We start from the raw sequence: 71,813 nt of genomic DNA, 5'->3' as shown, positions 1-71,813 counted from the left end.
AGTTCCCGAATGACAGATTATTGGCCAAGCCCTTCTCACAGGCTCCACGGGGACAGAGAGAAGCGACTGATTTCTGATCCTCTCCCCTGAAAGCGGCGGCTAACCTCACAATGGGACGGGCGGAGGGAAATTCTGAATGGGCTGGAGAGGAGAGGTGAGAGGAATCGAGTGGAAGAGCGGGAGATTGGCGCGGGTCCCTTTCCCCGCTCCTGTCAGCATCAACAGCCCAGAGGGAGAAGGGCCCTAAAGCACCAAGCCCAAGAAGGTACATTTAAAACTTTCAATGATTCCGGCAATGATCCTTTCAATTTGTGCAGGATAAAATTGATTTGTGTCAAAACGGTTATTTCCTGCACTAAAATTGGCGGGCCTTTTGAAATGGGCGATTAATCCCAGCTCAGCCAATCGGGGTCTGAGAGTCCAGCGTTTCATTGACTGGTCAGAATTGGGATGAAGTGTCTGGGCGCCGGTCTCCAGCCAATCAGTGCTCGGGGCGGTGCCTCACTGAGTATAACAAGGCGGACACACAGCAGATTCCGCATTAACAGTCTATGTGTTCCAGATTGTGCTGAGATCGGTTCAGAAAATGGCCAGGACCAAGCAGACAGCGCGCAAATCGACCGGAGGCAAAGCTCCTCGCAAACAGCTGGCGACCAAAGCGGCCCGGAAGAGCGCTCCAGCTACGGGCGGAGTAAAGAAGCCCCATCGCTACAGACCCGGCACTGTGGCTCTGAGGGAGATCCGCCGCTACCAGAAATCCACCGAGCTGCTGATCCGCAAACTGCCCTTCCAGCGCCTGGTGCGGGAGATCGCTCAGGACTTCAAGACCGACCTGCGCTTCCAGAGCTCGGCCGTCATGGCCCTGCAGGAGGCTAGCGAGGCTTACCTGGTGGGGCTCTTTGAGGACACCAACCTGTGCGCCATCCATGCCAAGCGAGTCACCATCATGCCCAAAGATATCCAGCTGGCTCGCCGCATCCGCGGGGAGCGCGCCTAAACTCACTCTGCCCGGCTACAGACTTTAGCACCAGATACAACAACGGCTCTTTTAAGAGCCACCAAATCAGCAAAAGAAAGAGCTGCGATCGGCGCAAGGCAAATTGGTCTGTGCACACACCGTGCAAGTCTTGTGTTAATGTAACTGGGGATTTATAGTGGGGGCAGTGAATATCTGAAGGTGCGTTTATGATCTAGGTTGAAATGTGAGTGAGCTGCCCAATAGACTGAATGAACACGCCCAGTGTGAGTCGGAAACTATGTAATTTCTGATAGTAAATTGATCCAACTTCACATACTGGGATAGATCCGAGAGAACGAGGTGCCTGAAGTCTGACACTCACCTTTAAAGCCAGCTCTTAATGCGGGGACAGGCGGGAACTTTAGTTACTATTGGAAATATTTTAAATTAACCAGAGCTCCAATTCTGGTTCGATTCTGCCAAATAAAAGGGGAAATGTTTGTATGGTTCCGGATGTATATATTTCTCCCTATGGAATTATTGTCCCAACAACGAACGGTAAGCCCATCCACCGCTCACTCAATTTCTACTCGGTTCTAAACATCCGTTCATATTCGGCTCTCCCAATAACATGTTCATTGAGTGCCGGTCTCACGTTCAGGTTCCGTGTGTTTTGTTTTACTCTGAAGCCAGACCTTCTCTATATTGAATCACCGATCTGAATATTCGCTCACAGCAAGCCCGCTAGTGTTTGTAGATCTAGATTTCTACATGCTCGACAGTGTCCTGTTTATAGCCGAATATGTTTGAACAGTAACCAGCTCTTTCACAGATAAAGTGGGTGGCTCTGAAAAGAGCCTTTGGGTTATTAGATCGAATCTTGTCCGCTTTACTTGCTCTTGGAGGTGGCAGTGCTGGTTTTCTTGGGCAGCAGCACGGCCTGGATATTAGGCAGCACCCCGCCCTGAGCGATGGTCACCTTTCCCAGCAGCTTGTTGAGCTCCTCATCATTGCGGATGGCCAGCTGCAGGTGTCTGGGGATGATGCGGGTCTTCTTGTTGTCGCGGGCCGCGTTGCCGGCCAGCTCCAGGATTTCAGCGGTCAGATACTCGAGCACAGCAGCCATGTAGACCGGGGCTCCGGCACCCACACGCTCAGCGTAGTTGCCCTTTCGCAGGAGCCTGTGAACACGACCCACAGGGAACTGTAGTCCGGCCCGGGATGAGCGAGACTTAGCCTTGGCCCGAGCTTTACCGCCGGTTTTTCCTCTTCCAGACATTTCCACAATTCACTCCTTGAAAGAAAGAATGAAAATCTCCTCCCATATCTGCCCTTCTTATGCCTTCTGGAGGAATGCAGAGAGCGTACTTGTGATTGGTCGCTCTGTGGTGAATTTCATTGGTGCTTTCCGGTGACCAATCACAGTCTGCTTTTCCCGCCAATCAAAACAGGGCGGCAATAACTGCCTCAACATTCAGTTCGCCAACGATTTTTTAATTTCAAAAAGCCCGCCAATATTTTCCTGAATAAATTTACTCATAGCCAAGGAGTTCCAAATAATTCCTTGTGTCTTATTCCATCTCATCCGTGCAAATTCTAGGCTGTTACAATCAGGATTAATTCCGGGTTCAATATCGAAACTTCACGGGCGGGATTAAATCCCCATTGATTCTGTAACGGGACACATTCCTGCTCAATCTTTGTAAAAGTGAGGATTCAGATTATCGATCGATCCTTTGCACAGGCGCTGCTGCAGGAGTGAAACTAGATCTGGGTGTCCTGCTGTGAGAAGAGAAGATGGACAGAGTGATCAAACTGACCCCGTTCTGGTCTCTAAGAACCCCCATTCAGGGTTGTTACAATGCAGGAATTCTCGGGTTAATAAAATGATTGACCACAACTGGCATTGAAAAAATGAAAATGTTTTTATAGAGATTGAGGTGAATGAAATCAGAGTCTCCTCTCGAAAACAAGCTTTTAATTCGTCGGAAGGCGCTGCAAGTGAACGGGTCTGAGAGTAAAGGGAAAGAGCGATCAGGGACCGTGTTTGTAGTTTACTGGACGGGAAATACAACAGCGACACTAAGGTCGATCCGGTCAGCGAAACTGCTTATCTGAAAAGACAAAACTAAATCTACAGCTGGAACTTTAAACGTTCCCAAACACACTTGTTACGGAAATAATTACAGTAAATTGAGCCTAAAGGGAGATGTGTTTGTGTAGCTCTTTCAGAGAGATTGTGGGTGGCTCTTAAAAGAACCGTTGCGTTTTGGGTTTGTTCTTTCAGCACAGCGTGCAGTTTTACTTGGAGCTGGTGTATTTGGTCACCGCCTTTGTGCCTTCCGACACGGCGTGCTTGGCCAGCTCCCCGGGCAGCAGCAGGCGCACGGCGGTCTGGATCTCCCGGGAGCTGATGGTGCGCCGCTTGTTGTAATGGGCCAGGCGGGAAGCCTCACCCGCGATGCGCTCGAAAATATCGTTCACAAACGAGTTCATGATCCCCATGGCCTTTGAGGAGATGCCGGTGTCGGGGTGAACCTGCTTCATCACTTTGTAGATGTAGATGGAGTAACTCTCCTTCCTCGACTTCCTGCGCTTCTTGCCGCCCTTCGCTGCCGGTTTAGTGACCGTTTTCTTGGCGCCCTTCTTGGCAACTGTTTTCTTTTCATCAACCATTCTCAAACTCGAATTCAGGAACAAAATGACACAAACCCGCTCCGCGCTCGGAATAAATAGGCAGCCCCCACAGTCCTATGCTAATGAGGGATGGGTGAAGGCAATGGTTGTGATTGGCTGGTGAAGAGTGATGTGAAATGCCATTGTTCTGCATCTCTCTGATTGGCTTCTTTATGTATCCAATCAGATTGAGCTTTTGTCACCAGCACGCCCCCTGCAGTCAGAAAGGTCATTGCAAGTGCATCTGTCCATTCACCATTTCCCAGACCATTATCCAGGGTCCCAAGCACTTCTTCCGGACGAGACAACAGTTTAGATGTACTTCCTCCAACCAGTGCACTATATTCACGTCTTGCGGTGTGGTCTCCGCCAATTTAGTTCAATATCTGACAGTCTCTAGTACTGTGAGTGTGTGTATTGGAATAGTTCTGTGTTATTCAGTCTCTGGTGATTTATGTAAGTGTGGGAATCATTCTCAATCTGAATCTCTGTTACAGTATGTGAGTGTGGGATCCATTCGTTTCCTGTCCGTCACTGATACCATGTGTCAGTGTGGGATTCCATCTGTATCCGTCAGACTCTGGTACCGTGTGTCAGTGTTGGGATTCATTCAGAATCTGTCATTCTCTGGTACTGTACGTGTGTGTGATATTAATTCTGTATCTGTCTGTCACTGGGATGTGCGAGTTTGAGATTCAGTCTGTATCTGTCATTCACTGGGATGGTGTGCATGTCTAAGATTAATTCTGGATCTGTCAGTCTCTGGTACTGAGTGTAGTGTGGGATTCATTCTGTTTCTGTCATTCACTGGGACGTTGTGCAAGTCTAAGTCTAAGATGTCAGTCTCTGGTACTGAGTGTGAGTGTGAGATTCATTCTGTATTTGTCAGTCTCTGGGACTGCAGGTTAGTGTCGTATTAGTGCTGAATCTGTCAGTCTCTCGTACTGTCTTTCACCGAAGAATTCCGCATGTATCTGCTACTTACTCGGTTTATGAATGTGGGATTTGTCCTGCATCTGTCAGACGCTGGCACTTGATGTTAGTTTGAAATTAATTCCATTTCTGCTAGTATCTGCTACTGTATCAGAGTGTGGGACTGAATCTATCTGTAAATCAATTGTACTGCATGTGATTGTGGACTCATTCTGTATCTGCCAGGCCCTATGATGCTCTGTGTTACTGTAAGATTCATTCTCTCTCTGTCAGCCTCTGTTCTGTATGTGCTTGTTAGAGTAATTATATATCTGTCATTCTCTGGTGCTGTATATGAGAGGGAGATTCATTCTATAACAATCAGCCTTTAATGTGGGGTTAATGGTGTCTCTATCATTTTCCTGTACTGTGTGCCAGTCTGTATTAATTCTGGGTCTGTCACCGTCTGATACTCTGTGTCAGTGTGAGATTCATTCTCACTCTCTGCCAATCTGATATACTGTATGTGAGATTGAGATTTATTATATATCTGTCAGTTTGGGATTTATTCTTTACCTGTCAGTCTCTGATACTGTATGTGAGAGTTAGATTAATTCTGTCTCTGTCACTATCTGGTGCTGTATGTGAGTGTGAGATATCTGTCAATCTCTGATACCATATGAGAGCATGAGATTAATTCTATACCTGTCAGTCCCTGATAATCTGTGTCAGTGTGGGATTGATTCTGTGTTAGTCAGTGTCTGATACTCCATGTGACAGTGAGATACATTCTGTATCTCTCAGTCTCTGTTATTATGTTTGAAAGTGAGATCCATTCTGTATCAGTCAGTCTTTAATTCTCTGTATCAGAGTGGGGATCATTGTGTCTCTCTCATTTTCTGGTACTGTATATGATTGTGGGATTCATTCTGTACCTGTCTGACTCTGATGCTGTTAGTGTGAGATTCATTCTGTATCTGTCAGTCTCTGATACTGTATTTGAGACTGAGCTGTATTCTATATCAGTTAGCTCTGGCACGGCAGAAGAATTTGGAAATCATTATATAACTGTCTGTCTCTGATACACTATGGGAGAAATTGATTTATTTTCTGCCTGTTAATCTTTGGTATCGTATGTGATTGTTATATACAATCATTATCTCTTAGACTTTGATACACTTTGTCAGAGTTTGATTAATTCTGGATTTGTCTGTTTCTGGTTCAGTATGTGACAATGAGGTGCATTCAGTATTAATTATGTGTCTGTCAGTCTTTGGTACTTTGTGTGAGAATGAGAATCATTCTGTATATATGTCTCTGATACTCTTGTCATTGTGCATTTGATTCTGTATTTGTCAGTGTCTAGTACTAAATGTGACAGTGAGGTACATTCTCTGTCAATCTCTGGACTTTGTGTGAGAGTGAGATTCATTCTGTACCAGTCAGTCTTTAATAATCGGTGTCAGTGTGGGATTCATTGTATCTCTATTATTTTCTGGTATTGCATGTGTGTGGGGGACTCATTCTGTGTCTGTCACACTCCGATACTCTGTGTCAGTGTGTGATTCAACCTGCACCTGTCAGTCTCTGGATGGTGAATGTGGGTTTCACTCTGTACCTGTCAGTTTCTGATGAGAGAGTGTGGGTTTTTCACTGTAACTGTCAGTTTCTGATATGTGAATTTTAGGTTTTACTCTACCAGTCAGTCTCTGATATGTGAGTGTGGGTTTTATTCTGCATCTTCCAATTACTGTTCTGTGAGAATGGGTTTTATTCTGTTTCTGTCTGTCTTTGGTTTGTAAACGTGGGTTCTATTCTGTACCCATTGATCTCTTGTATGCTAGTACTGCTTTTATTCAGAACCAGTCAGTTTCTGATAGATGAGAGTGGGTTTTCCTTTCTATCTGTCAATTTCTGCTATTGAAAAAGTGTTTACTCTGAATCTGTAAGTTTCTGGTTTGTGATTGTGGGTTTTTGTCTTTATCTGTCAAACTCTACTATGTGAGTGTCTTTTTCACTATCTTCTTTTTCTGCTATGCAATGTTGTGTTTTTTTATGTACCTATCAGCTTCTGGTAATTGAGTGTGGGTTTCTTCTGTATCAGTCAGTCACAGTTGTGTGAGTGTGAGATTATTCTGTCTCTGTCAGTTTCTGATATCTGAGTGTGTGTTTTTCTTTGTACCTCTCAGTGTCTGGTTTGTTAGGACGGGCTTTATTTTGTACATTTTTGTTTCTTATATGTGCGAGTGGGTTGGAATATGTACTTTTTAGTCTCTGTTGAATGAGTGAGTATTTGAATTAATACCTACTAGTTTCTGGAATGTGTGTGTCAGTTTTACTCTATCTCTTCGTCTATGGTATGTGAATGTGGGACTTACTATTTATCTCTCAGTCTTTGGTGTGAGTGTGGGTTTTACCGTGTATCTGTCTGTCTCTGTGAGTTGAGTGTGGGTTTTACTCTGTAAATGTTATATTATGGGATGTGTGTTAGGTTTTTCCCTGTAAATGTCGTTATCTGTGGTGTATGGTGGGGTGTTTACTCTGTATATGTCATACTCTGGGATGTGAGTGTGTGTTTTACTCTGCAATGTTATACTTTGGGATGTGTGTCAGGGTATTACTCTGTAAATGTCACAATCTTAGTTGTGTGGTGGGGGGTTTACTCTGTATCTGTCATACTCTGGGATGTGAGTGTGTGTTTTACTCTGCAATGTTATACTTTGGGATGTGTGTCAGGGTATTACTCTGTAAATGTCACAATCTGGGATGTGCGGTGGGGGGTTCACTCTATACGTCATACTCTGGGATGTGAATGTGTGTTTTTCTCTGTATCTGTCATACTCTGAGATGTATTTTTGTGTTTTACTCTGTATCTATCATACTCAGGAATGTGTGTGTGGGTTTTAATCTATATCTGTAATACTCTGAGATGTGTTTATGCATTTTACTCTCTATCTGTTTGTCTTTGGTGTGCGAGGGTGGGCTTTACTCTATATCTGTCAGATTCTGGTTTCCGAGTGCCAGGTTTTAATCTTTACCTGTCTGTTTCTGTCATGGAAATGTGGGTGGTCATTCTGTACCTGACAGTCTCTGGTGTGTGAGTGTGGCTTTATTCTATATCTGTGATGCTTGAGGGGCCATTTGACCTACTCCTGTTTCTAATGCTTATATCTCTGGGATGTGAGTGTGGGTTTTTGTCTGTAATATTCAGTTTGTGCCACGTGTGTGTGTGTTTTACTCTGTACCTCTCTGTCTCTGGGGTGTGAGTGTGGGTTTTTCTTTGTAACAGTCAGTGTCTAGTATGTGAATATGGGCTTTATTTTGAACCTGTTGTTTTCCGGTATGTGTGGCTATGTTGTATTATGTATCTGTCAGTTTCTGTTATATGATTGAGGATTTTACTCTATTCATGACTGTCTCTGATATATGAGTATGGGTTTTTCTCTGTCCCTATTCAGATGGATTGGAGTGTCCTTTTACACGAATCACAGAAAGTTAACATGCAGGTACAATTAGAATGGTAAAAGGAATGTTTGCATTTATTGCAAAGGGGTCGCAGTAAAAGTATACGTGTGTGTGCTGCAATTTTGTAGGCCTTTGGTTATACCATAACTGGAGCACTTTGCATATTTTGGTCTCCTTATCTAAGGCAGGGTTTACATGCTCTAGATGGGGTGTATCAAGTGTTCACGAGATTGATTCCTAGGCTGTTCTATGAGGAGAGATTGATTATAATGGGCATATATTCTGTGGAGTTTAGAAGAATGAGAGGTGATCTCATTGAAACATTTCAAATTATAGAGTGTTTGACAGGGGTAAATGCTGCGAGGCTGTTTCCCCTGGCAGGAGAGTCTAGAACCAGAAGTCATAGACTCGTGACAAGGCATTGGACAATTAGGAATGAGTTGATGAGAAATGTATCCACTCAGAAGATAGTGAATCTTTGGAATTCTCTACTGCATGGGGCTGTGGATGCTCAGTCGATGAGTGTATTCAAGACTGAGATCATAGATTTTTGGGCACTAAGGGAATCAAGGGATTTAGGGAGAGGGTGGGAAATTGGAGTTGTGGCAGAAGTTCAGCCTTGATCTTATTGAATATCGGAGCAGGCTTGAGGGGCTTTATAACTATTTCTTATTTTCTTATAGCTGACTGTCTCTTGGATGTGTTTGTGGATTTTATTCTGTATCTGTCAGTCTCTTGAATGTGAGTGTTGTGTTGTTTCACTATCTTCAGTTTCTGGTATGCAAATCTTGCATTTATTTTGCACCTGTGATCTTCTGGTATGTGAGTTTAACTCTGTATCTGACAGTCTCTGTTATGTGAGTGTGAGTTTCACTCTGTATCTGGCAGTCTCTGGTATGTGAGTGTGAGTTTCACTCTGTATCTGACAGTCTCTGGTATATGAGTGTGAGTTTCACTCTGTATCTGACAGTCTCTGATATGTGAGTGTGAGTTTCACTCTGTATCTGACAGTCTCTGGTATGTGAGTGTGAGTTTTACTCTGTATCTGACAGTCTCTGGTATATGAGTGTGAGTTTCACTCTGTATCTGACAGTCTCTGGTATATGAGTGTAAGTTTCACTCTGTATCTGACAGTCTCTGATATGTCAGTGTGAGTTTCACTCTGTATCTGACAGTCTCTGTTATATGAGTGTGAGTTTCATTCTGTATCTGACAGTCTCTGGTATGTGAGTGTGAGTTTCACTCTGTATCTGACAGTCTCTGATATGTGAGTGTGGGTTTTATGCTGTACCTTTCAATTTCTGTTGTAAGGGTAAGGGTTTTGTTCAGTACCTGTCAGTTTCTGGGATGGGAGTGTGGAATTTATTCTGCATCTGTAAGTCACTGGTTTGTTAGTAATGGCATTAATCTCTAGCTGTCATTCTCTGGTGCCTGAGATTTGTTGTCCCATTTATCATTCAGAGTCTATAATTTGGATGTGGGCTTTATTCTGTATTTGTCAGTCTCTGGGGTTTTATTCTTTATCTGACAGCTTCTGTTGTGTGAGTGTGTGTTTCACTCTGTACCATTCTGCCTCTTGTATGTGAGTGTGGTGTGATCTCTGTAAATGTCAGTTTCAAGTACGTGAGTGGGGATTTATGCTGTATCTGGTAGTTTCTATTATATGAGTAAGGTTTAATCAGTCGCTGTCTGTTTCTGGTATGGGAGTGTGGACTTTAGTCTGTCTCTTCCCGTCTAATCTTGTGTGTGTGTGGGTTTCACCCTGTACCGGTCACTCTCTGGGATGTGAGTGCAAGTTTCACCCTGTATCTGTCAGTCTCTTTTAATTGTGTTTTGATTTTATCTATAGCTGTGAACCTGGTATCTGAATGTGGGTTTTACTCTATAGCATTCTGTCTCTAGGATGTGTGTGTGGATTTTACTCTAACTCAGTTTCTAGTCTTTTGTCTGTACCTGTCAGTTTCTGGTGTGATTGTAGATTTTACTTTGTACCTGTCTGTCACTGCTTTGTGAGTGTGGGCTTTATTCTGTAGCTGTCATTTCTGCTACTGGTTGTGAGTGTGGGATTGATTCTGTATCTCTTATACTGGTAATGTATGTGAGTGTGAGAATTATTATGTAATTGACAGTCTCTTGTATTGTACTATTCTTGCTCTGTGTAACTATTGGATTCCATTCCTTCTCCACCTTGTGTAGGCCAATGCTCGTTTGAGATTATCTGTGACTGTCTCAGGAGGAGGCTTGTTTCAGTCCATTACCTCCGACTCTCTGGTCTTGTATTTTAGTTATTCGATTACCTGTAAACATCTGACATTATTCTCTGGCTATATAAGCTGTGTCTTTATGCATTTCTCCACTTCACCTAACGAAGGAGCAGCGCTCCGGAAGCTTGTGATTTCAAATAAAGCTGTTGGACTATAACCTGGTGTTGTGTGACTTCTGACATTTGTCCACCCCATTCCAAATCCGGCATCTCCACACTTTAGTTATTCGGGTTGACTGTCCGTTTGCAGCCAGCAGCGAGGACTGACACCATATCAGTGTCTATCTGTTCGTATGTGTAAGGGAGTGAAAATGGATATGCCTATCAGTGCAATCTGTTTGGGCTTTGAAACAGCATCTTATTCAACTACTGCAAGTTACTGTGAGATTCATAATGTAACACTGGAAATTCGGATCACTGTGGGGCTGAGTGCTTCTGCTGCCTGTTATAATAGGATAGAGGCCAGTTCTGTGTCTGTGCGCTCTGTGAGTGATAGTCTACTTACTGTGTGTGCGATGGAGCTGCCTGAATAGTTAACAGAATGTCTCAGAGCCCGGATACTGATATATCTGAGGGAGCGACAATGTATCTCTCGATCACCAGCAACACGGTTCTGGAGAACTCAACGCACCCAAAGGAAATAACCGATTTTTGAATTGTGTTATTTCACATTTCTCACCTGCTGCCTGCAATCGATGCACGTTGTGAATCTCCGCACATCCTCACTGTCAGGCTGTTTCCCTGTTCACTGAACAATAATAACACACACGGTGAGATTGGAACTGAATCAGGAACATTCACGACTGATCTGGAGAAAGCAGCAATGATTTGATAGAGCGAGGTGATTTACTCTCTAAGTTATCTTACACTGTGCACACACAGCCCGAGAATGGCCTCTCCCTTCCCCCACTCACTCCATGTTCCGGAACTAGTTCCTGTTCCAATCTGTCTCTTACAAACAATCCCCAGCTTCCGATGAAATTACCCCGACTCAAAGCCCATCTGCGGACACAGTCTCAATGCGATGTGCTGCTGTGAGGAGGCTGCTGTTTGCTCCCTTAATCAGGCCCGTGATATCTCCGCTCCCTGATGTGTTCAGCGATCATCAGCCGAGCACAGAGGAAACGGCCCCCGCTGGCAGAGCTGGGGGAGGGGAGCTCACGTGGTCCCTTCCTGTCACTTTAAACACTGTGGGGGAGAGGGGGAGGTGCAGGAAACTGTTTAAATGCTGAAGCCTGAAAGCTGGAGCCGGAGCTGAAGCTCAGAGGACGCTGTCTCTGCTCTGTCTGTCACTCTGATTCTGTCTTCTCCCAGCCTCTCTCACACTCTGCCTTTCTCAACCAGATCCGGGCTGGCTTCATAAATTCATCAGGACGGCGAGAGTTTATCATTCAGTTGATATTCCTGTAAAGAATTGTCCGGCCTGGAGGAGGTAAAGGAGGCAAAGGACTGGGAAAAGTCGGAGCCAAGCGCCAGCGAAAAGTGACAACATCCAGGCACAAAACAAAGGCTCTTCTCAGAGCCACCCACCGCCTCACAGAGAGAGCAGCGCCCTGGGACCGGGAGCGGGGATATATTGGGGTGGGGAATAGCTTCAGAATTATAAGGATTATTATGGGGTTACAAGTGACTCTTTGGGCCGGACCCTGTATTCTCCCCTCGCAGTGAAATGCTCTTTTAGTCTTCCTGGGTGTCCATGCGCTTAGTGTTCTGTTTCCATTCAGCTTTTATATATCAGACAGATGGTGTGACGGGGAACCGGAGCTTTCCACCTCACAATAGGTTAAACCGAGCTGCTGTGAAAAGAGGCCAACTTGTGAGATTATTCTCCTTCTGAAGTTTGCTTCCTGCACAGATACTGTCGGGGATTGTGAAATTCAATGGTTTAAGTAAAGTCATTGGATGGACTGCAATGTCTCCAGTTCTAACTGTCGGAACCCGCTGTAACCTGAGGCTACTTCGGATTGGTCGATTGATTGGAATCCCATTTCCTTAACAGAATTAACTATTGGCCTCAATTGATCAATTTTAAAATTAAGTTTGAAACATTCCATCACATTCAAAAAAGAAAGATTTTATTTATAATTATTAAATTCGACAGAGACAGACATTAAATTGGGGCAGTTTCACTAATTTTCTGCTAATTTCCTCACCAGATTGACAGGACTTTGGCCGGAATGAATAAACTGACGAAATCAGTGCATTAAACTGGCGGCTCCTTCAGAGAGGCTGTGGGTGGCTCTGAAAGCAGCCGTTGTGATTTCCATATTTCTGTCAGTAAATTGTAGAGTTTTACTTGGAGCTGGCGTTCTTGGCCAGCTCCCCGGCCAACACCAGACTCACGGCGGTCTGGATGTGTGGACACAATCCGCACTCTCCAAACTATTAGACGTCTTTGTCATCCACTGGCTAAAAGCGAGTGCTGCAACAAGAGACAATGATTCAGCAGAAACCATTTTGATTTTGACAGATACCTCAGCGCCGTGTTTATGTTCCGCTTAAAACCATTGCCAAGTAGTTTATTGGTCTAGCTGAAAACTCCAAACAACCATTAAAAGCAGATGGACGCGCTCATCCGATTCTAGTGTGAACAGTGTGGTTGATCATTGAGTGTGGGATAGACACTCCCTCTGTCACTCTGGTACTATGTGCCAATGTGGGATTCACTGCTGAATATGGGACAGATACTGTATCTGTCACTCTCTGCATTTTCAGTGGCAGATTGGCTGGCGAAAAACGATAGATACTGTATCTGACACTGTCTAGTACAATGTGACATTTTTAAATTGTCTGGTGAGGCTATACTAGATACTTTATCTGTCACTCTCTGGTACTGTGTCAGTGTGGGATTGACAGGTGAGTATTGGAAAAGCACGACCACTCACTAGTACTGCTTGTGAGTGAGGGGATATTCGTTCATACAGGATACCAATTGTATGTTACTCTGTTACTGTGTGGCAGCGTTTGATTGTCAGGTGAGTGGTGGATAGATAACTGAATGGGCAAATCTGTGAATTTCAAAGTAGAATTTAAGATTTAAGATGTTAATTTAGATCTGAGATTGGTTGGAATCATACCTAGCACAAAAGAAGTTGGCTGATGTTGTTGGAGGTCATTCATCTCAATCACATGACATCACTGCAGGAGTTCCTCAGGACAGTGTCCTTGGCCCAACCATCTTCAGCTGTTTCATCAATGACCTTCCCTCCATCATAAGGTCAGAAGTGGGGATGTTCGCACATTGTTCAGCACCATTCGAGACTCGTCAGATACTGACGAAGTCTGTGTCCATATGCAGCAAGACCTGGACAACATTCAGACTTGGGCTGACAAGTGGCAAGTAACATTCGCACCACACAAGTGCCAGGCAATGACCATCTCCAACAAGCGAGACTAACCATCTCCCCCTAACATTCAATGTCATTAATATCGCTGAACCCCCCACTATCAACATCCTGGGGGTTACCATTGATCAGAAACTGAACTGGACCAGCCATATAAATACTGTAGCTACAAGAGCAGGCCAGAGGCTGGGAATTCTGCGGTGAGTGCCTCACCTCCTGACTCCCCAAAGACTTTCCACCATCTACAAGGCACAAGTCAGGAGTGTGATGGAATACTCTCCACTTGCCTGGATGAGTGCAGCTCCAACAACACTCAAGAAGCTCGACACCATTCAGGATAAAGCAGCCCACTTGATTGGCACTCCATCCACCACCTTCAACATTCACTCCCTCCACCACTGGCGCACTGTGGCTGCCGTGTGTACCATCTACAAATGCACTGCAGCAACTCGTCAAAGCTCCTTCAACAGCACCTTCCAAACCCGCGACCTCTACCACTTAGAAGGACAAGGGCAGCAGACGCATGGGAACATCACCACCTACAAGTTCCCCTCCAAGCCACACACCATCCTGACTTGGACCTGTATCACCGTTCCTTCACTGTTGCTGGACCAAAATCCTGGAACTCCCTCCCTAACAGCATTGTGGGTGTACCTACACCATATGGACTGCAGCGGTTCAAGAAGGCGGCTCACCACCATCTTCTCAAGGGCAATTAGGGATGGGCACTATATGCAGGCCTAGCCAGCCAGCGATGCCCACATCCCATCAATGAATAAAAAAAAAAATTGTGACCCATAGAACAGAACAGTAACCAGCCCTTTCCTAGATACAGTGGGTGGCTCTGGAAAGAGCCTTTGGTTATTAGATTGAATCTTGTCCGCTTTACTTCCTCTTGGAGCTGGCAGTGCTGGTTTTCTTGGGCAGCAGCATGGCCTGGATATTAGGCAGCACCCCACCCTGAGCGATGGTCACCTTTCCCAGCAGCTTATTGAGCTCCTCGTCATTGCGGATGGCCAGCTGCAGGTGTCTGGGGATGATACGGGTCTTCTTGTTGTCGCGGGCCGTGTTGCCGGCCAACTCCAGGATTTCAGCGGTCAGATACTCGAGCACAGCAGCCATGTAGACCGCGGCTCCGGCACCCACACACTCTGCAAAGTTGGCCTTTTGCAGGAGCCTGAGAACACGGCCCACAGGGAACTGCAGTCCGGCCCGGGAGGAGCGGGACTTGGCCTTGGCCCGAGCTTTACCGCTGGTTTTTCCTCTTCCAGACATTTCCACACGGTCAGAGAAAGAATGAAAGTCTCCTCTGCTACTGCTCTTCTGCTTTCCTTATACCTTCTTAAGGAACTCAGAGAGCGAAATTATGATTGGTTGCTTTGTATGAATTTCATTTGTGTTTTCCGTTGACCAACCTGCCAATCAATAGGGCGGAAATAACTGGCCTCAACAGTCAGACCGCCAACGATTTTTTATTTTCAAAAAGCCCACCAATGTTTTTCTAAACCACAGAATTAAGTTAGTAAATTCATTATTAGTCAAAGATTTCCTAACATTTTAAAATTCTTTTTATCTTATTCCATCACTCCCTTGCAAATTCCAGGCTGATACTGTTGTGTATGTACCTTTAAGAGACAACTGTTTTACAGCTCCTGTATACTGTAGTACCGGCAGTGACCACACCTGTATATAAAGCCGGAGCAGGCTTCTGTACTTCAGTCTTGAGACTACTCTACTCCAGTAAACACCTGTTGATTGTTAAGTTACAGCCTCCGTGTAGTTCTTGGGGAAACATCCTATTTAAAGAATCACGGATCTAACAGTGGCGACGAGGTTGATTCGAATCTGCCTGCAACTCTGCATTTCCCGTCGAGGAGTGTGGTAAACCACTGTTATTGTTGTTCACTGTTGTTGTTGTTGTTGCACACTGTTGTATCTATGCATGCCTCAGCTGGCTCCGCCCCTGGCTCCACCCACATGCCCAGGTATAAAGGTGACTGCTCTGCAGTCCCCTGCCTTCTTGGAAACCAGTCAACCACGAGAGGCATGCACTGTTCTTTGTTAATAAAAGCCTTTTTGGTTACTCTCCTAACTCTCCATCTTTTATGAGTAATTAATAGCGCATCAATTTTATTAACAAGAAACAAAATGTCGGCACCAAACGCTGAGCAGCCAGCGCTGCAGCAAATGACGGCACCAAACGCTGAGCGGCAGGCGCTGCTGCATGCCCTCAGACCAACATGCCTGGACCTAGACCCTCAAGAGGCGTGTTTGTCTACCAAGTTCGCACAATGGCTGCGTTGCTTCAAAGCTTACCTGGAAGCCTCAGCGGTGATACTAGATGGAAACAAACTAAAAATCGTGGCCTCCAAGGTGGGCCACCAAGTCTACATGCTCATCCAGGATGCGACTACCTATGCGGCGGCTATCGATCTGCTAAAAGGACAATACACACGCCCGGTAAATACAGTTTATGCCAGACACCTCCTGAGATCCCGCAAACAGCAATCCGGGGAATCGGTGGAGGCATTCCTACGGGCACTACAGATACTCGGCCGAGCCTGCGATTGTAAAGAGGTATCGGCCGCGACAGACACGGAGGGACTTATCCGAGATGCTTTCGTTGCGGGCCTCAAGTCCGACTACTCCCGGCAGAGACTGCTGGAGAAGGGCGAAATCAACCTGAAGAAGGCAGTGTCCCTGGCGCTCTCGCTAGACGCGGCCCACCGGAATATGGACGCATTCTCCCCTAGCCGCTCCGCACTGTGGACGCCTCAACCTTGGGTCATGGGACCGCCACCCCCGGCACCAACTGCTGCAGCGATGTCCAAGGGCCCGAAATGTTACTTTTGTGGCCAGGCTAAACACCCCAGAGCACGCTGCCCGGCGAAAAATGCTACCTGCTCTGGCTGCAGGAAGAAAGGACACTACGTCAGCGCCTGCAAAGGTAAAACCGCTAACGCCAGCAGCGCCGCGTGTGAACCGTGGGGGCAGCCATCTTGACCGCCATCTTGGACACCTCCAGCCGCGTGGGGATCGGGATCCTGGGCGCAGCCATTTTGTCCACCATCTTGGACACCTCCAACTCCAATCGCGGGTGACCCGGACTCAACCACCGCCTCGTCTGACGACCACAGTGACTCGCTTGACCATACGCTGGCCTCCGTGACGCTGGACCAATCTCTCCCTCACCAACTGTCCAGGTCCATGATGGACATTACGGTAAATGGCCGCGCCACTACCTGCCTTTTCAACAGCGGGAGCACGGAGAGCTTTATCCACCCCGACACGGTGCGCAGTTACTCTCTCCCGGTCCTGCCAACGCGCCATCGGATCTCTATGGCTTCCAAATCCCATTCAGCAGACGTCGGTGGCTACTGTGTAGTGACCCTTTCAGTAAGGGGCACAGAATACAAACATTTTAAACTTCTTGTCCTGCCCCATCTCTGCGCTGCCGTTCTACTGGGGTTGGATTTTCAGTGCCACCTTAAAAGTGTCACATTAGCGTATGGCGGACCCCTCCCCCCACTCACAGTCTGCAGCCAGCAGCTTTTAAATCGCCCACCACGCACCATTTGCAGCCTCTCCACGCTTAAAGTCTCCCCCCGCCTTGTTCGCTAACCTCACCCGCGACTGTAAGCCCATCGCTACCAAAAGCAGGCGGTACAGTGCCGGGGATAGGAGCTTCATTAAATCTGAAGTAGCAAGACTCCTGAAGGAAGGGATTATTGAGGGTAGCACTAGCCCATGGCGAGCCCAAGTGGTGGTAGTGAAGACTGGCGAAAAACAGCGCCTAGTTATTGACTACAGCCAGACAATCAATCGTTACACCCAGTTAGATGCATACCCACTCCCCCGCATATCTGACATGGTCAATCAGATAGCACAATACCGGGTGTTCTCGACGATTGATCTGAAGTCGGCATACCACCAGCTCCCCATCAGGGCTGAGGACCGCCAGTACACAGCTTTTGAAGCTGACGGTCGTCTCTACCACTTCCTCCGAGTCCCCTTCGGCGTCACCAACGGGGTTTCGGTCTTCCAAAGGGAGATGGACCGAATGGTTGGCCAGAACGCGCTGCAGGCCACCTTCCCCTATCTAGACAACATCACCATCTGCGGCCACGACCAGCAGGACCATGATGTTAACCTAGAGAAATTCCTCCGTACGGCCCAGCGGCTGAATCTAACATACAACAAGGACAAATGTATGTTTCGCACCACGCGCCTCGCCATTCTTGGCTGCGTAGTGGAGAACGGAGTCATCGGCCCCGACCCCGACAGAATGCGCCCCCTTATGGAGCTCCCCCTCCCCCACTGCCAAAAAGCACTGAAGAGATGCCTAGGGTTTTTCTCTTACTATGCTCAGTGGGTGCCCAACTATGTGGACAAAGCCAGACCCCTCATCAAGTCCACCTCCTTCCCCCTGACAGCAGAGGCATGTGCAGCCTTCACTCTCATAAAAAGAGATATTGTGAAGGCCACAATGCATGCAGTGGATGAGTCCATCCCTTTCCAAGTGGAGAGCGATGCATCCGACTTCGCCCTAGCCGCAACCCTTAACCAGGCGGGGAGACCCGTGGCGTTTTTCTCAAGAACCCTCCAGGGCCCCGAGATTCGACACTCCTCTGTCGAAAAGGAGGCCAAGGTCATTGTGGAAGCGGTGCGACATTGGAGGCATTACCTGGCTGGAAAACGATTTACCCTGCTCACTGACCAGTGTTCAGTAGCTTTTATGTTTAACAATAAGCAGAGGGGCAAAATCAAGAACGACAAGATCTTGAGGTGGAGAATTGAACTCTCCACCTACAATTACGATATCTTGTACCGGCCCGGGAAACTCAATGAGCCCCCAGATGCCCTATCACGTGGTTGTGGTAAACCACTGTTATTGTTGTTCACCGTTGTTGTTGTTGCACACTGTTGTACCTATGCATGCCTCAGCTTGTCTCTGCTGGCTCCGCCCCTGGCTCCACCCACAGGCCCAGGTATAAAGGTGACTGCTCTGCAGCCCCCTGCCTTCTTGGAACCCAGTCAACCACGAGAGGCATGCTCTGTTCTTTGCTAATAAAAGCCTTTTAGTTACTCTCCTAACTCTCCGTCTTTTATGAGTAATTGATAGCGCATCAATTTTATTAGCAAAAACAAAATGTTGACAACAAACGCTGAGCAGCAGGCTGCTGCACCAAACGCCGAGCAGCAGGAGCTGCTGCGAGCCCTCAGACCAACATGCCTGGACCTAGACCCTCAAGAAGCGGGTTCGGCTACCAAATTCGCGCATTGGCTGCGTTGCTTCGAGGCCTACCTGCAAGCCTCAACTGTGACCCTGGACGAATACAAGCTGGAAATCCTGGCCTCAAAGGTGAGCCACCAAGTTTATACAATAATCCAGGACGCGACGATCTACGCGGCGGCTATCGATCTGCTAAAAGGGCAATAAGCACGCCCGGTAAATACGGTCTATGCCAGGCACCTCTTAAGATCCCGCAGACAGCAGCCCGGGGAATCGGTGGAGGCCTTCCTACGGGCACTACGGATACTCGGCCGAGTCTGCGATTGCAAAGAAGTATCAGCCGCAGCACACACGGAGGGACTGATCCGAGATGCTTTCGTTGCAGGTCTAAGGTCTGACTACTCCCGGCAGAGACTGTTGGAAAAGGGAGAAATGGACCTGAGAAAGGCAGTGTCCCTCGCGCTCTCGCTTGACGCGGCCCACAGGAATATGGACGCCTTCTCCCCTAACCGCTCCGCAACGTGGACGCCACAACCTTGGGTCATGGGACCGCCACCTTCAACTACTGCTGCGATGTCCAAGGCATAGAATTGTTATTTTTGTGGCCAGGCAAAACACCCCAGAGCACGCTGCCCGGCGAGAAACACTACCTGCTCCGGCTGCGGAAAGAAAGGACACTATGTCAGCACCTGCAAAGGTAAAACCGCTAACGCCAGCAGCGCCGCATGTGAACCGTGGGGGCAGCCATCTTGTCCGCCATCTTGGGCTCCCCCAGCCGCGTGGGGATCGGGATCATGGGCGCCGCCATTTTGTCTGCCATCTTGGACGTCTCCAACTTCAACCATGGGGGACCCGGACTCAACCACCGCCTCATCTGACGACCACATCGACTCGCTCGACCATACGCTGGCCTCCGTGACACTGGACCAATCTCTCCCTCATCAACTGTCCAGGTCCATGATGGACATTACGGTTAATGGCCGCGCCACTACCTGCCTTTTTGACAGCGGGAGCACGGAGAGCTTTATCCACCCCGACACGGTGCGCAGTTACTCTCTCCCGGTCCTGCCGACGCGCCATCGGATCTCTTTGGCTTCCAAAGCCCAGTCAGCGGACGTCGTTGGCTACTGTGTAGTGACCCGTTCAGTACGGGGCACAGAATACAAAAATTTTAAACTTCTGGTCATGCCACATCTCTGCGCTGCTGTTCTACTGGGGTTGGATTTTCAGTGCCACCTTAAGAGTGTCACATTAGCGTATGACGGTCCCCTCCCCCCACTCACAGTCTACAGCCAGCCGCTTTTAAAGCGCCCGCCGCGCACCATTTGCAGCCTCTCCACCCTTAAAGTCCCCCCCCGTCCTTGTTCGCTAACCTCACCCGCGACTGTAAGCCCATCGCTACCAAAAGCAGGCATTACAGTGCCGGGGATAGGAGCTTCATTAAATCCGAGGTAGCGAGACTCCTGAAGGAAGGGATTATTGGAAGTAGCACCAGCCCATGGCGAGCACAAGTGGTGGAAGTGAAGACTGGCGAAAAACAGCGCCTAGTTATTGACTACAGCCAGACGATCAATCACTACACCCAGCTAGATGCATACCCACTCCCCCGCATATCTGACATGGTCAATCAGATAGCACAATACCGGGTGTTCTCGACGATTGATCTGAAGTCGGCATACCACCAGCTCCCCATTAGGGCTGAGGACCACCAGTACACAGCTTTTGAAGCTGACGGTCATCCCTACCACTTCCTCCGAGTCCCCTTCGGCGTCATCAACGGGGTTTCAGTCTTCCAACGGGAGGTGGACCGGATGGTTGACCAGAACGCGCACCAGGCCACTTTCCCCTATCTAGACAACATCACCATCTGCGGCCACGACCAGCAGGACCATGATGTTAATCTAGAGAAATTCCTCCGTACGGCCCAGCGGCTGAACCTAACATATAACAAGGACAAGTGTATGTTTCGCACCACGCGCCTTGCCATTCTTGGCTGTGTAGTGGAGAACGGAGTCATTGGCCCCGACCCCGACAGGATGTGCCCCCTTATGGAGCTCCCCCTCCCCCACTGCCAAAAAGCACTGAAGACATGCCTAGGGTTTTTCTCGTACTATGCTCAGTGGGTGCCCAACTATGCGGACAAAGCCAGACCCCTCATCAAGTCCACCTCCTTCCGCCTGACAGCAGAGGCCTGTGCAGCCTTCACTCTCATAAAAAGAGATATTGCAAGGGCCACGATGCACGCAGTGGATGAGTCCATCACTTTCCAAGTGGAGAGCGACGCATCCGACTTTGCCCTAGCTGCAACCCTTAACCAGGCGGGGAGACCCGTGGCCTTTTTCTCAAGGACCCTCCAGGGCCCTGAGATTCGACACTCCTCTGTCGAAAAGGAGGCCCAGGCCATTGTGGAAGCTGTGCGACATTGGAGGCATTACCTGGCCGGAAAACGATTTACCCTGCTCACTGACCAGCGTTCAGTAGCTTTTATGTTTAATAATAAGCAGAGGGGCAAAATCAAGAATGACAAGATCTTGAGGTGGAGAATCGAACTCTCCACCTACAATTATGATATCTTGTACAAGCCCGGGAAACTCAATGAGCCCCCAGATGCCCTATCACGTGGTACATGCGCCAACGCGCAAGTTGATAGACTGAAGACCCTCCACAATGACCTCTGCCACCCGGGGGTCAGCAGGTTTTTTCACTTCATCAAATCCCGTAACCTGCCCTACTCCATCGAGGAGGGCAGGACCATGACCAGGAACTGCCAAATCTGTGCCGAGTGCAAACCGCATTTTTATAGGCCAGACAGAGCAAGCCTGATCAAGGCCACTCGCCCCTTCGAGCGCCTGAGCATCGATTTTAAAGGGCCCCTCCCCTCCTCTGACCACAACGTGTACTTCCTCAACATAATTGATGAGTACTCCCGTTTCCCGTTTGCCATCCCTTGCCCAGACATGACCAGTACCATGGCCATTAAAGGTCTGAATGACCTTTTTGCCTTGTTTGGCTTCCCTAGCTATATCCATAGCGACCGGGGCTCATCCTTTATGAGCGACGAACTCCATCAGTACCTGCTCACGAGAGGTATTGCTACAAGCAGAACCAGCAGCTACAACCCCCGGGGGAACGGCCAGGTGGAAAGAGAGAATGCGACAGTTTGGAAGGCCGTCCTCTTAAACTTAAAATCTAAGGGCCTTCCGACCTCTCACTGGCAGGAGGTCCTCCCTGCAGCACTCCACTCCATTCGGTCACTGCTTTGTACGGCCACCAATGCCACCCCCCATGAAAAAATGTTCACTTTCCCCAGGAAGTCCACATCGGGGACCTCGCTACCGACATGGCTGATGTCTCCAGGACCCGTCCTACTGCGGAAACACATGAGGTCCCATAAAATGGACCCCCTGGTCGAGAGGGTGAGCCTCCTCCATGCCAACCCCCAGTATGCTTACGTGGCGTACCCGGACGGGCGGGAGGACACAGTCTCCATACAAGACCTCGCACCTTCGGGTGCCCCTGAAACACTACCATTGCCATCCACCACTACCCACAACCCAACACCTGTAGACGGCATGCCGCAGCCCCAGGACCCATCATTGACCACCCAACCACTCAATGAGACGCCAGATTCAACGTTGGATGCTGCACCATCACCGCCGCCACCACGACGATCAGGACGGCATACAAGGCCACCTGATAGACTTACTTACACGAACCTTTAGTACACTTCACCCCGCCGGACTCAATTTTAAACAAGGGGTGAATGTGGTAAACCACTGTTATTGTTGTTCACCGTTGTTGCTGTTGTTGCACAGTGTTGTATCTATGCATGCCTCAGCTGGCTCCGCCCCTGGCTCCACCCACATGCCCAGGTATAAAGGTGACAGCTCTGCAGGCCCCTGCCCTCTTGGAAACCAGTCAACCACGAGAGGCATGCTCTGTTCTTTGTTAATAAAAGCCTTTTAGTTACTCTCCTAACTCTCCGTCTTTTATGGGTAATTGATAGCGCATCAAAGGCGCTATCTAGAAAGGATCAGGAAGCCGCCCCAAAGACTGAATTTATAAATGGACTATTTCTGTTTATTGTGCATGTTAAAGTGTTAACTGTTATTTGAATGTTATGGGTACTGTTAATCTAAAAGGGGAGGAATTGTTGTGTATCTACCTTTAAGAGAGAACTGTTTTACAGCTCCTGTATACTGTAGTACCGGCAGTGACCACACCTGTATATAAAGCCGGAGCAGGCTTCTGTACTTCAGTCTTGAGACTACTCTACTCCAGTAAACACCTGTTGATTGTTAAGTTACAGCCTCCGTGTAGTTCTTGGGGAAACATCCTATTTAAAGAATCACGGATCTAACAGATACAATCAGGATTAATTTCGGGTTCAATTTCAAACTGTAACAGGTGCGATTCAATCCCCATTGATTCTGTAACAGGAGACATTCCAGGTCAATCTTTGTAAAAGTGAGGTTTCACAGATTATCGACCGATCATTTGCACAGGCGCGGCTGCGGGAGTGAAACTAGAACTGGGAGTCCTGCTGTGAAAAGGGAAGAGGGACATAGTGATCAATCTGGCCCCCTTCTGTTCTCTAAAATAACTCCCATTCTGCCTTGTTACACTGCAGGAAGTCTCACTTAATAAACGGATGACTCCTAAATTGCATAAATAAATTGGAAAGGTCTTGACAGAGAATAAAGTGACTGAAATCAGAGTCTCGTCCCTTAAACAAGCTTTTAATTCGTCGGCACGCGCTGTAAATGAACCGGACAGAGAGCAGAGGGAAAGAGCGACCACGACCGTGTTTGTAGTCCTTATCAGCCGAGCACAGAGGAAACGGCATCCGCTGGGGGAGCGGTGCTCGCATGGGTCCTTCCCGCCGGTTTAAAAAGTGCAGGGGAGGGGGAGGCTTCTTCTTCTTATCGTGTCCACGGACAGTCTATACATAGCCCAGCCAGAACTGGACACATTTTTGCGCCTTGTTGTTGGATTCGCTAGATCTGCAACAGTGCAGGGTTCCTCTAACAATGTGCATTGCAGGAGATGTTGCATAGTCTATGCCTCATTTCCACATTCACAAGTTGTCGGACTGGTTGAATATCCCCATTTGCTTAGTGACACCTTTGAGCAACCTACACCGGTCCTAAGTCTGTTAAGGCACTTCCAGGTTGCCCAGTTGCAATTAGCTCCTGGGGGGAGGTTTTCATCAGGTAAAATTTCCATTGCTGGGGGTTGTTCAGGACTGGTGAGCCAGTCTTTCCACAAGGCGATGCGGGCTTCAGATGAGGTTGATTGTAATGGAACAACACTGTTCATGAAGCTCTTCCTGGACTTTAGATGGCTGGGTGTAGGTGTATGACAATGCAGAGGGTGCCTCTCATCTGATGTTTGACGGAGTCGCTCTTTCTTGCTGGCCACCATTCTTCTAATATCAGGGGGAGCGATACCCGCCAGGGTATATAGGCTGTTGGTGTTTGTTGGTTTTAAGCAACCTGTGATAAATCGGCAGCTTGCATTCAGAATGGCATCCATCTTCTTGGCATGAGTAGACCTTTCCCATGCAGGGCAGGCATATTCGGCAGTGGAATAGCAAAGAGCAAGTGCACTGGTTCGCAATGTTTTCGGGCTTGCTCCCCATCTTGTGTTAGTTAGCTTATTCAGGATGTTGTTTCGTGCACTTACTTTCACCTTTGTCTTCTCGATGTGGTTCTTGAAGGTGAGACATCTGTCAAGGGTGACTCCTAAGTAGATAGGGTGCTTGCAATGCGTCAGTGTTGCTCCACACCAGGTTACTTTCAACTGGCGTTTGGCTTCACGGTTTCTGAGGTGGAATGCACAAACTTGCGTCTTTGATGGGTTTGCGCGAATGTTGTTTTCTTCATAGTGGGATTTTAGTCCCTCCAAGGCCTCAGAAAGCGCTTTCTCCACGGTGTTAAATTCAATGCTTTGGTCAGTGACACCTAAGTCATCAGCCTATATAAAACGGCGTGTGACACCGTCAATAGGTTGGTCATTCATGTAGATGTTGTACAGCAGCGGTGCAAACACGCTTCCCTGAGGAAGACCATTCTTCTGAATACACCACCTGCTGCGCTTCCCACTTAATTCAACATAGAGCCGGCGATTCTGAAGCGTGCTTTCTAACAGCTCTGTTAAGTGAATCTCTTTTGTCATCTCTAGAAGATTGCAGAGGAGACGTCTATGGTTCACTGTATTGTATGCTGCTGACAGGTCTACAAAAACAGCACCTGTTACCATCCCTTGCTCAAAACCATCTTCGATGTGTTGTGTGAGGTTGAGCAGTTGGCTTGTTGTTGATTTGCCGGGGCGGAAACCTGCTTGCTCTGGAATGATCTTCTCATCTACAGTTGGTGCTATCCTATTGAGTATCAGGCGTTCAAACAGCTTATAGGTGTGGCAAAGCAGTGAAATTGGCCGAAAACTCTTAGGATCTGAGGGATCTTTTCCAGGCTTTAATAGTGCTATTACATGTGCCTTCTGCCAGATATTAGGTAGCTTGTGTGTTGCCAGACAGTGGTTGAGCAATTGTAGGAGCCACTTCTTTGCTTGCTGTCCAAAATGCTTTATCTGCTCCATTGCTATTTTGTCAAGACCAATTGCTTTCCCGTGTTTTAGATTAGATGTACCAGTTTCCAGCTCTTCCATGGTGAATGGTCTAGTGAAGCCAGGATCATCGCTGTACTTCTTCCTATCTAGTTGTGCTCTTGGTTGTTTCTTGTTGATTTTTCCATTCAGGAGCAACTGGTGTGCAACTTGGTTAGCAGACACATTTGGATGTTGGGCAGCTTTCTTGGGATCACCACCAAGTTTGCGTATGAGAGACCATGCCTTCTTGCTGTTTTTTGTAAGATCTGTTGTCTCTATCATGGTGTTCCAGGTGTTTTGACGTTCTTGAGAGATACTTAACATCACCCTCCCACCGGTAGATATTGTTTCCTCTGAGAAGGGGTCAGATTCAAACATTGAGACATACTCCCAGTAGAGTTCAGCATTCTCCTTGGTGAGACCAGGAATGTAGTGTACTCTGCAACCTCGGGGGATCTTCCTTCTAGCTGTTTTTTGGACAGCTTTTGCAAAGAGGTTGTAGTGCTCAGGTAGTGGTTTAATGCGTTTGACCTTGCGGTCAAGTGCTCGTGTGAAACCGTTCCAATCGGCCTTCTTGAAGTTGAAGCGCCTTTTGAATGGTACGATGGTTGGTAACACTGCTGCATTTGCCTGGATGCCAATAGTACGGTGTTGTGTCTGTGGTATTGGGTCTGTGACAAGCTTCTTGCAGAGGCCAGCGATGTCTTTGCTGGCAATGGCAAGATCTGGATTATATCTACATTTCCAGCGGGCACTGTGGAAGGAGGCTGGCAATTTAGGATCGTGGATGAGACTAAGCTGGTTCGTGTCCATCCATTCTTCGACTGCTTCTCCATCGTTGTTAGTCTCCTTGAGCCACCATTGGGTACTGTGGCTATTAAAGTCTCCAATGATGATCTGTGGTTTATTGTGCAGGTTGGGTACAGGGTTAGAGAAGCTGAAATCTGTGCCAGGTGGCTTGTACACTGAGGTCACTACTACTTTGCTCAGCTCTACGGTTAGAATTTCGATGTTGTCCTCCTCTGTTTTAGAAGTGGCTTCGACAACTGAGGGGGAGGCGAGGGTTGTATTTTAGCGCATGATCAGATTTCTTTTTATCCCACTTAAATCAACAAAAATGTGATCGTTTTACAAATCGCTTTTATCATTCATTAAATGGGCCTCATTAAGACGATGTTAATTATCATCCGAATTACTGATAAACCGAGTGTGTGACCCGCACACTGGAGTGGGAGTTCCTGAAGAGGTTTACACATTCCGTCAAATGAGATTTTATTTTCACCCACAGGGTGGTTGGGGTCTGGAATTATTTTGCCTGAAAGGGTGTTAGAGACAGAAACCTTCATCACATTTAATAAAAGAACTTGGATATGACCATAAGTGCCGTAAACTGGAAGACAAAGGACCAAGAGCTGTAAAGTGCGATTTGGCTTTATAGATTGTTTATGGCCGACAGACACGATGGGCCGAATGGCCTCCTTCTGTGCCGTAACATTCTATAATACTATACATCGCAGAGACAGAGAGCTATAGAGTAAAGATACACTCACATACTAGACCCTAAGAAATACACAGTAACTCTCAGTCAGATCCCAGAAAGTGTCAGATATAGAGTAAAATCAACACCCACATAAATCCCAGACCAGAAATTGAGTTACAGAAGTGCCGCTACCGACAAGGCTACGGCCGGCAGAGATGAAGGGTCGAATAACCTCCTTCTATGCCGTAAATGTCTACGATTCAACGACTGAAGGCCATTCGACCCATCGTGCGTATGCTGATTTATAACACCTCCACACCTAAATTTGATCTTGTAATTAAATATAGATCTTCACCGATCACAATGTAAATCGTCAATCTATCCCCGCTCCCAGGTCACTGCTCTCTCTGTGAGGTGGTGAGTGGCTCTTAAAAGAGCCTTTGTGTTGTGTTTGGTTGAAAGAGTCGAGTTGTTCTGCCGCCGGATCCATAGAGTGCGGCCCTGCCGTTTCAGAGCGTACACCACATGCATGGCAGTGACCGTCTTGCGCTTGGCGTGCTCAGTGCAGGTGACCGCATCCCTGTTTTACTCTGTATCTGTTAGTCTCTGTTATGTGAGTGTCGGTTTTACTCTGTATCTGTTAGTGTCTGGTATGTGAGTGTGTCTTTCACTCTGTATCTGTTAGTCTCTGGTATCTGAGTGTTGGTTTTATTCCATAGCAAATGTTCCCTTTAAGCTGCCGGTCCTGTGCAGCAGATCCTACGATGTTCTAATGGCAACAACTGCACATGCATGTTAATCTGAATGGGTCGCGCAGCCCCCACAAAAAATACTCTCTGGGAATTGAGTGTGGGTTTTACTCTGTATCTGTCTGTCTCTGGTATTTAAGTGTGGATTTCACACTGTATCAGTAAATCTCTGGGAAGTGAGTGTGATATTTACTCTGTATCTGTATGTCTCTGGTATGTGACTGTGGGCTTTATTCTGTACCTTTCAATTTCATCGATGTGAGTGTGGCTTTCTCTCTGTCCCTGACAGTCTCTGGTGTGTGAGTGCGGGTTTTACTGTGTGTTGTTCAGTCTCTGGTAGCTGAGTGTGGGTTTTATTCTGTATTAATCTGACTCTGGTATGTGTGTGTGTGTTTTACTTTATATGATTGAAAATACGGAATTTTTTAGAAGGTGAAAGCCCAGTAAATGTTCGTATTCAGAGGGATTTGTGTGTCCTCGTACATGAATCACAGAAAGTTAACAGCAATCAATTGGGAATTAAATTTTATATTTGCCCTTATTGCAAGTGGTTGGAGTATAAGTGTATGGTAGTGTTGGTTCAACTTATAGGTCTGGGATGAGCAGAAATGTATTCACTCGGAGGGTTATGAATCTTTTCAATTCTACCCCAGAGGGCTGTGGATGCTCAGTCGGTGGGTATATTCAAGACTGAGATATATAGATTTTTGGGCACTTAGTGTATCGTATCAACAGAATCAATTTCTGCTAATTGCATGTGGGGTTCACTCTAACTGTCAATCCCTGGTGTCTGAGTGTATGTTTTACACTGTGTCTGTCAATCTTTGGTATATGAATGTGGGTTCTACTCTATACCCGTCGTTCTCTGGTATATTAATATAGTTTTATCTGTACCAGACATATTTATGATATGTGAGTATTCGTTTTACTTTCTAAGAACATTTGAATTTCGAGCAGGGGTGGCCATACTGCCTCTCGAGCCTGCTCTGATATTCAATAAGATCATGGCTGACCTTCGAACTCAACTCGGATTTCCTGTCCTTTCCTGATATCCCTTAATTCCTCTGCAGTACAAGAATCTATATCAGCCTTAAACATAATCAACGACTGAGCATCCACAGCTCCTTGGGGCAGCGAATTCCAAATATTCGCAACCCTCTGAGTGAAGAAATTCCTCCTTATCGGAGTCTTAAAAGGCCGGCCATTTCTCCGGAGCCTTTGCCCCATAGTTCTAGATTCTCCTGTGAGGGGAAACAATCTCTGAAATGTGAGTGTGAGTCTTACTCTTTACCTGCCAGTTTCTGCTAAATTGTGGGTGGCTTTTCATTGTACCTGTCAGTTTCTGGTATGGAAGAGAGGTTTTCACCCTGTACCTGTCAATTACTCGTAATTGCGTATGGGCTTTACTCTGTATCTGCCAGTTTCTGTCGTGCGAGTGTTGGTTTTGTTCTGTATCTGTCAATCTCTAATACATGACCTTCCCCTGCAGTATCCATAGCACTGTTTGTGACCTAGAAATCTTCTGTCTTTTTTGATCACCATTTTCACTGTTGTTTTAAAATTCCTTTTTAATTCTGTGGGAGACGCATGGGATTCCATGGAAGATCAAAGTATTTTGTCAGTTGCAATGGACATTTTTTTCTCTTAAAATCCTGCTGCAACGTTCCACATGTCAGTTCTGACCTGCGAGGGGTATTAAAAGTACCTCGGTTGCGATGGCCGGGAATCGAACCCAGGTCAACTGCTTGGAAGGCAGCTATGCTCACCACTATACCACCATCGCTCATATATGTTAATTTATATATTTACGGACTATATCCTTCTTTTGGCTCCTAAGTGGGTCAAGTGAGAGACACAGCACTCATTTTAATCAGAACGTCAGCACTATGCTGAGGCACTTTCCCTCCAATTAAAAATGGCCACTGTGAATAATTATATCGCTTGGATTGAGCCCTCACTCCGTTTATTATTTTAAAATCCTTTATAGGTTAAAAATAATAATCCACAAAAATAAATTGAAAATCATTTTTATGGGAGAAGCAAATGGGCGATGATTTATTTTGTTGTAAATTTTAGTGAAATGGCATTTGCTGGAAGGCATTAAACTGCGATAGGGTGACCTAAACTGTATCAACAGGAGCCTGGTTGCGATGCCGCGAATTCGAACACCAATCAACTCGCTCGAAAGAGCAGCTACAATCACCACTGTCCCCCCATCGTTCTAATTTTAAAATGTAATCTTCTGTATTTACAGATCGCACGCAATGGGTCTTTGGAGCTTTAGTCAGGATGAGTAAAACACTTTGCAATCATTTCAATCTGAACATAAACAAGGTGTTCAGTTTATTTCTCTCCAATATAAACAGTTACTGATGAATGGTTATCTTGTTGCACTACTGGCTGGCGGCCAGGAGATGGCACCAACCTCTAATAGTTTGGAGTGTACGGATTGTGTCCACACATCCAGACCGCCGTGAGTCTGGTGCTGCCCGGGGAGCTGGCCAAGCACGGCGTGTCGGAAGGGACAATGCCGGTGGCCATTGCAAATAAATTTCACAACGCACTGAGAAAGCATAAAGCAAAGCAACGGCTCTTGTAAGAGGAAACCACAGCATTAATTTAGTCGAATTATTCATTCGGGATATTGTCCTTTTAAAGAATCACAGAAAGGTACAGCACATTTGTTTGTGGCTTTACTCTGCAACTGCTATTTACTGCTATTTGAGTGCGGGTTTAACGCTGTACCTGTCTGTATCTGGAATGTGAGTTTGTGATTTATTCTGTACCTGTTGTTTTCTAGTAAGTGAGTGAATATTTTTCTTTGTATCTGTCAGTGTCTTGATGTGAGAGTCTGTGTTTCAGTCTACATGTCCACCTCTGGTATGGAAGTGTGGTTTATATTTTGTACCTGTTATTTTCTGGTGTGGAAGAGAGGCTTTACTCTGTACTTCTCAAGCTCTGGAATGTGTGCATGGGTTATACCCTCGATTTGTAATTCTCTGTTATGTGACAGTTCATTTAATCTACGTCAGTCAGTGTGCGTTTTACTCTACTTGTCAATTTCTGACACATGAGTGTGGCTTTTCTGCTGTAACGCTCAGGTACTGGTATGTGAGTGTGGGTGTTTCTCTGTACCTGTCAGTTTCTGGTATGTGAGTGTGGATTTTACTCTGTACCTGCCTATCTCTGGTATGTGAGTGAGGGTTTTTGATCTAGTGCAGACAGTTTCTATTATGAGTAAGTGTTTAAACCAGTAGCTGCCAGTTTCTGTTATGGAAGCCTGTTTTTGGTCTGTACCTGTCAGTCTCTGGGATGCATGTTGGGTTTTATCTGTACCTGCCAGTTTCTGGTGAGTGGCTGTGGATTTCACTCTCTACCTCTCTGCAACTGGTATGTGAGCGTCAGTTTCTGTCTTTCTATCTGTGTCTAGTATGGGAGTGTAGATTTTAATCTGTACCTGTCAATCTCTGGTATGTGAGTGGGGTTTTCATCTGTATCTGTCAGTCAATCTCAGTTACAGTAAGTGATTGTGATTCTTTCTCAATCTGTCATTCTGTGAGTGATAATATACTTACTGTGTGTGAGAAGGAGCTGCCTGCGCTGCTCCTTGTATTCCGCATGGAGGAGAGATCACTTTTTATTCTGGCTCAGTGAAGTATTTTGCTTCGAGAATAATAATATGAGAAAAATATTGGTAATACAATATGGACAGTTGAGGGTAGAATATAAAAATAAAGTTATAATTAATGTGTTTTTTATAATAAAGTAAAGTATCTGGAGAGAGGAAACCACGATACAAACATTGTCTTTGTCTGACCTCACTGCAATACATTGGGTCTCAGATTCTCCATGACAGGCGTGTAGGACTGTTCTATAGTAAGTTATCAGCATCCACACACAACACAAACCCATCACTGGACCATGAATGGAACCACCTCAATACAGCGGGTATCAGATTCTCCACACCAGGTTTGTAGGACTGTTCTATGGTAGGTTATCAGCATCCAGACACAACACAAACCCAGCACTGGACCATGAATGGAAACACCTCAATACAGCCGGTCTCAGATTCTCCACGACAGGTGTGTAGGACTGTTCTATTGTAAGTTATCAGCATCCAGACACAACACAAACCCAGCACTGGACCATGAATGGAAACACCTCAATACAGTCGGTCTCAGATTCTCCACGACAGGTGTGTAGGACTGTTCTATGGTAAGTTATCAGCATCCAGACACAACACAAACCCAGCACTGGACCATGAATGGAACCACCTCAATACAGCCGGTCTCAGATTCTCCAAACCAGGTGTGTAGGACTGTTCTATGGTATGTTATCAGCATCCAGACACAACACAAATCCAGCACTAGACCATGAATGGAACCACCTCAATGCCACACGCCAGGTTTATATCTCCCATTCGCATGCGACTACCTATGAATTTCTGGATGGCTTCCTGGACTATAACCACAGGTACCTGGGCTGTACAAAGAATTGTTTTCAGTCTAAGGACAGAAAACAGCGAGTTGTGGTAAATGTCTGTTTTTCAGACTGGAGGATGGTAGACAGTAGTGTTCCCCAAGGGTCAGTGCTGTGGCCACTGCTTTTTTGATCCATATAAATAACCTGGATATTGGAATACAAAGTTGCATTTCTAAATTTGCAGATGACACCAAACTTGGGGGTGAGGCAGGCAGTGAGCATGATACCAATCAACTGCAACAGGACACAGAAAGGCTAGCAGAATTGACAGACAAGTGGCAGCTAGAACTTAATACAGAGACGTGTGAGATGATGCATTTTGGCAGAAGGAACAGGGAGAGGAAATATACACTTAATGACACAGTTTTAAAGAGTGTGCAGGGACAGAAGAACCTGGGAGTTAATGTACATAGGTCCCTGAAGGTGGCAGGACATATTAAGAGAGTGGTTAGGAAAGTATATGGGATCTTGGGTTTCATAAATAGAGGTATTGAGTACAAAAGTAGAGATGCTATGCTGAAACTTTATAAAGCACTGTTTAGGCCACAACTGGAGTATTGCGTCCAGTTCTGGTCACCACACTTTAGGAAGGATGTGAAGGCCCTTGAGAGGGTGCAGAGGAGATTGACCAGAAAGTTCTGGGGAGGCAGGCGGGGGGGGGGGTCTTAGCTACAAGGAAAGGTTGGAGAAGCTGGATTTGTTTTTATTAGAGCAAAGGAGGTTGAGGGGTGATTTGATGGAGGTGTACAAGATTATGACGGGTTTGAATAGGCTAGATGGAGAAAGGCTGTTCCCACTACTTGATGGTACAAGGACCAGGGAACACAGAATTAAGGTTTTGGGCAAGAGATATGGGGGGGGGAGGGGTTGTGAGGTCATTTTTTTAATGCAGCGAGTGGTGAGGACCTGGAACTCGCTGCCGACGGAAGTGGTGGAAGCGGAGACACTAAATGTGTTCAAGGGGAGACTGGATAGGCACTTGAGGGAAATACACTTGCAGGGCTACGGGGATAGAGCGGGGGAATGGGACTGACTGAATTGCTCTACAGAGAGTCGGCATGGACTCGATGGGCCGAACGGATTCCTTCTGTGCCGTTATGAATCTATGACTATGACTCTATGGAAACCGAGTTGAGGGCCTGTGTAGTTAACAGAATGCCACAGAGCGCGGATCCTGATGTACCTGAAGGAGCGACTATGTATCTCCTAATCACCAGCAACACGGTTCTGGAGAACTTAGTGCATCGAAACAAAATAACCGATTTTTGAAATGTGTTCTTTCACACTTCTCACCTGGTGCCCGCAATAGATGCACTTTGTGAACTAAAGCAGCAATGATTTGAAAGAGCGAGGTGATTTACTTTCTATGTTAACTTACACTGTACAAACACAGCCCGGGAATGGCCTCTCCCTTCCCCCACTCACTCCATGTTCCGGAAATATTTCCTGCTTCAATCTGTCTCGTACAAACAGCCCCGAATGCCGCTGAACAGTCCCAGTGCGACGAGCTGCTGTGAGGAGGCTGCTGTTTGCTCCGTTACTCAGGCCCGTGATATCTCCGCTCCCTGATGTGTTCAGCGATCATTAGCCGAGCACAGAGGAAACGGTCCCCGCTGGCAGAGCTGGGGGAGGGGAGCTCGCAGGGCCCTTCCTGTCGCTTTAAACACTGTGCTGGAGAGGGGGAGGAGAAGCAAAGTGTTTATCACACATGCTCAGACCTCTCTCCTGAGGCAAATTAAAAGAAGCAACAGCAACAACAACTTGAATTTATAAAGCACATTTAAATGAATAAATCGTCCCAATGAGCTTGACAGGAGCGTTATCAAAGAAACATTGTCACCGAAACAGATAAGGAGATATTAGGAGAGGAGGAAGCGACACTGGACACACGTCAGTTGCTGCCGGTGAGTGTGAGAGCGACGCGAATCCTGTCCCTTTGAGCGATTTGTTTCCCCAATACTGTATGGAAGGATGGGGAGGAACAGGCTCTGTCAATCTCTGATACTGAACTGCTGGTGAGTGGGGAGTTTAATCCGTCTCTGCCTGTCTCCGCTGGGTGAGTAGGCGACAGATACCAGTCAAGTTCCCGAGCCTGTGTGACTGTGACCCCCTGTGTCTGTCGCTGTGCCTTGTGTACAGGATCAATCCTCAGTCCCTCTATCCCCCAGCCCTGCCTGTTATATCTGGATCGATGCTGAACCTCTCAGTTTTCGCTCTATTGAAACCGAGTTCAGGGTATGTGTGGTGAACAGAATGTCTCACTATTTCTGTGAATAATATTATGATCTAAAAGCAGGCCAGACTCGACACAGCCAAACTGTGACACGTTCCTGCACCTAAATCTCGGTAACAGAGAGTGCGTGGACCGCCTGGCTCAGAGTACGAACATTAAGACTGATACAGTCTCTCTGCCTCTCTCTCTGGTTGCTGTCTCTGGGTGTTGAGAATGGAATGCACAGGACACCAGTTGCTCTGTTCTGTTCCTCAATTTCGGAGAGAGACAGAGAGAGGCTAGAGGGGCGGTGAGATCATCATTTCAATTTTCATATAAATCAAACATATTTCTGCCTGCGAACAATATAATACCTTCAAACCAGATATGGGTGAACACAGCCAGAGCTGTGATTGGCTCCTGCCCCTGAATCTGGGGAACAGACACTGTGAGGAGCGCCGGCCTCAGAGTGTTTAACACTGACTGAGCTGGGAAGCTGCAACTAACCCCGAGAATCGGCAGCACAGGCCGAGCGGAGAGGAAAACCTGTCCTGTGAACTGTAAATCTGGGAACAGATTGTGCTGTGAATGAGCAGAGTGAACATTGTGTCAGCGAGTGTGTTAAAGGGGCGGGTGGGTTAGACTAGTGTCACTGTGTTTGTGTGTCCACTCTCATCGCCGGATTTCAGAGACCCTCTTGTGTAAAATTTAAAGATTTCCCTGTCATAGGATCGCCCTGCTCCCCTGCTCAGCCCTGAAGTGGGAATTAAACGTGAAGTTTTAGTTGATTTCAAATTTCAGTCGACAAACAGCGAACATTTCCGCGATTGGGTGAAAGAGCGCGATCAGTGCAGCAATGAAACGGTTTTAAATCGAAATTGTTGTCTTGAATTCTGATGAAACTTTCTCGACAGCAAACATCCCAGTCTTCCAGACAGAAAGAGGCCAGTCTGGGAATGTGGAGTGCCCGAGTTTAATTGGAATCGGAGAGTTAATAAGGACAGAGAAACACAGAGGGGCTGGAGGGGCCGGGAGCTGACAGCAGGATGTCTCCGCCCCGTCCGCTCGCTGCCTATAAGTAGCTCTGTGCCGCCGCCTCTCGTCTCATTTCTGACCCAGCTCTGAATGTCAGAGAGATTTTCTACAGAGTCGCGGACATGACTGAGATCGCAGCCGCTGAAACGGCTCCTTCTGCCGCCGCCGCTCAAACCAAGGCTCCCAGCAAGAAGAAGAAGGCGGCTCCCCGCTCCAAGCCTGCCGGTCCCACGTTGGGCGAACAGATCCTCAAGGTTGTGGCGAGTGGCAGCGATCGCAAGGGGATGTCCCTGGCGGCGATAAAGAAGGCTCTGGCTGCCAACGCTGTCGATGTGCTGAAGCAGCGTTCACTGATCAATTTAAGTATCAAGAGGAAAGTGGAAAACGGCTTCCTGGAGCAGACCAAGGGCACGGGCGCCGCGGGCTCCTTCAGGCTCGCTAAGAAGGAATCCCAGCGGAAAGAGGGAAAGAAGGTGAAGAAACCAGCAGCCAAGAAATCTGCAGCCAAGAAACCAGCAGCCAAGAAATCTCCAGCCAAGAAACCAGCAGCCAAGAAATCTCCAGCCAAGAAACCAGCAGCCAAGAAATCTCCAGCTAAGAAACCAGCAGCCAAGAAAACGATCACCATGAAAGCAGCAACGTCAAAAAAGACAGCGAAAGCGGCGGCTGGGAAGAAGGCGGCGGCGAAGAAGCCGAAGAGCCACAAGAAGGCTAGAGGCGGAATGGTGAAGGCGGCCAAGAAGGTGGAAAAACCCAAGGCCAAGCCCAAATCAGCAAAGCCTCAGAAAGCAGCGCCCAAAAGAAAATAAAAAGGACAACTTGTAAACATCTGAACCCAAAGGCTCTTCTCAGAGCCACCCACGTCTTTCCAAAAAGAGCTGATCACGGAATCAGATTGTAGTGTATGTACCTTTAAGAGGAACTATGTTTTTGAAGCCCCTGTATACTGCAGTACCAGTAGTAACCACTCGTGTATATAAGCCTGTATAGCGTCTTGTGTAGTTAGTTCACCTCCAGACTTTGTTCAGTAAACACTTGCTAAATCAACTCCTGCATTCCGTGTCTCCATTAACACACGGATCTAACAGTGGCGATGAGTTAGAAACGAACTTACCTGCAATTCGGCAGCACCTCAAGGAGATCGATTCCTCAGACAAAGGTCGAAGCCAGAGGCAAGAAAAAAGAAAGGGAAGCTGTGGTTTCACCAGCTAAACAGGCTGGTGGCAGGTAGTGCACTGATCCTTCCTGGGCTGCGGCGGGCTAGAGCTCGATCGGGTGGCTCTGCAACGGGGCCGGGCAGCGAGTTGGGAAGCAGAAGGAAGGAGAGAGAGAGGGTGGAGCACTCAGGGCGCGGCCGGTGCTGCAAAGCAGGTCGGCGTTCAGACCGAGCAGAGGGATGGGAAAGTCCCAGAGAGTCCGCTCCATGACGGGAATGGTTCTCCAAGTAACGGAGAAACTATTGAAGAGATATATATAAAAATTTTTTTTTTTTAATAGAAATACCGCGAAAAGCTGCAGGTCGCAACGGGAACCGCGGAGAACAGCGGTGGCAGCAGCCGCAGAAACGCGTGGGAGGTGCCATTTTGATCCATCGGGGATGGAGGAAAAGCGCGGGAAGCGCCATTTTAGATTTTCCAGATGCTGAAGACTGGCAATATTACTGCTTTCGATACTGATATAGAATATTGGACCACATATGTGGAAAGAGTGGAGGTATATTGCAAGGCGAATGAAGAAGCGGATGATAAAAAGGCATCGGTACTTCTAAATCTGATGGGCGCAAGGACATACGGGCTGTTACAAAACTTGATTACTCCAGCCAAACCGATGGACAAGAATTTTAAGGAGATTGTTGATATCTTACAGGAGCACTTAAACCCAACACTGCTGCTGATAGTGGAACGATTCAAATTCTTCAGGAGGAGTCAGCACAAGAATGAAAGTAATGCTGATTACCTCACCGAATTACGAAAGCTGTCAAAGCACTGCCAATTCGGGGCAGGACTGGCAGATTCTCTACGAGACAAATTCGTCTGTGGTCTCCCAAGTGAAGGAACACAGAAAAGACTACTTTCTGAGAAAGTTTTGACACTGGACAAGGCTTTCAGTGTGGCTGTATCATATGAAGCAGCAGCAAGAGGAGCTGCAGAGACACAGCAAAAGCCACAAGACTTCGGCACCCATGAAATGACACGGGGTTTCGAGAGATGTTATCGCTGCGGCAGATGCACCCATGACCAGAAAGACTGCTGGTTCAAGGACAAAGCATGCAGGCAATGCGGAAAGATGGGACACATTGCACGTGTATGCAGACCTACATAGATACATAGATACATAGAAGATAGGAGCAGGAGTAGGCCATTCGGCCCTTCGTGCCTGCTCCGCCATTTAATGAGATCATGGCTGATCCTTTAATTCAGTATCCCGTCCCCGCCTTCTCTCCGTAACCCTTAACCCCTTTTGCCCGTAGAAATATATCTAATTCCCTCTTAAATATATTTAATGAGCTGGCGTACACTGCCCTCTGTGGCAATGAGTTCCACAGGTTCACCACTCTCTGAGTGAAGAAATTCCCCCTCATCTCTGTCCTAAATGGTTTAGCCCTTATCCTTAAATTATGTCCTCTAGTTCTGTTCTCACCCGCCAAGGGAAACATTCCTTCTGCATCCAGTCTGTCTAGACCTGTCAGAATTTTATACACTTCTATGAGGTCCCCTCTCAATCTTCTAAACTCCAGTGTGTACATCCCTAAACTACATAGTCTCTCCTCATAGGTCATTCCCGCCATTCCTGGTATCAGCCTGGTGAATCGCCGCTGCACCCCCTCCATGGCAAGAACATCCTTCCTCAGATGAGGCGACCAAAACTGTACACAGTACTCGAGGTGTGGTCTCACCAGTGCCCTGTACAGCTGCAGCAAGGTATCCCTGTTCCTGTATTCTAACCCTTTTGCTATGAAGGCCAGCATACCGTTTGCCTTCTTGACCGCCTGTTGCACCTGCATGCTCGCCTTCAGTGACTGGTGTACAAGAACACCCAGGTCTCTCTGTACTTCCCCCTCTCCCAATCTATTGCCATTTAAATAATAATTTGCCCTCCCGTTCCTGCACCCAAGGTGGATAACTTCGCACTTGTCCACATTATAGTGCATCTGCCATTTATCCGCCCAATCGCCCAGTCTGTCCAAATCGCTCTGGAGCTTCCTGGTCTCTTCCTCTGAGCCCACCCCACCTCCTAGTTTAGTGTCGTCTGCAAATTTGGAAATGCTGCATCCGACTCCCTGATCCAGGTCATTAATGTAAATTGTGAACAGCTGGGGGCCCAGGACAGATCCCTGTGGTACCCCACTTGTTACTGCCTGCCATTCAGAAAATGAGCCGTTTATTCCAACTCTCTGTTTTCTATCTGACAGCCAGTTCCCTATCCACGCCAAAACTTTCCCCTTTATCCCATGAGCCTCAATTTTCCATGCTAATCTTTTATGTGGGACCTTATCGAAGGCCTTTTGGAAGTCCAGGTACACCACATCTACTGGCTCTCCCCCATCTATTCTACCAGTTACTCCCTCAAAAAATTCCAATAGATTAGTCAAGCACGATTTACCCTTTGTAAATCCATGTTGACTCTGTCCTATCCTGTCCCCATTTGCTAAGTGCTCCGCTATTTCATCCTTAATGATGGACTCCAGCATTTTGCCCACAACTGATGTAAGGCTTACAGGTCTGTAATTACCTGCTTTTTCCCTACCCCCCTTTTTGAATAGTGGGGTAACGTTAGCTACCCTCCAATCCATCGGCACTGTTCCCGAGTCTAATGAATTCTGAAAAATCATCCTTAGTGCATCCGCTATCTCTAGGGCCACCTCCTTCAGTACCCTAGGATGCATGTTATCAGGCCCTGGGGATTTGTCCACCTTCAATCCCTTTAGCTTCCTTAACACCATATCCTTAGAGATATTGATTTGCGTCAGTTCCTCCTTTGCCAATGTCCCTATTTTTCCCGATATCCCAGGGAGGTTTTTTGTGTCTTCCTTCGTAAAGACTGACCCAAAGTATGCATTTAGTTGATCTGCCATTTCCTTATTTCCCATTATATATTCCCCCGTATCTGACTGCAATGGACCAACTTTGGTTTTCACCAGTCTTTTCCTTTTGATATATTTATAAAAGCTTTTGGAGTTAGTTTTTATATTTTCCGCCAGCTTGTTTTCGTAAGCTATTTTGCCCCTCTTGATCATGCCCTTTGCCCTCCTTTGCTCTATCTTAAACTGTTCCCAATCTTCCGCTCTGGCGCTTTTTTTGGCTATTTTATACGCCCTATCTTTGGATTTTATGCTGTCTCTAATTTCCCCTGTTATCCACGGTTGAGTCACCTTTTTAGATTTCCTTTTATGCCAGATTGGTATAAACAATTTTTGCAATTTTGTCATTCTATCTTTAAATGTTTGCCATTGTTTATCTAGCTCCAGTCCTCTCAGGAACGTTGTCCAATCAGACCTACTCAGTTCCCGTCTCATGGCATCATAATTCCCCTTGTTTAAATTCAGGACCTTAGTCTCTGAGTCAATTTCTTCGCTCTCCATTTCGAGTGAGAAATCGATCATGTTATGATCGCTCTGACCCAAGGGTCCCCGTACAACAAGATTACTGATTAGTCCCTTCTCATTGCACAGTACCCAGTCCAATATAGCCTGTTCCCGAGTTGGTTCCTCGACATATTGATCCAGATAACCATCCCTTAAACACTCAAGGAATTCCTCCTCCTCATTATTTTTACTGATTAGGCTAGTCCAATCTATATGTAAGTTAAAGTCACCTATGATGACAGCTGTGCTCTTATTGCACGCTTCTCTAATTTCCCTCGTGATGCCCTCCCTAACCTCTATTTTACTATTTGGAGGCCTATATACCACTCCTATTAATGTTTTTCGCCCCTCGCTATTTCTTAGCTCCACCCATATAGAAATCCGCTGACAGTAAAAAGGTCAATAAGGAAAAGTACAGGAAGGTACAAATGATGACGGACAGTAGCTCCGAAGACCAGAAGAGCGATAGCGACTCCGGAAGCAAGAGACTAAGCTGTCTCAAATTACATAATGTAATTGCCAAAGAAGATTACCAGACCATTTGGGTTACCCTCATGATAGCGGGGTCCCCAGTCAAAATGAAGCTAGATGCAGGATCAGCTCTGACCGTCATGAGTCGATGGGATTATGAGCGGCTATTTCCCCATATACCTTTGAAAGACACATCCATTATCTTGAAGAAATATACGGGGCAGAAAGTATACCCCAGAGGGAAAAAAGGGGTGCCTGTTGTATACAGCGGCAAAGAAATACAGAAGTTGTATTTATACGTTCTGCAAGATGGTGGTCCACCGTTGTTGGGATGTGAATGGATGAGAAAGATACGTTTAGACTGGCACTCCATTCAGGCACTGACGGTGACTAGTAAGAAAAAAAACGATGATGACGTCATACCTGGACAATTGAAAGAAATCTTGGCTAACACAAAAGAAGTGTTTCAACAGGAACTAGGAACCCTGAAAGGCACCACCGCCTCAATAAAAGTGGAAGATGCGGCAATTCCCAAGTTTTTTAAGGCAAGGCCGGTGCCATATGCAATTCGAACAGCCGTCGAGGCAGAGCTGGAGAATTTGGAAAAAGCAGGCGTGTTTTCCAAGATAGATTGGAGCGAGTGGGCAACACCTATTGTCCCGGTCATGAAGAAAACGTTGAATAAAGATAAATCTGAAGAACAGAGAAAAATTCGCATCTGTGGGGACTTCAAGGTGACTGTAAACATGGTTCTTCACACGGTACAGTATCCTCTTCCGAGGATAGAAGATATTTTCACCTCATTATCCGGAGGGAAACGTTTCAACAAAATTGACTTAGCACAGCCATATCTACAGATGGAGGGTGAGGAGGCCTCTAAAAAGTATCTCACGATAAACACACACAAAGGCCTGTACCAGTACAATCAACTGGTTTTCAGAGTGGCATCAGCTCCGGCTATCTGGCAAAGAGCTATGGAGCAAGTGCTGCAAGGGATTCCGGGAACTCAATGCTACCTAAACGACATCCTTGGAACAGGAGAAAATGACAACGAGCACCTTGCCAACTTGGAGCAGGTGCTCACAAGGCTGAGAGAACGGGGCCTACGAGCAAATCGCCCAAGTGCGAATTTTTGCTGAAACAAATATCATATTGTGGCCATGTCATTAACGAAGAAGGGTTGCATAAGTCACCTGTAAAAATTGAAGCGGTCGTAAAGGCCCCAGCGCCTGAAAATGTCTCACAATTAAGGTTGTTCCTGGGATTAGTAAATTACTATCATAAATTTTTACCGAACTTGTCGATGGTTCTGCACCCTCTTAACGCACTGCTACAAACGGGAGTAGTTTGGAAATGGAGCGAAGACTGTAAACGTGCCTTCCATAAATGCAAAAGCTTGATCACGTCCAGGGAAGTGTTGGCTCATTACAACCCATCACTGCCAATCCGACTGGCATGCGATGCATCCCCTTATTGCATAGATTCCCTGATGGCTCGGAGCGGCCGATAGCTTTTGCGTCACGCTCATTGAACTCAGCTGAGCGTAACTATGCCCAGATCGACAAGGAGGCACTCAGCCTGGTGTGGGGGGTGAAGAAATTCAACCATTACCTACACGGACAAAAGTTTACCTTGTTGACTGACCATCAACCCTCATCTCCATATTCAACCCTAAAAAGGGCGTTCCCATTATGACAGCGCAAAGGCTACAGAGGTGGTCCCTTTTCCTAGGGGCACACCAATATGACATAGAATACAAAGGGACAAAACAGCATGGGAATGTTGACAGGTTATCACGCCTACCGTTGCCAACGGTGGAAGAGGCACCTACAGTGGACCCAGTGGAGATGTTCCACTCGACCATAGTGGAATGTCTACTGGTGACAAATTCTACCATTGAAAAGGAAACGCGAAATGTCCCGACTCTCTCACGAGTCTACGATTTAACCGTGAAGGGATGGCCAGCACATGGTGAACCACTGTTGCCAGCATTCTCGCAAAGAAGGGAACAGCTGTCAGTGTGCCGAGGAAACTTGATGTGTGGATCCAGAGTGGTGATCCCACCCAAACTCAAGGATAGAGTGCTAAAGGAGCTTCACGAGGGGCATCTGGGTGGAGTGAAAATGAAGAACTTAGCCAGAGCGTTTGTGTGGTGGCCAGGTATCGATGGAGACATCGAAGAAATGACCAAGAGCTGTCTAGGATGTGAGAAGGTCCAAAATGCCCCACCACAAGCCCCTCTACATCCATGGGAGTGGCCCTCATCTCCATGGCAAAGGGTACATATCGACTTTGCTGGTCCATTTATGGACTCAATGTTCTTAATCGCAGTGGATGCACACTCCAAGTGGCCGGAGGTAATAAAGATGTCCTCCACCACCACGGAAAAAACCATCACAGTATTAAGGACCATATTCGCCAGGAATGGGCTGCCTGAACAGATCTGTTCTGATAATGGACTGCAATTTGTATCCGAAGAATTCAGGAAGTTCTTAAAAAACAATGGGGTTAAGCACTACACGTCCGCCTCATACCATCCCGCCACCAGTGGATTGGCTGAAAGGTTTGTCCAGGCCTTCAAGAAGGCCATAAAGGCCATGGGTAATGAAGACATAAATCTACAACATAAGGTAGATAAATTCTTGTTTGCATACAGGAATGCAACACATGTGGTTACAAACCAAACCCCTGCCATGATGTTTTTCAATAGAAGCCAAAGATGCCGGCTGGATTTGGTCAAGCCAAACGTCAGAAGGGACGTAGAGAACCGGCAATTTCAAAGCATGAATGAACGGCCAACTAGAACCTTCCAGTTAGGTCAACCAGTTTTGGCCCGGGACTACCGTACCGAGAAATGGCAGCCTGGAACTATTTGCACACGACGAGGACCGCTGATGTATACCGTGGACATTGGAGAAAGCATAATAAGGCGCCATGCTGACCAGATCATAGAGTCATCCAAAAAAGGACAACCTACACCACAACTCTATATGCCTAGTGATTAAGCAGAGATACCCATAGTATCTACCTCCGATCCGGTGATACTGGAACCAGATGAAACTGACACTGGCATTGAAACCAAATCGACCTTGCCAAAAGAACCTACTACACCACCGAGGCGTTATCCGGACCGAGTCAGGAAGCCTCCAGAGAGACTGAATTTGTAATTGATTAACTTCAGCAAATGTGTATATTACTGTTCTTGTAAAAATGTTATTTAATGATTACTTAAAATGTTATGTACTATTTATCAAAAAGGGGAGGAATTGTAGTGTATGTACCTTTAAGAGGAACTATGTTTTTGAAGCCCCTGTATACTGTAGTACCAGTAGTAACCACTCGGGTATATAAGCCTGTATAGCGTCTTGTGTAGTTAGTTCACCACCAGACTTTGTTCAATAAACACTTGTTAAATCAACTCCTGCATTCCGTGTCTCCATTAACACACTGATCTAACACAGATGATCCATGTCGCGGGGCCGGGCTCAGATTCCCGATTGAAATCATTTCAAATGAACCGCGGCTCCCTGGTGACTCGCAGACATTCGCTGCACCCACCCCTGCTCCAGTGTCTGCAATAAAACACAGAGAATGGGAATTCCGGGCCGGGCCTCACTCTAACTGGGGGTGGGGTGTTCGGCTCCAGTCTCAGGTTATGGTCATTTTCAGGGGTTCACAGGTTCAGGGTGAGACGGTGACACTGGGGGAGATACCCCACGTCACAATTCAAACCCCAACACCTGAGATTCTCCAAATCACCTGGAATAAAGTGTTTGTAAACTGCTGAACCCGCCTGTGAGGGGAGATGGAATAAGGTCAGAGATTGACATGGAAGGAGACGGGATGACTTGTGATCGAAGGGACTGTATATAGGCGGGAATATTACTGATAGTTAATTGTAACAGGACCTTATTTAAAAAGCTTCTGGTTTCAGGAAACCCTTGAATATAAAGTCCGACTCTGTAAGGGTTTGTGCGGAGCGCTGGGTTTCGGTTCTACTGTCGATGAACGGTTTGAAATTGGCGGTTGCAGAAAGCTGGAGGTGGAGCTGGAAGATCAGAGGCCGCTCTCTGCTCTGTCTGTCACTCTTGAAATTGTCTCCTCCCCTCCAGCTCTCTCTGTTCAATCTCTCACTCTGTATCCTCCCCTCCCCGCCTCTCTCACTCTGCGCTTTCTCAGTCAGGTCAGAGTCGGCTGTATATAAGAGCAGCCAGAAGCCTTTCGTTTTTCATTCAGCAGAAATTTGACTGAAGAATCATCATGACTGGACGCGGTAAAGGAGGCAAAGGACTTGGCAAAGGCGGAGCCAAGCGGCACCGTAAAGTGCTCCGTGACAACATCCAGGGCATCACCAAACCAGCCATCCGCCGCCTGGCTCGCCGTGGCGGTGTCAAGCGGATCTCGGGTCTGATCTACGAGGAGACCCGCGGGGTGCTGAAGGTTTTTCTGGAGAATGTGATCAGGGATGCGGTCACCTACACTGAGCACGCCAAGCGCAAGACGGTCACTGCCATGGATGTGGTGTACGCTCTGAAAAGGCAGGGCCGCACTCTCTATGGATTCGGCGGCTGAACAACTCGACTCTTTTTACCAAACACAACACAAAGGCTCTTTTAAGAGCCACCCAACGCTTCACAGAGAGAGCAGTGACCTTGCGACGGGAGCGGGGTTAGATTGTGGTCAGAAATAGATTGTAGCCAGAAATATTAGAAACGGATTGCGCTGCGTTGTGGATTTTGGAATTTCCGAATTTAGCTTTCGGTTGCACCAAGGTTCGAGAGAGGTTTATTTGCCCAGACGGCACATTTTCTCCTCAGTGAAAAGCCACTTCACATCTATACATTTGTTCATTGTCTTGTACTGTAATGATTATAATTGTAATAATCAGCAGGCTGGTCGGGCCTTCGTTCTGTTATTCTGCGTTCACCGTCACACATTCCTTGCGCTGTTCTATGAACAGGTTTAATTTGTCAGCCTCTTAACTGAAACCGGCGGCAATAAATCTCCATTCAGCAATCTAAAATGTGCCGAGTATCAGATCTCTCACTGCACAGTTCCCGAATGACAGATTATTGGCCAAGCCCTTCTCACAGGCTCCACGGGGACAGAGAGAAGCGACTGATTTCTGATCCTCTCCCCTGAAAGCGGCGGCTAACCTCACAATGGGACGGGCGGAGGGAAATTCTGAATTGGCTGGAGAGGAGAGGTGAGAGGAATCGAGTGGAAGAGCGGGAGATTGGCGCGGGTCCCTTTCCCCGCTCCTGTCAGCATCAACAGCCCAGAGGGAGAAAGGCCCTAAAGCACCAAGCCCAAGAAGGTACATTTAAAACCTTCAATGATTCCGGCAATGATCCTTTCAATTTGTGCAGGATAAAATTGATTTGTGTCAAAACGGTTATTTCCTGCACTAAAATTGGCGGGCCTTTTGAAATGGGCGATTAATCCCAGCTCAGCCAATCGGGGTCTGAGAGTCCAGCGTTTCATTGACTGGTCAGAATTGGGATGAAAGTGTCTGGGCGCCGGTCTCCAGCCAATCAGTGCTCGGGGCGGTCCCCCACTGAGTATAACAAGGCGGACACACAGCAGATTCCGCATTAACAGTCTATGTGTTCCAGATTGTGCTGAGATCGGTTCAGAAAATGGCCAGGACCAAGCAGACAGCGCGCAAATCGACCGGAGGCAAAGCTCCTCGCAAACAGCTGGCGACCAAAGCGGCCCGGAAGAGCGCTCCAGCTACGGGCGGAGTAAAGAAGCCCCATCGGTACAGACCCGGCACTGTGGCTCTGAGGGAGATCCGCCGTTACCAGAAATCCACCGAGCTGCTGATCCGCAAACTGCCCTTCCAGCGCCTGGTGCGGGAGATCGCTCAGGACTTCAAGACCGACCTGCGCTTCCAGAGCTCGGCCGTCATGGCCCTGCAGGAGGCCAGCGAGGCTTACCTGGTGGGGCTCTTTGAGGACACCAACCTGTGCGCCATCCATGCCAAGCGAGTCACCATCATGCCCAAAGATATCCAGCTGGCTCGCCGCATCCGCGGGGAGCGCGCCTAAACTCACTCTGCCCGGCTCCAGACTATAGCACCAGATACAACAACGGCTCTTTTAAGAGCCACCAAATCAGCAAAGGAAAGAGCTGCGATCGGCGCAAGGCAAATTGGTCTGTGCACACACCGTGCAAGTCTTGTGTTAATGTAACTGGGGATTTATAGTGGGGGCAGTGAATATCTGAAGGTGCGTTTATGATCTAGGTTAAAATGTGAGTGAGCTGCCCAATAGACTGAATGAACTCGCCCAGTGTGAGTCGGAAACTATGTAATTTCTGATAGTAAATTGATCCAACTTCACATACTGGGATAGATCCGAGAGAACGAGGTGTCTGAAGTCTGACTCTCACCTTTAAAGCCAGCTCTTAATGCGGGGACAGGCGGGAACTTTAGTTACTATTGGAAATATTTTAAATTAACCAGAGCTCCAATTCTGGTTCGATTCTGCCAAATAAAAGGGGAAATGTTTGTATGGTTCCGGATGTATATATTTCTCCCTATGGAATTATTGTCCCAACAACGAACGGTAAGCCCATCCACCGCTCACTCAATTTCTACTCGGTTCTAAACATCCGTTCATATTCGGCTCTCCCAATAACATGTTCATTGAGTGCCGGTCTCACGTTCAGGTTCCGTGTGTTTTGTTTTACTCTGAAGCCAGACCTTCTCTATATTGAATCACCGATCTGAATATTCGCTCACAGCAAGCCCGCTAGTGTTTGTACATCTAGATTTCTACATGCTCAACAGTGTCCTGTTTATAGCCGAATATGTTTGAACAGTAACCAGCTCTTTCACAGATAAAGTGGGTGGCTCTGAAAAGAGCCTTAGGGTTATTAGATTGAATCTTGTCCGCTTTACTTGCTCTTGGAGCTGGCAGTGCTGGTTTTCTTGGGCAGCAGCGCGGCCTGGATATTAGGCAGCACCCCGCCCTGAGCGATGGTCACCTTTCCAAGCAGCTTGTTGAGCTCCTCATCATTGCGGATGGCCAGCTGCAGGTGTCTGGGGATGATGCGGGTCTTCTTGTTGTCGCGGGCCGCGTTGCCGGCCAGCTCCAGGATTTCAGCGGTCAGATACTCGAGCACAGCAGCCATGTAGACCGGGGCTCCGGCACCCACACGCTCAGCGTAGTTGCCCTTTCGCAGGAGCCTGTGAACACGACCCACAGGGAACTGTAGTCCGGCCCGGGATGAGCGAGACTTAGCCTTGGCCCGAGCTTTACCGCCGGTTTTTCCTCTTCCAGACATTTCCACAATTCACTCCTTGAAAGAAAGAATGAAAATCTCCTCCCATATCTGCCCTTCTTATGCCTTCTGGAGGAATGCAGAGAGCGTACTTGTGATTGGTCGCTCTGTGGTGAATTTCATTGGTGCTTTCCGGTGACCAATCACAGTCTGCTTTTCCCGCCAATCAAAACAGGGCGGAAATAACTGCCTCAACATTCAGATCGTCAACGATTTTTTAATTTAAAAAAGCCCGCCAATATTTTCCTGAATAAATTTACTCATAGCCAAGGAGTTCCAAATAATTCCTTGTGTCTTATTCCATCTCATCCGTGCAAATTCTAGGCTGTTACAATCAGGATTAATTCCGGGTTCAATATCGAAACTTCACGGGCGGGATTAAATCCCCATTGATTCTGTAACGGGACACATTCCTGCTCAATCTTTGTAAAAGTGAGGATTCAGATTATCGATCGATCCTTTGCACAGGCGCTGCTGCAGGAGTGAAACTAGATCTGGGTGTCCTGCTGTGAGAAGAGAAGATGGACAGAGTGATCAAACTGACCCCGTTCTGGTCTCTAAGAACCCCCATTCAGGGTTGTTACAATGCAGGAATTCTCGGGTTAATAAAATGATTGACCACAACTGGCATTAAAAAAATGAAAATGTTTTTATAGAGATTGAGGTGAATGAAATCAGAGTCTCCTCTCGAAAACAAGCTTTTAATTCGCCGGAAGGCGCTGCAAGTGAACGGTTCTGAGAGTAAAGGGAAAGAGCGATCAGGGACCGTGTTTGTCGTTTACTGGACGGGAAATACAACAGCGACACTAAGGTCGATCCGGTCAGTGAAACTGCTTATCTGAAAAGACAAAACTAAATCTACAGCTGGAACTTTAAACGTTCTCACACTTGTTACGGAAATAATTACAGTAAATTGAGCCTAAAGGGAGATGCGTTTGTGTAGCTCTTTCAGAAAGGTTGTGGGTGGCTCTTAAAAGAGCCGTTGTGTTTTGGGTTTGTTCTTTCAGGACAGCGTGTAGTTTTACTTGGAGCTGGTGTATTTGGTCACCGCCTTTGTCCCTTCCGACACGGCGTGCTTGGCCAGCTCCCCGGGCAGCAGCAGGCGCACGGCGGTCTGGATCTCCCGGGAGCTGATGGTGCGCCGCTTGTTGTAATGGGCCAGGCGGGAAGCCTCACCCGCGATGCGCTCGAAAATATCGTTCACAAACGAGTTCATGATGCCCATGGCCTTTGAGGAGATGCCGGTGTCGGGGTGAACCTGCTTCATCACTTTGTAGATGTAGATGGAGTAACTCTCCTTCCTCGACTTTCTGCGCTTCTTGCCGCCCTTCGCTGCCGGTTTAGTGACCGTTTTCTTGGCTCCCTTCTTGGCAACTGTTTTCTTTTCATCAACCATTCTCAAACTCGAATTCAGGAACAAAATGACGCAAACCCGCTCCGCGCTCGGAATAAATAGGCAGCCCCCACAGACTTATGCTAATCAGGGATGGGTGAAGGCAATGGTTGTGATTGGCTGGCGAAGAGTGATGTGAAATTCCATTGTTCTGCATCTCTCTGATTGGCTTCTTTATGTATCCAATCAGATTGAGCTTTTGTCACCAGCACGCCCCCTGCAGTCAGAAAGGTCATTGCAAGAACATCTGTCCATTCACCATTTCCCAGACCATTATCCAAGGTCCCAAGCACTTCTTCCGGACGAGACAGCAATTTAGATGTACTTCCTCCAACCAGTGCACTATATTCACGTCTTGCGGTGTGGTCTCCGCCACTTTAGTTCAATATCTGACAGTCTCTAGTACTGTGAGTATGTGTATTGGAATAGTTCTGTGTTATTCAGTCTCTGGTGAATTATGTAAGTGTGGGAATCATTCTCAATCTGAATCTCTGTTACAGTATGTGAGTGTGGGATCCATTCGTTTCCTGTCCGTCACTGATACCATGTGTCAGTATGGGATTCCATCTGTATCCGTCAGACTCTGGTACCGTGTGTCAGTGTTGGGATTCATTCGGAATCTGTCATTCTCTGGTACTGTACGTGTGTGTGATATTAATTCTGTATCTGTCTGTCACTGGGATGTGCGTGTTTGAGATTCAGTCTGTATCTGTCATTCACTGGGATGTTGTGCATGTCTAAGATTAATTCTGAATCTGTCAGTCTCTCGTACTGTCTTTCACCGAAGAATTCCGCATGTATCTGCTACTTAGTCAGTTTATGAATGTGGGATTTGTCCTGCATCTATCAGACTCTAGCACTTGATGTTAGTTTGAAATTAATTCCATTTCTGCTAGTATCTGCTGCTGTATCAGAGTGTGGGACTGAATCTATCTGTAAATCAATTGTACTGCATGTGATTGAGGACTCATTCTGTATCTGCCAGGCCCTATGGTGCTCTATGTTACTGTAAGATTCATTCTCTCTCTATCAGCTTCTGTTGGGCAGCACGGTGGCATAGTGGTTAGCACTGTTTCCTCACAGCGCCAGGGACCCGGGTTCAAATCCGGCCTTGATGACTGTCTGTGTGGAGTTTGCACATTCTCTCTGTGTTTGCGTGGGTTTTCTCCGGGTGCTCCGGTTTCCTCCCACAGTCCAGAGATGTGCTGGTTAGGTTGATTGGCCATGATAAAAATTGACCCTTAGTGTTAGGAGGGATTAAATACGGGGATAGGGCTTGGGTGGGATGGCTGTTGGTGTAGGGCCCGGGTGCTAGGGTTTGGATGCTCAGCCATGATCTCGTTGAATGGCAGAGTAGGCTCAAAGGGCTGAATGGCCTACTACTGCTCCTGTCTTCTATGTTTCTGTTCTGTATGTGCTTGTCAGAGTATTTATATATCTGTCAATCTCTGGTGCTGTATATGAGAGGGAGATTCATTCTATAACAATCAGCCTTTAATGTGGGGTTAACGGTGTCTCTATAATTTTCCTGTACTGTGTGCCAGTCTGTATTAATTCTGGGTCTGTCACCGTCTGATACTCTGTGTCAGTGTGAGATTCATTCTCACTCTCTGCCAATCTGATATAATGTATGTGAGATTGAGATTTATTCCATATCTGTCAGCTTGGAATTTATTCTGTACCTGTCAGTCTCTGATACTGTATGTGAGAGTTAGATTAATTCTGTCTCTGTCAATATCTGGTACTGTATGTGTGGGTGAGATATCTGTCAATCTCTGATACCGTATGAGAGCATGAGATTTATTCTATACCTGTCAGTCCCTGATAATCTGTGTCAGTGTGGTGTGGAAACGTGAATAAAATGGACAATGAATTGGCTTACAAAAATGGTTTGGATTTGGAAATGGGAATAAAATGGGCAATGAGTTGGCTCACAAAATGGCTTCACACAAGACAAGTCTAGATTAAATTAAAAAGCAGCCCCAGCTTTGCAAAGTGCAAAAGCTAGCGGAACAGAGAGAATCTGCCTCAGCCTGAGGCCAACTGTTAACAAAGTGCTAACGACCAGATCAGGGCCACTGAAAAAGCCTAACTGCTGACTAGAGAATGATTGACTAGCCATTGTTCGGTGCCCACAGCAGTGAGGCAAGTCAGGACTTGCCTGCCAGACTGAAGACCAGATCATGGTCAAACCGAAAGGGCTTGAGTGATCCCTTATTGGCGAACGCTTGTTGCCAGGGAAGTGATGTAGTGACCCTTGTCCAACGGTATAATAGGGGCTTCCCCACAGGTATTCTCTCTCTTAGCCAGAAGGCGTGTGGAACATCAAGAGGGTCAGACATCTCCCGGGGACGTAAATGCTGGCACCACGTGTCTAACCCGGTGTGACCCTCGGGACACGAATGTACTGTCGATATGCTGTATGACCACTCCGAACAGTAATGAATAAAATGATGTTGTTTTAACTCTCCGAACCCTCGAGCCTGGAATTCTTCATACTACGGAACTCAAGATGAGGACCAGAAAAACCCGGTTCTTACAACTTGGCGTAGTCACGGCAGGATCGCAAGACATCAAGAAAGGGGAAAAAGGTAAGCACTGGAATTTATTGTGCCCTTTTTGCACCCTGTCTCTGTGATCTTTATTGAACGAACCAACCGGGTAGCATACCCTCTGGCTGGCAGTTAACGGAGCACAGGTCCCAATGCTAGCTAGCACGCGGCAGAGTCCGGGACGACTCTAGTCTATTTTAAACTTATTCGTTAAGTCTACGACCTGTGCACAGGTCCCATTGCTAGCTAGCACGTGGCGGAGTCTGGGACGACTCTAGTCTATTTTAAACTTATTCGTTAAGTCTACGACCTGTGGCAACACGACGGAACCAAGTAGAAAACCAACGACGGAAAATAGGAGGCAGAGCCCCTCCTGAGACCACATTAGAAGAAATAGTAATCCAACTCAAACAGTATATAGAAAGTACATTCGATGTCAAACAACATGAATATAAGATCAAACAAAAATTTGGTGCCTCAAAAGGACAATGGTCCCTTGATGATATAAAAAGAGCATGGGGAAGACCACCCGTATGAAAGGAGGGAAAAGAAAAACGGGCTGGGTATTGGCCACCTTGAAACAGTGTAGGCAGAGAGGGGAAATAACTCGGAAGGCGGCAGAGGCCAAAGAAAAAGAACAAAAAACAGCTCTCCATGAACAGATAGCAAAATACAAAACCGAGTTAGAGAAACACCAAAAATGCCTTGAAAAAGCAAACGAAAGAGCAGAAAAGTGGAAGGCGAAAACCAAGAAGGAAAGGGAGGCATACAGGGAAAGCCCAGGAGTGGTGACGATTACCCCGACGCCCTTGTACCCTACCTATCCTGCAGCACCCCCTACAGCCCCTCCGGCATATGAACAGCCCACGCTCCAACCCCGATCAAACGAAGCCCATATTGCTATAATAAATACCTCTTACGGACTCATCAGATGAAGAAGATATAACCAAGAAACCACCCCCATGCCTTGCCCCCATCAGGTTACAAAAACATGAAGTAGGCGGCCGAAATCTCCGAATTTATACCTATTACCCAGCCAACCCAAAAGATATAGATCAATGGGCAACTGATATGCCGCACCCAAAGAAAAGCGGAGTAAAAGCCTGGCAGTTCCTGGAACGAAAAAGGACAATCTATAACCTGCACCCATTTGATGGATGCCAGGTTATAGCAGTAGTAGTTAGCGCAAGAGAGTCGGCCGCCCTGACGGCAATAGTAAATATGGCCATCACCAGACGAGCAAACGCCCTGCTTAATGCAGCCAGACAAGCACACCAAGTGGCCTTAGCGGCGCACCAAGCAGCCAACCCACCTCCAGCTGTCAGAGCCCAACCCCCCGCCGTACCACCTCCAGCACCACCAGTCCTAATAGTCCCCCCTGACCTAGCTCTGATAGAATCAGAAGCCGATAGGACAGAAGGGTGGATGGCCATTAGAAATTGGCTACAGGAAAGGGGCCCGACCAATCCAGACTGGTCCAAAATAGCCTCCTGTGTCAAAAAGAAAAAAAAGACCCCAATGACTTCGCCGGTCATTTCGCCAACCAGTGGTTAGAGTACTCTGGCATGGGACAGAATACCGAAGCAGAGGTGGATGCCTGAACCCATGAACCATTGAAAAATGCCTTTATGAATGGTTTGAGACCTGACCTGGCAAAATTGGTAAAATTAACAATGGCAAACTGGAAAACAAACGCAGTTTCTTTTGCGGACCTGACCCAACAAGCCGTAACCCAGGATAGAGAACACTGTGCCAAGCTCCGAGCCATGAATCTAAACCCCCCGGAGTGAGTAAACTCTGCACCCCCCTGGGAAAACCCAGATAAGAAACCAGGCAATTGCCACAAATGTGGGAAAGAGGGACACTGGGCTAGAACATGCCGAGTGGGCAACAGGGGTAGAGGAAGAGGTGGGGGAGGACAATGGCAAGGACAGGCAGTCCCAGATAATCAACCCAGCACAAATCCGTGGCAGACCCTGGGCGCCGCCGGCCTGTATGACACCCAGGCAATTACCCCCTCCCCACCGACCCTTAGCCCTGGAGAGATGGCGATGGTAAAAATGTACCGGAACTCAAACTCCACCGGAAGGGAAACCTTCGACAGCATGGCCCGACAGCATTCAAAAAACCAATAGACCCCACCAACGAACCCCCGAAGGTAGAGGTACCTTGGCAACTGAGAGCTTTAATCACCCAAGCCAGGGACGGCCTCTATATGACTTTGTTGGTGGGAAAAACAGATAACTCACCCCCACTGGAAGTAGACTGCCTATTGGATACAGGAGCAGAATTAACGGTCTTCCCCACACAATATGCCCAAGACTGCCCATTAGATGGAAAGACTAAGGTGGTGTATTTAGCAAGCGAGACTTTTAACTACAGTGTAATCGACCGAGGGAAATCTCGGGGAAGAAACTGGCTCTCGAGAACATAACATAAGAACATAAGAAATAGGAGCAGGAGTAGGCCAATCGGCCCCTCGAGCCTGCTCCACCATTCAATAAGATCATGGCTGATCTGATCCTAACCTCAAATCTTCTATCACTCTGCATCCACCTGAACCCATGTGGTCTCCCGGGAGAGGCGAAAAACCAGATAAAGACCCAATGGCCAATTTGGGAGAAAAAAATCTGGGAAATTCCTCTCCGACCCATCTAGGCGATCGAAATTCTTCCAGGAGATCACTCTGTCCCTATATTTTCTACAGTACTTACCTTCTGCAAAGGCGATCTCCACCCCAGCCAGGAACAGGAATAAAACCATCTCCTGAAATCTAACAGAATTAGAACACAGTAGGAGCAGAACAAGGCTACACGGCCCCTGGGCCAGCTCCACTCCCCACAGGGCCATGACCATTCCGAACCCAGACTCATGTCCAATTTCCTGCCCGCTCCCCGTAACCCTTAATTCCCTTTACTTCTAGGAAACTATCTATTTCTGTTTTAAATTTATTTAATGATGTAGCTTCCACAGCTTTCTGGGGCAGCAAATTCCACAAACCTACCACCCTCTGAGTGAAGAAGTTTCTCCTCATCTCAGTTTTGAATGAGCAGCCCCTTATTTTAAGATTATGCCCCCTAGTTCTAGTTTCACCCATCATTGGGAACATCCTCACTGCATCCACCCGATCAAGCCCCTTCACAATCTTATATGTTTCAATAAGATCGCCTCTCATTCTTCTGAACTCCAATGAGTAGAGTCCCAATCTACTCAACCTCTCCTCATATGACCACCCCCTCATCCCCGGGATTAACCGAGTGAACCTTCTTTGTACTGACTCGAGAGCAAGTATGTCTTTTCTTAAGTATGGACACCAAAACTGTATGCAGTATTCCAGGTGCGGCCTCACCAATACCTTGTACAACTGCAGCAATACCACCCTGTTTTTATATTCCAACCCCCTAGCAATAAAAGCCAACATTCCATTGGCCTCCTTAATCACTTGCTGCACCTGCATACTAACTTTTTGAGTTTCGTGTACCAGGACACCCAGATCCCTTTGTACTACAGTACTTTCCAGTTTCTTGCCATTAAGATAATAACTTGCTCTATGATTTTTCCTGCCAAAGTGCATAACCTCACACTTTCCAGTATTGTATTCCATCAGCCAAATCTCTGCCCACTTACTTAGCCTGTCTATGTCCCTTTGCAGGTTTTTTATGTCCTCCTCACTCACTACTTTCCGTCCCATCTTTGTATCATCTGCAAACTTTGATATGTTACACTCGGTCCCCTCCTCCAAATCGTTAATATAGATTGTAAAGAGTTGGGGACCCAGCACTGACCCCTGCACCTATAGAAAGTGCTGAAAGTTGAGCAGCAGAGGGCTGAGACACAGGAACTACCCTTACACAATCCTGAAATGGTCCTTTACACGGATGGGTCATCCTTTGTGAAAAAAGGAACCCAATTGGCAGGGTGGGCGGTTACAACAGAATTCGATAGAACCCACAAAATGACCTTGTGTTTCGGCCCCCATGAAACAAGGGAAAAAGAACTTTGCAGACTACTACAAATACAATGGTCATTGCATTGCCCATACCACCCCCAATCATCGGGACCAGTGGAAAGAGCAAACAGGACAATTAAACAACGGCTCACTAAGTACCACTCTGAAGGAGTGCCATGGCCTCAGGCCCTACCCCTTGTCCTATGTAGTATTCGAGCCATCCCGAATAGGACCACTGGACTCAGCCCCTATGAGGTCGTTACCGGTAGACCAATGTCGCTACCTGGAACAATAGATCTACGTAGGGCTGACATTCATCTTCTAAGTGACACAGTACTAAAGTATTGCAAAGATCTAACAGATGCTGTCAGTTTTGCTTCCCAACAGGTCAGCGCAGCTTGGCAAGAACCTCCACCGGGAGGACACAGTTTAGTCCCCGGGCTACAAGTTTGGGTAAAGAAAATAAAGCCAGCCCCCCTGGAGGACAAGTGGGAAGGTCCGTATGTCATCCTGTTGACCACAGGAGCAGCCGTGAAAGTACAAGGAAAGAAGGCTTGGATACACGCGTCACACGTGAAAAGAAATACGACAGGAGCCCCAACAGAAGAATAAATTGGACTTATTGTGTACCATGATTCCCATCAACATATTGCTAGCCATCTCCTTTACCCCTTTTCTAACATGGGTAGGAGGCATAGAGAATAACTTATTTTATCGGACCCACCTACAGATACACGGAAACCGGAGTGTATGCTACCCCCTGGCCACATCAGTGGAATCCTTGTTTGAAGCCACACCAGGTTGGCAACCCCTCCCACTATATACCGCCGACACAACGAAACAGACATGCAAGGGCCAGACAGGTCGATATAGCCAGGGCGTTCGGGGGCAATGCGTGCAGCTAATAAGCTCAACAGACCCCGGTTGCCAAGGGCTCGTGGGTGAGAATTGCACAACGTCAGGTAGCTATCCCCTGTGTTTTACGGGTAAAGGATGGGGATGCGTATATGCCCTTGTCCCCCAGGACAATACCTGCATACAGCAACAATGTGCCCGACACTACTGTCAGGTACACAGGGGCCAGCTGACCTGTACATGCGAGGAACAAAGGTGCTTTAATGTCACAGCAGGAAGACAATTCATTTGTGGCCAGTGTAACGGGACCCATGTATCATCCGGTAAATGGATCTTCCCATTTGATACATTCCAGCTATCCGGGTCTGGGGGGAACTCAAATGACCCTCTTAACTATTATTATACACAGTTTGCGAAGGTTGATAACCGGGAGGTCAAATGTTACCAAGCAAAGCACAGGTTTGCGTTCCTCCTCAATGGAACGTATACAACAGCGATGCCAAAACTCCCCTCTCTCTTCACAGTAGGAGTAATCGCCCCCGTAGCTGTTCCCTGCCCCACCAGTACACCATCCAGACGGAATTGCCAGGCAGTCTCCGAGGAGTTCTGTGCAGATTGGCGAGATCCGACCACACTGGGTCGCTCAGTAGGGTGGGGTATTCTATCGGCCATATCATTGGGAGGGGGCGCAGGAGTGATAGCAGCCAAGAATAGGAATTATCTAATGTGCGGAATCACCCTCCTGGGCAATAGCACCATTAAAGCATTAACCGCCATAAATAAGGAAATGGCAACCCTACGTCTTTTTAGCATGCAAATCCGATATGCTTTGGACTACCTCTTGGCACAAGAGGGAGGTGTGTGTATGATTATAGGAGACAAATGCATTACAAACGTCAATAGTGAGAGACAAAATATCCAAGACGCTATAAACAAGATTAAAAATCCACTGGCCGACTTCATTGAAGCCGGAGGGGGTGAAGGATGGTTTACATGGCTGAAAACATTGGGACAGAAATTACTGTATGGTTTGATTGTTATAAGTGGTGTAATTTTGGGAATTATTATTTTTGTAAATATTATCAAATGTTGTATAAGTCGTGCAGGAGCTACTATACCCCCTCGCCTCTCCCGAATTAGGGTAGAAGTAGACACAGCAAAGCAGGGGGAACCCCCAGAGGAAGTCTGTTCGGTACTACACAGTTATCTGTAAATTCGAAATTAAATCCCTTTTGGATATGTTCATGGCCAGAACACAAACAAAACGGAGCCACGGGGTATGTTCTTGATAAAGTGCACTATCAAGAGGATACCTTGTATATAATGATTCTTGTAGATTGTATAAAGAATCAAAGGGAGGGATGTGGAAACGTGAATAAAATGGACAATGAATTGGCTTACAAAAATGGTTTGGATTTGGAAATGGGAATAAAATGGGCAATGAATTGGCTCACAAAATGGCTTCACACAAGACAAGTCTAGATTAAATTAAAAAGCAGCCCCAGCTTTGCAAAGTGCAAAAGCTAGCAGAACGGAGAGAATCTGCCTCAGCCTGAGGCCAACTGTTAACAAAGTGCTAACGACCAGATCAGGGCCACTGAAAAAACCTAACTGCTGACTAGAGAATGATTGACTAGCCATTGTTCGGTGCCCACAGCAGTGAGGCAAGTCAGGACTTGCCTGCCAGACTGAAGACCAGATCATGGTCAAACCGAAAGGGCTTGAGTGATCCCTTATTGGAGAACGCTTGTTGCCAGGGAAGTGATGTAAGGAAACACTTGTTGCCAGGGAAGTGATGTAGTGACCCTTGTCCAACGGTATAATAGGGGCTTCCCCACAGGTATTCTCTCTCTTAGCCAGAAGGCGTGTGGAACATCAAGAGGGTCAGACATCTCCCGGGGACGTAAATGCTGGCACCACGTGTCTAACCCGGTGTGACCCTCGGGACACGAATGTACTGTCGATATGCTGTATGACCACTCCGAACAGTAATGAATAAAAGGATGTTGTTTTAACTCTCCGAATCCTCGAGCCTGGAATTCTTCATACTACGGAACTCAAGACGAGGACCAGAAAAACCCGGTTCTTACAGTGGGATTGATTCTGTGTTAGTCAGTGTCTGATACTCCATGTGACAGTGAGATACATTCTGTATCTCTCAGTCTCTGGTACTATGTTTGAGAGTGAGATCCATTCTGTATCAGTAAGTCTTTAATTCTCTGTATCAGAGTGGGGATCATTGTGTCTCTATCATTTTCTGGTACTGTATATGATTGTGGGATTCATTCTGTACCTGTCTGACTCTGATACTGTTAGTGTGAGATTCATTCTGTGTCTGTCAGTCTCTGATGCTGTATTTGAGACTGAGCTGTATTCTATATCAGTCAGCTCTGGCACGGCATAAGAATTTGGGAATCATTATATAACTGTCTGTCTCTGATACACTATGGGAGAGATAGATTTATTTTCTGTCTGTTAATCTTTGGTATCGTATGTGATTGTTATATTAATTGTGTGCCTGTCAGTCTTTGGTACTTTGTGTGAAAGTGAGAATCATTCTGTATATATGTCTCTGATACTCTTGTCATTGTGTATTTGATTCTGTATTTGTCAGTGTCTAGTACTAAATGTGACAGTGAGGTACATTCTCTGTCAATCTCTGGACTTTGTGTGAGAGTGAGATTCATTCTGTACCAGTCAGTCTTTAATAATCGGTGTCAGTGTGGGATTCATTGTATCTCTATTATTTTCTGGTATTGCATGTGTGTGGGGGACTCATTCTGTGTCTGTCACACTCTGATACTCTGTCAGTGTGTGATTCAACCTGCACCTGTCAGTCTATGGATGGTGAATGTGGGTTTCACTCTGTACCTGTCATTTTCTGATGAGAGAATGTGGGTTTTTCACTGTAACTGTCAGTTTCTGATATGTGAATTTTACTCTACCAGTCAGTCTCTGATATATGAGTGTGGGTTTATTCTGCATCTTCCAATTACTGTTCTGTGAGAATGGGTTTTATTCTGTTTCTGTCAGTCTTTGGTTTGTAAATGTGGGTTCTATTCTGTACCCATTGACCTCTTGTATGCTAGCACTGCTTTTATTCAGAACCAGTCAGTTTCTGATAGATGAGAGTGGGTTTTCCTTTCTACCTGTCAATTTCTGCTATTGAAAAAGTGTTTACTCTGAATCTGTAAGTTTCTGGTTCGTGAGTGTGGGTTTTTGTCTTTATCTGTCAAACTCTACTATGTGAGTGTCTTTTTCACTATCTTCTTTTTCTGCTATGCAATGTTGTGTTTTTTTATGTACCTGTCAGCTTCTGGTAATTGAGTGTGGGTTTCTTCTGTATCAGTCAGTCACAGGTGAGTGAGTGTAAGATTATTCTGTCTCTGTCAGTTTCTGATATCTGAGTGTGTGTTTTTCTTTGTACCTCTCAGTGTCTGGTTTGTTAGGATGGGCTTTATTTTGTACATTTTTGTTTCTTGTATGTGCGAGTGTGTTGGAATATGTACTTTTTAGTCTCTGTTGAATGTGTGAGTATTTGAATTAATACCCACTAGTTTCTGGAATGTGTGTGTCAGTTTTACTCTTCATCTCTTCGTCTATGTTATGTGAATGTGAGACTTACTATTTATCTCTCAGTCTTTGGTGTGAGTGTGGGTTTTACCATGTATCTGTCTGTCTCTGTGAGTTGAGTGTGGGTTTTACTCTGTAAATGTTATATTATGGGATGTGTGTTAGGTTTTTCCCTGTAAATGTCATTATCTGTGATGTATGTTGGGGTGTTTACTCTGTATATGTCATACTCTGGGATATGGGTGTGTGTTTTACTCTGCAATGTTATACTTTGGGATGTGTGTCAGGGTATTACTCTGTAAATGTCACAATCTTAGTTGTGTGGTGGGGGGTTTACTCTGTATCTGCCATACTCTGGGATGTGAATGTGTGTTTTACACTGTAATGTTATACTCTGGGATGTGTTTCAGGGTATTACTCTGTAAATGTCTGGGATGTGCGGTGGGGGGTTCACTCTTTATATGTCATACTCTGGGATGTGAATGTGTGTTTTTCTCTGTATCTGTCATACTCTGAGATGTATTTTTGTGTTTTACTCTGTATCTATCATACTCAGGGATGTGTTTGAGGGTTTTAATCTATATCTGTAATACTCTGAGATGTGTTTACACATTTTACTCTCTATCTGTTTGTCTTTGGTGTGCGAGGGTGGGCTTTACTCTATATCTGTCAGATTCTGGTGTCCGAGTGCCAGGTTTTAATCTTTACCTGTCAGTTTCTGTCATGCAAATGTGGCTGGTCATTCTGTACCTGACAGCCTCTGGTGTGTGAGTGTGGCTTTATTCTATATCTGTGATGCTTGAGGGGCCATTTGACCTACATCGGCGGCAGTTACACCGGCGGCAGTGAGTCAGGAGCAGCCCGACCAGAGCGGGCCTGTGTGGGAACACAGCATCGGCGGCAGTTACACCGGCGGCAGTGAGTCAGGAGCAGCCCGACCAGAGTGGGCCTGTGTGGGAACACAGCATCGGCGGCAGTTACACCGGCGGCAGTGAGTGAGGAGCAGCCCGACCAGAGCGGGCCTGTGTGGGAACACAGCATCGGCGGCAGTTACACCGGCAGCAGTGAGTCAGGAGCAGCCCGACCAGTTCAACAGCAGGGGAGAGAGGTAAAAAGTAATCAAAGTGTGATGTCACCAGGAAGCAGGTAAGTGATTGGTTGGTGAGTATTTGGTTGGTGAGTATTTCTCTTTTTTTCAGAACTTTAACTCTGGTTTATAGTTTCTAAGGTCTCTCTGGTGTAGCAGGGACTGTTGGTAAACTAGTTAACTGTAGTGTATTTAGTGGGATTGATTGATTTAATTTAAATTCAATTAATTAAAGGGTAAGTCATGGCAGGACAGCCGGGCCCCGTGATCTGCTCCTCCTGCGATATATGGGAAATCAGGGACACTTCCTGTGTCCCTGACAACTACATGTGCAGGAAGTGCATCCAGCTGCAGCTACTGACAGACCACATTGCGGCGCTGCAGCTGCGATTGGACACATACTGGAGCATTCACGATGCTCAGGACATCGTGAATGGCACATTTACGGAGTTGGACACACCGCAGGTAGAGGTTGGACAGGAAGAAAGGGAATGGGTGACCAACAAGCAGAGTACTAGGTGCAGGCAGGTAGTGCAGGGGTCCCCTGTGGCCATCCCCCTCTCCAACAGATACACCACTTTGCGTACTGTTGCGGGGGGTGGCTTATCAGAGGAAGGCAGCAACAGCCAACTTCCTGGCACCAGGGGTGGCTATGCTGCACAGAATGGGAGGAAAAAGAGGGGTAGAGCTATAGTAATAGGGGATTCAATTGTAAGGGGAATAGATAGGCGCTTGTGCGGCTGCAAACGAGACTCCAGGATGGTATGTTGCCTTCCTGGTGCAAGGGTCAAGGATGTCTCCGAGCGACTCCAGAACATCTTGGAAGGGGAGGGTGAACAGCCAGTTGTTGTGGTGCATATAGGCACCAACGATATAGGTAAAAAGCGGGATGAGGTCCTAAAAGCGGAGTATAGGGAGTTAGGAGATAAATTTAAAAGCAGGACCTCAAAGGTAGTAATCTCAGGATTGCTACCAGTGCCATGTGCTAGTCAGAGTAGAAATAGAAGGATACTTCAGATGAATACGTGGCTAGAGGAATGGTGCCAGGGGGAGGGATTCAAGTTCCTGGGACATTGGAACCGGTTCTGGGGGAGGTGGGTCCAGTTCAAACCAGACGGTTTGCACCTGGGCAGGGCTGGAACCAATTTCCTAGGGGGAGTGTTTGCTAGTGCTGTGGGGGAGGGTTTAAACTAAAATGGCAGGGGGTTGGGAACCTGAGCAGGGAGACAGAGGAAAGGGAAACAAGGATAAAAGCAAAAGATAGGAAGGAGAAAAACAAAAGTGGCAGTCAGAGAAATCAACGGTTTAAATCAAACATGGCCGCAGTAAATAATCATTCTAATAGGTCTAAGAGCGTTAAAAAAACAAGCCTGAAGGCTTTGTGTCTTAATGTGAGGAGCATTTGTAATAAGGTGGATGAATTGGCTGCGCAAATAGAAGTAAACAAATACGATTTGGTTGGGATTACGGAAACGTGGCTCAAGGAAGACCAGGACTGGGAACTCAACATTCAGGGGTATTCGATATGCAGGAAATATAGGCAAAAAGGAAAGGGAGGTGGGGTAGCATTACTGGTTAAAGAAGGGATTAACACAATTTTAATGAAGGATATTAGCTCTGATGAGGTGGAATCGAGAAATACTAGAAACATAAGGAGGCCATTCAGCCCTTCGAGCCTGCTCCGCCATTCAACAAGATCATGGCTGATCATCCAAACCCTAGCACCCGGTCCCTACACCGACAGCCATCCCACCCAAGCCCTATCCCCCTGTAACCCCACGTATTTAATCCCCCCTAACAATAAGGGTCAATTTTTATCATGGCCAATCAACCTAACCCGCACATCTTTGGACTGTGGGAGGAAACCGGAGCACCCGGAGAAAACCCATGCAAACACGGGGAGAATGTGCAAACTCCACACAGACAGTCACCCGAGGCCGGATTTGAACCCGGGTCCCTGGCGCTGTGAGGCAACAGTGCTAATCACTATGCCACCTTGCTGCCCTAATACTAAGGGGGAGAAAACGTTAGTGGGAGTGGTTTATAGACCTCCAAACAGTAAGTCGGAGGTTGGGGATGGCATTAAAAGAGAAATTAAAGAAGCGTGCAATAAGGGCACAGCAGTCATCATGGGTGACTTTAATCTACATATAGATTGGGCCAACCAAATGAGTAACAATACTGTGGAGGAGGAATTCCTGGAGTGTTTACGGGATGGTTTCCTGGACCAATATGTTGAGGAACCAACCAGAGATCAGGCCATCTTAGACTGGGTATTATGTAATGAGAAAGGATTAATTAGCACTCTTGTTGTAAGTGGTAGGACCCTAGGAAGTACAGAGGGTCAGAGGGACCTTGGTGTACATGTACATAGATCCCTGAAGGCAGCGGAACAGGTAGATAAGGTGGTTAAAAAGGCATATGGGATACTTGCCTTCATTAGCCGAGGCATAGAATATAAGAGCAGGGAGGTTATGATGGAACTGTACAAAATGCTGGTGAGGCCACAGCTGGAGTACTGTGTGCAGTTCTGGTCGCCTCACTATAGGAAGGATGTGATTGCTTTGGAGAGGGTGCAGAGAAGATTCACCAGGATGTTACCTGGGATGGAGCGCCTCAGCTATGAAGAGAGGCTGGACAGGCTGGGGTTGTTTTCCTTGGAGCAAAGAAGGCTGAGGGGGGACCTGATTGAGGTGTACAAAATGATGAGGGGCATAGATAGGGTAGACAAAGAGGAACTTTTCCCCTTAGTAGGGGGGTCAATAACAAGGGGGCATAGATTCAGGGTAAGGGGCAGGAGATTTAGAGGGGATTTGAGGAGGAACTTTTTCACCCAGAGGGTGGTTGGAATGTGGAACTCAATGCCTGAAAGGGTGGTAGAGGCAGGAACCCTCACAACATTCAAGAAGCATTTGGATGAGCACTTGAAATGCCATTGCATACAAGGCTATGGACCAAATGCTGGAAAATGGGATTAGACTGGACAGGGATGGATGGGCGGCGCAGACACGATGGGCCGAAGGGCCTCTTTCTGTGCTGTAAAACTCTATGACTCTATGACTCTAAGAGGCCTCTTGGGTCGGAGCGATCATAATATGATCAAATTCTTCATTAAGATGGAGAATGAAGTAGTTGACTCGGAGACTAGGGTCCTCAATTTAAATAAAGGAAACTATGATGGTCTGAGGAGTGAGTTGGGCAGGATTGATTGGGGAATGGCACTCAAAGGGTTGACGGTGGATAGGCAATGGCAAACATTCAAAGACCGAATGGATGAACTACAGAATTTGTTCATTCCAGTTTGGCATAAAAATAAAACAAAAAAGGTGACCCAACCGTGGCTAACAAGGGAAATTAGGGATAGCATAAGGTCCAAGGAGAGGGCATATAAATTGGCCAGAAAAAGCAATAATCCTGAGGATTGGGAGCAGTTTAGGATTCAACAAAGGAGGACAAAGGGATTAATTAAGAAAGGGAAAATAGAATATGAGAGTAAGCTTGCAGCGAACATAAAAACTGACTGTAAAAGCTTTTAAAGATATGTGAAGGGAAAAAGATTGGTGAAATCAAGCGTAGGTCCCTTGCAGTCAGAATCGGGGGAATTTATAATGGGGAACAAAGAAATGGCGGACCAACTAAATACATATTTTGGTTCTGTCTTCACAAAGGAGGACACAAATAACCTCTTAGAGATGCCGGGGAACATAGGGTCTGATGAAAGGGTGGAACTGAAAGAAATCAGTATTTGTAGGTTAATGTTGTTAGGAAAATTGATGGGACTGAAGGCCGATAAATCCCCAGGGCCTGATAATCTACATCCCAGGGTACTTAAGGAAGTGGCCCTAGAAATAGCAGATGCATTGCTGGTCATCTTCCAGAACTCGATAGACTCTGGAACGGTACCCATGGATTGGCAGGTAGCTAATGTTACCCCACTATTCAAAAAAGGTGGTAGAGAAAAGGCAGGGAATTATAGACCGGTAAGCTTGACATCGGTAGTGGGGAAAATGCTAGAGTCCATTATAAAAGATGTAATAGCAGAGCACTTGGAAAGCACTGACTGGATCGGACAAAGTCAACATGGATTTACAAAAGGTAAATCATGCTTGACTAATCTACTGGAATTTTTTGAGGATGTAACTGGTAAAATAGATAAGGGAGAACCAGTGGATGTGGTGTATTTGGACTTTCAGAAGGCTTTCGATAAGGTCCCGCATAAGAGATTAGCGTGCAAAATTAAGGCACATGGGATTGGGGGCAAGGTATTGACTTGGATAGAGAAGTTGTTGGCGGACATAAAGCAAAGAGTTGGAATAAACGGGTCGTTTTCCGAGTGGCAGGCAGTGACTAGTGGGATACCGCAAGGATCAGTCCTAGGACCCCAGCTGTTCACAATATATATTAATGATCTGGACGAGGGAATTGGATGTAATATCTCCAAATTTGCAGACGACACAAAGCTGGGTGGGAGGGTATGCCGTGAGGAGGATGTCGTGAAGCTCCAGCACAATTTGGACAGGTTGGCTGATTGGGCAGAAACATGGCAAATGCACTATAATGTGGATAAATGTGAGGTTATCCACTTTGGTGGCAAAAACAGGAAGGCAGATTATTAGTTGAATGGTAATAGATTGGGAGAAGGGGAAGTGCAAAGAGACCTGGGTGTTCTTGTACACCAGTCGCTGAAGGTAAGCATGCAGGTGCAGCAGGTGGTTAAGAAGGCAAATGGTATGTTGGCCTTCGTAGCAAGAGGGTTCAAGTACAAGAACAAGGATGTCTTGCTGCAGTTGTACAGGGCCTTGGTGAGACCACACCTTGAGTCTTGTGTGCAGTTTTGGTCGCCTTACCTGAGGAAGGACGTTCATGCCATGGAAGGAGTGCAGCAAAGATTCACCAGGCTGATACCTGGGATGGCAGGAATGGTGTATGAGGAGAGATTGTGTCGATTGGGCTTATACTCACTGGAGTTTAGAAGATTGAGAGGGGATCTCATCTAAACCTATAAAATTCGGTCAGGCCTGGACAGACTAGATGCAGGAAGGATGTTTCTGATGGCCGGGGAGTCCAGAACCAGGGGTCATAGTCTAAGGATAAGGGGTAAGCCATTTAGGACTAAAATGAGGAGGAATTTCTTCACCCAGAGAGTGGTGAACCAGTGGAATTCTCTACCACAGAAGGCAGTGGAGGCCAGTTCATTAAGTATATTCAAGAAAGAGTTGGATATATTTCTTAAGGCTAAAGGGATCAAGGGATATGGGGAGAAAGCAGGGACCGGGTACTGAATTTGGATGATCAGCCATGATCTCATTGAATGGCGGAGCAGGCTCGAAGAGCCGAATGGCCTACTCCTGCTCCTATCTTCTATGTTTCTATGTTCTAATGCTTATATCTCTGGGATGTGAGTGTGGGTTTTTGTCTGTAATATTCAGTTTGTGCCACGTGTGTGTGTGTTTTACTCTGTACCTCTCTCTGTCTGGGATGTGAGTGTGGGTTTTTCTTTGTAACAGTCAGTGTCTAGTATGTGAATATGGGCTTTATTTTGAACCTGTTGTTTTCTGGTATGTGTGGCTATGTTGTATTATGTATCTGTCAGTTTCTGTTATATGATTGAGGATTTTACTCTATTCATGACTGTCTCTGATATATGAGTCTGGGTTTTTCTCTGTCCCTATTCAGAGGGATTTGAGTGTCCTTTTACACGAATCACAGAAAGTTAACATGCAGGTACAATTAGAATGGTAAAAGGAATGTTTGCATTTCTTGCAAAGGGGTTGCAGTAAAAGTATAAATATGTGTGCTGCAATTTTATAGGCCTTTGGTTATACCATAACTGGAGCACTTTGCATATTTTGGTCTCCTTATCTAAGGCAGGGTTTACATGCTCTAGATGGGGTGTATCAAGTGTTCATGAGATTGATTCCCAGGCTATCCTATGAGGAGAGATTGATTATAATGGGCATATATTCTGTGGAGTTTAGAAGAATGAGAGGTGATCTCATTGAAACATTTCAATTTATAGAGTGTTTGACAGGGGTAAATGCTGCGAGGCTGTTTCCCCTGGCAGGAGAGTCCAGAACCAGAAGTCATAGACTCGTGACTAGGCATTGGACAATTTGGAATGAGTTGATGAGAAATGTATCCACTCAGATGGTAGTGAATCTTTGGAATTCTCCACTGCATGGGGCTGTGGATGCTCAGTCGATGAGTGTATTCAAGACTGAGATCATAGATTTTTGGGCACTAAGGGAATCAAGGGATTTAGGGAGAGGGTGGGAAATTGGAGTTGTGGCAGAAGTTCAGCCATGATCTTATTGAATGGCAGAGCAGGCTTGAGGGGCTTTATAACTATTTCTTATTTTCTTACAGCTGACTGTCTCTTGGATGTTAGTCTGGATTTTATTGTGTATCTGTCAGTCTCTTGAATGTGAGTGTTGTGTTATTTCACTATCTTCAGTTTCTGGTATGCAAATCTTGCATTTATTTTGCACCTGTGATCTTCCGGTATGTGAGTTTCACTCTGTATCTGACAATCTCTGGTATGTGAGTGTGAGTTTCACTCTGTATCTGACAGTCTCTGGTATGTGAGTGTGAGTTTCACTCTGTATCTGACAGTCTCTGATATGTGAGTGTGAGTTTCATTCTGTATCTGACAGTCTCTGGTATGTGAGTGTGAGTTTCACTCTGTATCTGACCATCTCTGATATGTGAGTGTGAGTTTTACTCTGTATGTGACAGTCTCTGATATGTGAGTGTGGGTTTTGTGCTGTACCTTTCAATTTCTGTTGTTAGAGGAAGGGTTTTGTTCAGTACCTGTCAGTTTCTGGGAGGGGAGTGTGGAATTTATTCTGCATCTGTAAGTCACTGGATTGTGAGTAATGGCATTAATCTCTAGCTGTTATTCTCTGGTGCCTGAGATTTGTTGTCCCATTTATCGTTCAGAGTGTATAATTTGGATGTGGGCTTTATTCCGTATTTGTCAGTCTCTGGGATTTTATTCTTTATCTGTCAGCTTCTGTTGTGTGAGTGTGTGTTTCACTCTGTACCCTTCTGCCTCATGTATGTGAGTGTGGTGTGATCTCTGTAAATGTCAGTTTCAAGTACGTGAGTGGGCATTTATGCTGTATCTGTCAGTTTCTATTATATGAGTAAGGTTTTAATCAGTTGCTGTCTGTTTCTGGTATGGGAGTGTGGACTTTAGTCTGTCTCTTCCCGTCTAATCTTGTGTGTGTGTGGGTTTCACCCTGTACCAGTCACTCTCTGGGATGTGAGTGCAAGTTTCACCCTGTATCTGTCAGTCTCTTTTAATTGTGTTTTGATTTTATCTATAGCTTTGAACCTGGTCTGTGAATGTGGGATTTACTCAATAGCATTCTGTCTCTCGGATGTGAGTGTGGATTTTACTCTAACTCAGTTTCTAGAATAAGGATGTAGTCTTTTGTCTGTACCTGTCAGTTTCTGGTGTGATTGTAGATTTTGCTTTGTACCAGTCTGTCTCTGCTTTGTGAGTGTGGGCTTTATTCTGTAGCTGTCATTTCTGCTACTGGTTGTGAGTGTGGGATTGATTCTGTATCTCTTATACTGGTAATGTATGTGAGTGTGAGAATTATTATGTAATTGACTGTCTCTTGTATTGTACTATTCTTGCTCTGTGTAACTATTGGATTCCATTCCTTCGCCACCTTGTGTAGGCCAATGCTCGTTTGAGATTATCTGTGACTGTCTCAGGAGGAGGTTTGTTTCAGTCCATTACCTCCGACTCTCTGGTCTTGTATTTTAGTTATTCGGGTTGACTGTCCGTGTACAGCCAGCAGCGAGGACTGACACCATATCAGTGTCTATCTGTTCGTATATGTAAGGGAGTGAAAATGGATATGCCTATCAGTGCAATCTGTTTGGGCTTTGAAACAGCATCTTATTCAACTACTGCAAGTTGCTGTGAGATTCATAATGTAACACTGGAAATTTGGATCACTGTGGGGCTGACTGCTTCTGCTGCCTGTTATAATAGGATTGAGGCCAGTTCTGTGTCTCTGCGCTCTGTGAGTGATAGTCTACTTACTGTGTGTGCGATGGAGCTGCCTGAATAGTTAACAGAATGTCTCAGAGCCCGGATACTGATATATCTGAGGGAGCAACAATGTATCTCTCGATCACCAGCAACACGGTTGTGGAGAACTCAATGCACCCAAAGGAAATAACCGATTTTTGAATTGTGTTATTTCACATTTCTCACCTGCTGCCTGCAATCGATACACGTTGTGAATCTCCGCACATCCTCACTGTCAGGCTGTTTCCCTGTTCACTGAACAATAATAACACACACGGTGAGATTGGAACTGGATCAGGAACATTCACTACTGATCTGGAGAAAGCAGCAATGATTTGAAAGAGCGAGGTGATTTACTTTCTAAGTTATCTTACACTGTACACACACAGCCCGAGAATGGCCTCTCCCTTCCCCCACTCACTCCATGTTCCGGAACTAGTTCCTGTTCCAATCTGTCTCTTACAAACAATCCCCAGCTTCCGATGAACTTACCCCGACTCAAAGCCCATCTGCGGACACAGTCTCAATGCGATGTGCTGCTGTGAGGAGGCTGGTGTTTGCTCCCTTACTCAGGCCCGTGATATCTCCGCTCCCTGATGTGTTCAGCGATCATCAGCCGAGCACAGAGGAAACGGCCCCCGCTGGCAGAGCTGGGGGAGGGAAGCTCACGTGGTCCCTTCCTGTCACTTTAAACACTGTGGGGGAGAGGGGGAGGTGCAGGAAACTATTTTAATGCTGAAGCATGAAAGCGAGAGGCGGAGCTGAAGCTCAGAGGACGCTGTCTCTGCTCTGTCTGTCACTCTGATTCTGTCTCAGAATCACAGAATCACAGAATCACACAGTGCAGATAGAGGCCATTTCGGCCCATCGAGCCTGCACTGACACATATCCCACCCGATCCCCGTAACCCCTGCACCAACACATATCCCCGTAACCCCACATATTTAATCCCCCTAACACTAAGGGTCAATTTATCATAGACAATCAAGCTACCCCGCACATCTTTGGACTGTGGGAGGAAACCGGAGCACCCGGAGGAAACCCACGCAAACTCGTCCCAGCCTCTCTCACACTCTGCCTTTCTCAACCAGATCCGGGCTGGCTTCATAAATTCATCAGGACGGCGAGAGTTTATCATTCAGTTGATATTCCTGTAAAGAATTGTCCGGCCTGGAGGAGGTAAAGGAGGCAAAGGACTGGGAAAAGTCGGAGCCAAGCGCCAGCGAAAAGTGACAACATCCAGGCACAAAACAAAGGCTCTTCTCAGAGACACCCACCACCTCACAGAGAGAGCAGCGCCCTGGGACCGGGAGCGGGGATATATTGGGGTGGGGAATAGCTTCAGAATTATAAGGATTATTATGGGGTTACAAGTGACTCTTTGGGCCGGACCCTGTATTCTCCCCTCACAGTGAAATGCTCTTTTAGTCTTCCTGGGTGTCCATGCGCTCAGTGTTCTGTTTCCATTCAGCTTTTATATATCAGACAGATGGTGTGACGGGGAACCGGAGCTTTCCACCTCACAATAGGTTAAACCGAGCTGCTGTGGCAAGAGGCCAACTTGTGAGATTATTCTCCTTCTGAAGTTTGCTTCCTGCACAGATACTGTCGGGGATTGTGGAATACAAGGGTTTAAGTAAAGTCATTGGATGGACTGTAATGTCTCCAGTTCTAACTGTCGGAACCCGTTGTAACCTGAGGCTACTTCGGATTGGTCGCTTGATTGGAATCCCATTTCCTTAACAGAATTAACTATTGGCCTCAATTGATCAATTTTAAAATTAAGTTTGAAACATTCCACCACATTCAAAAAAGTAAGATTTTATTTATAATTATTAAATTCGACAGAGACAGACGTTAAATTGGGGCAGTTTCACTAATTTTCTGCTAATATCCTCACCAGATTGACAGGGCTTTGGCCGGAATGAATAAACTGACGAAATCAGTGCATTAAACTGGCGGCTCCTTCAGAGAGGCTGTGGGTGGCTCTTAAAGCAGCCGTTGTGATTTCCATATTTCTGTCAGTAAATTGTAGAGTTTTACTTGGAGCTGGCGTTCTTGGCCAGCTCCCCGGCCAACACCAGCCTCACGGCGGTCTGGATGTGTGGACCCAATCCGCGCACTCCAAACTATTAGACGTCTTTGTCATCTACTGGCTAAAAGCGAGTGCTGCAACAAGAGGCAATGATTCAGCAGAAACCATTTTGATCTCGACAGATACCTCAGCACCGTGTTTATGTTCCGCTTAAAACCATTGCCAAGTAGTTTATTGGTCTATCTGAAAACTCCAAACAACCATTAAAAGCAGATGGACGCGCTCATCTGATTCTAGTGTGAACAGGGTGGTTGATCATTGAGTGTGGGATAGACACTCCTTCTGTCACTCTGGTACTTTGTGCCAATGTGGGATTCACTGCTGAATATGGGACAGATACTGTATCTGTCACTCTCTGCATTGTCAGTGGCAGATTGGCTGGCGAAAAACGATAGATACTGTATCTGACACTGTCTAGTACAATGTGACATTTTAAAATTGTCTGGTGAGGCTATATTAGATATTTATCTGTCACTCTCTGTTAATGTGTCAGTGTGGGAT

The 71,813-nt window shown here is 46.6% G+C and overlaps 3 protein-coding genes, 1 non-coding gene and 1 pseudogene across 4 annotated transcripts; 4 read left to right on the top strand and 1 right to left on the bottom strand.

Annotated features, from left to right (window-relative positions):
* The first annotated feature begins 561 nt into the window (after positions 1-561).
* On the top strand, positions 562-1,038 carry LOC147083665 (histone H3). Its single transcript, XM_085980134.1, has one exon. It carries the CDS (start codon positions 587-589, stop codon positions 995-997), a length of 411 nt encoding a protein of 136 aa, XP_085836260.1. The 5' UTR covers positions 562-586; the 3' UTR covers positions 998-1,038.
* Positions 1,039-29,400: 28,362 nt separating this feature from the next.
* On the bottom strand, positions 29,401-29,472 carry trnag-ucc (transfer RNA glycine (anticodon UCC)). Its single transcript has one exon. It is a non-coding gene; the product is annotated as a tRNA-Gly (tRNA).
* A 6,036-nt stretch (positions 29,473-35,508) lies between these two features.
* Positions 35,509-37,753, top strand: LOC147083663 (histone H1-like). The gene has a single exon (XM_085980133.1). It carries the CDS (start codon positions 35,541-35,543, stop codon positions 36,225-36,227), a length of 687 nt encoding a protein of 228 aa, XP_085836259.1. The 5' UTR covers positions 35,509-35,540; the 3' UTR covers positions 36,228-37,753.
* Positions 37,754-46,088: 8,335 nt separating this feature from the next.
* Positions 46,089-46,559, top strand: LOC147083662 (histone H3). Its single transcript, XM_085980131.1, has one exon. The coding sequence runs from the start codon at positions 46,114-46,116 to the stop codon at positions 46,522-46,524; it is 411 nt and encodes a 136-aa protein (XP_085836257.1). The 5' UTR covers positions 46,089-46,113; the 3' UTR covers positions 46,525-46,559.
* A 10,293-nt stretch (positions 46,560-56,852) lies between these two features.
* On the top strand, positions 56,853-59,155 carry LOC147083661 (syncytin-2-like; annotated as a pseudogene).
* The last annotated feature ends 12,658 nt before the right edge of the window (positions 59,156-71,813 follow it).

The sequence above is a fragment of the Somniosus microcephalus genome, unplaced genomic scaffold (genome assembly GCF_052327205.1).
Source record: "Somniosus microcephalus isolate GS21.2 unplaced genomic scaffold, FLI_Smic_1.0 scaffold46, whole genome shotgun sequence".
Lineage (NCBI taxonomy): Eukaryota > Metazoa > Chordata > Chondrichthyes > Squaliformes > Somniosidae > Somniosus > Somniosus microcephalus.
The sequence above is the reverse complement of the archived record's forward strand: the minus strand, read 5'-3'. Positions and strand labels throughout refer to the sequence as shown.

Excerpts from the sequence above, each read along its gene's own strand:
- LOC147083665 (XM_085980134.1), top strand. The coding sequence starts at position 587 with ATGGCCAGGACCAAGCAGACAGCGCGCAAATCGACCGGAGGCAAAGCT.
- LOC147083663 (XM_085980133.1), top strand. The coding sequence starts at position 35,541 with ATGACTGAGATCGCAGCCGCTGAAACGGCTCCTTCTGCCGCCGCCGCT.
- LOC147083662 (XM_085980131.1), top strand. The coding sequence starts at position 46,114 with ATGGCCAGGACCAAGCAGACAGCGCGCAAATCGACCGGAGGCAAAGCT.